Source organism: Cetorhinus maximus, chromosome 1 (genome assembly GCF_964194155.1).
Source record: "Cetorhinus maximus chromosome 1, sCetMax3.hap1.1, whole genome shotgun sequence".
Taxonomy (NCBI): domain Eukaryota; kingdom Metazoa; phylum Chordata; class Chondrichthyes; order Lamniformes; family Cetorhinidae; genus Cetorhinus; species Cetorhinus maximus.
The window spans coordinates 81,775,065-81,847,153 of NC_135879.1; the positions used below are offsets into that span (position 1 = coordinate 81,775,065).

The 72,089-nt window shown below is 45.3% G+C and overlaps 1 protein-coding gene across 1 annotated transcript; it reads right to left on the minus strand.

The window, feature by feature from the left end:
- Nucleotides 1-20,456: 20,456 nt before the first annotated feature.
- arsj (arylsulfatase family, member J) lies at nucleotides 20,457-41,537 on the minus strand. Its single transcript, XM_078542888.1, has 2 exons — nucleotides 40,819-41,537; nucleotides 20,457-22,315 (listed from the first exon to the last, which is right to left on the minus strand). Exons 1-2 carry the CDS (start codon nucleotides 41,124-41,126, stop codon nucleotides 20,944-20,946), a joined length of 1,680 nt encoding a protein of 559 aa, XP_078399014.1. The 5' UTR covers nucleotides 41,127-41,537; the 3' UTR covers nucleotides 20,457-20,943.
- Nucleotides 41,538-72,089: the final 30,552 nt, after the last annotated feature.

Here is a 72,089-nt window from a genome sequence, read left to right on the forward strand (position 1 = left end):
TGGAAAATTGGAGCTGAATTTCTATCCCACTAATATCTGTAATCCAGCTGTGTAAGTCAAGCCTTTAAATATGTAATAAATTGAGCGGTAATGATAAGAGTGATTTTCTTTCATCTGCAATCTAATCTCAAGTTTAACTATATTCTAAATGCCAAACATAACAAGTTTATCCCTGATGGAGACAAAACGGGCCAGGAGGACAATCACCCAGTGAAATATCCAGACCCACCTTTTTAACTTTCTCATACAACAACTTAGTGCTATGTAAGCAAGGTGAAGTTAATCCCAGAAAAAGGAACTCAAATTCTAGCAGAAAAGAGCAGAGACTAGTTTAAGTAGCCTTGCTATGTGATGTATTTCTGTCAATTGTGAGGGCCTAAGACCTCACACTGTATATTTTTTATATGAGATATATATATATATGTATGGATATGCTCATCGCTACTTCTAAATTTTTAAAAACCAAAGGCCTTTAAAATGGCTGAATCAGTGTCTGTCTGTGACCCCTGAACAAAAGAAGCCACTTGGCAGTTTTAGGAAAAGTCACACCTTGTTATCTCTGAAGAGCCACTAATGACCCCCTGAGGACTGTACAGTCCAACTTCAAAGAGAGCTCTACAAAGGCCATCTGCATTTAATAACCCAGGCTGGCCAGAAGGAGATGGATTGTCTGCTAAGACAAAGACCCTGAAACCTTCCTTATAATTCCTAATGGCTAAGACACCTTTGAATCCAGACAATGGATCCATCCTTTCAAAGTTGGTGGACATGTGGGAGTCATGTGACATGGGTCTCAGGCTTGTGGAGCAAGTAATATTGCCCTGCTGAACTGCATAGCTCAGTCTGCTGTTTAACATCTGACTAGCAAGCCACACTGTAGGACACCTGGCCCCATGTAATCTGCTTCTGTTGTAAGTTATATGCCATCGCCTACCAGACTGATTCATCTCCGCGTGCCTATCTTATCATGTGAAGTCAACACCACCAGAAAAGTGAATTCTATAACACTGGTTTTCAGCCCACCAATCTCTGTGAAGAAATACCTCTTTGGACTTTGATTCTGGCTCTTGAACCCGCGTGAAACAATATTTCTTTCTTCTGTGGTTGCGTCACTGTAGGTCTTTCTTTTCTCTATCCCTCTCTTTACTACCTGAAGGTGAGGAGGACTTTGTGAACCCTCTCTTTTCGCATTTTGAGTGTGTGCAAGTAAACTAACCCTTTGAGTTCATCCTATCTCGAGTTTGCTATGGGGGTTATTAATAGAAAATTCGATCTCCCCAAAACCGAGAGGTTGGGAAATCCTCCACAGCTTATAAAGAGGGAAACAAACTAAAACACCTTCCTGTTTATGGATGAGTGGTGGGAGGAGAAATTAGTGCTGTTTAAATTAACACCCTCCTGCCCATTAGACAATAATCACCAACTCCTGTGGAGCAAGTAATGCTCCAAACTCTTATACAAAGGTAATTCTTGTATATGAAACATGGTATTAAGCTAGAAGTGGTTTGTTTATTGTAGTTTGCAGTTGGTGAAAGCAATTGATGGTTCATTTTTTGTACAACAATAAATGGCCACCTGCCCGAAATGTGGATCAAGAGGTGTAGTCATAAATAAGCATTTATATTGAACGTGGTTGAATGAAAAAGTATGTATTCTAGTAAGTATGGTATGCATCAACTATATGATCCGGTTTCACACTTTGAGTGAAAAGTATACCAGTTATGGCTTGCCTGATGCATATTAAATTCAGTGATTCCTTTCAGTTATCCCCTGTGTATGAAGTAATAAATTGCTCCTGTGTTGATTGAAAGCCAAGGTCCTGTTTTACCAAAGAACAGAAGCAGAGTACTGCCAAGAACATTTCGAAAAAAAGACCTTGAACACTATTTTCTTCAAAGAACCTGAAAGAAAAGTCAAAGTTATGCTTATCAATGTTTAATCAGGCATGGTCGTTATCTGTGACAGAATCTTCACAGACCCCACCCACTCACAGCTGAGGTTCTGACAGTGGGTCAGGATCCTGACCATTGCTGAAATGGACTTTGCCTTGGCTGTTTAGCGCTTCCAGGTTTCTTGAGCATTCATAAAGTGTGGGCTTGATTTTTTTTTTCATTTTTTAATAGAATTTATTTAGGGGCATATACAAATAATTACTGATGTTGATCCTTGGATAGCTTAGCATTTTAAAGAACCTTCAGTGTCATTCCCATGTTACTGCCATTGACGCTTCATTTCTTTTTGCCGGCACCAACGTTAGGATCTCTATTTAAAGGGACTCTGGCAGCATTAGAATTGCATCATCCTGCATTGGACAGTTTTGGAAACAAAGCAATTGCAAAGAGACATGGGAAAACTTTGATTCTCCCTTGGAGGTGATAGTACAGCTGGTGAGGGCTCAAAGAGAAGTATTGTTTCCCGTGGGTCCGAGGAAGAGGCCAGCTGCGCAAACTAAACAGGCGTGGCTGGAAGTGGCAGAAACAGTCAGCAGCAGGCCTGAGGTCTCTCACAACTGGATTTAGTGCTGCGAGAGGTTCAATCATCTCATAAGGGCAGGAAAGGTGACTGGCATACCACTTTTACATGCCAACCCTGTCCCTCAGATTTCCATAGCATACTCCTGTATAATGCTCCTCAGGACAGCATACCTTGCAGCTGTACTCGTTCCTCTCTCCAGGGGCACCGCTTTACAACATTATCTGAACAACCAACAACTCACACTCACCCTCACTTAGTGCCATCTTGCACTCATCCCTGTAGCCACCCTGCATGAGTGTTCTCATTCCACCTTCTCTACACACTCCACTTCTCTGATTGCTCTCTTTGCAGGAGAAGATGGCACACAACACCAGGGAAAGACCAAGAACCAGTGATGGTTCCCAAGTGAGTGATGGCAGGGCATTGGAGAGCAAGAGGATGGTAGAGTTCGTGGGCATTGGTGATGGAGAGGTGAGGGTCCCCCACACACCTGGTGACAGAATTAGATATCACATTTGCCTTTGGCACATAATAACTCATGTTGAATTGATGTCATCACTAACTGAAATGTCAATTTTTGATAACGTAAATTTCGAACCCTTTTCCCAAGTCAGTTCCAACTCATAGCTTTCAATTCTCACAGGGCCTTCAAGGGTAATGGAGGAGCTGGAGTGGGAGGGCCGATGAGTCCTCAAAGAAACAGAAAGGAAATACTAAGCAGGTCAGGCAGCAACTGTGGAGGGGGAAACCTCATTAACGTTTCAGTTCATTGATCTTTCACCAGAACCAGGGGAAATTAGAAATATAATAGATTTTAAGCAAGTAAAGGGGAGAAGGTGGATAAAAAACAAAAGGGAAGGTCTGTAACAGGATGGAGGACAGGGAAGATTAAATGACAAAAGTGTTGATGGTGCAAGGTCAAAGCAAATGGCAATAGGTCAAGTAAAGAAACAAGAGATCTGTCTAGAGAGGTATGAATGGCAGAAAGATGAGCAGTTGTCATCCAAAAGCAGAAACAAGAGAAAAATGAATTAAAATCAAAACAAAAACAAAATGGGTGCAGAGGTTGTGGCCTGAATTTGTTGGATTCAATGTTTTGTACAGAGGGCTGTGAAGTGTCTAATTGAAAGATGAAGTATTATTCATCCAGCTTACGTCGAGCTTCGTTGGAACATGCTGGAGGCTGAGGACAGAGAGAGATCAAGGTGGAGAAATAAAATGGCAGACAGCCAGAAGCTCAGGGTCATGTTTGGGAGACTGAATGGAGGTGTTCCACGAAGGGGTCAACCATTCTGTGTTTGATCTCCCCAGTGTAGAGCTGATAGCATTGTGAGCAGCAAGCACAGTATATTAAGTAGGAAGATGTACACATAAATTGATTTTTAGCTTGAAACAGTGTCTGGGGCCTTGGACTGTGAGGAGAGATGTTGCATTTCCAGCACTTGCATGGAAAGGTGCTGTGAGAAGAGGAGAAGGTGCTGGGGGAGATAGAGGAGTGGACCAGGGTGTTATGAAGGGAATGGTCTCTTCAGAATGCTAACAGGTGAGGGGAGGGGAAGATATGCTTGGTGGTGGCATTATGCTGGTGGTGGCAGAGCTGGCAGAGGATAATCTGTTGAATATAGATGTTGGTGTGGTGAAAGGTGACCTATTATTGTTCTGGTGGGGGAGAGGAAAGGGTGAGAGCAGAGGTGCAGGACATGGGTTGGAAATGGTTGAACACCCTGTCAACCACAATGGGGGGAGGGGGATTCTTGGTTGAGGAAAAGGGAAGACACATCAAAAGTGCTGGTATGGAAAGTTACATCATCAGAACAGATGCAATGGAGATGGAGAATCTGGAAGAATGAAAGAAGGTCCTTACAGGAAGCAGAGCATGCTGTGGGAGTCCATGGACCTGCAGTGAATATTTGTTAATAGCCTATCCCAAGAAATGGCAACAGGGAAGTGGAGGGATGGAAGGGAAAGTTGAAGATGGTCAATGTAAAGATGTGAGAAAAACAAAAAGCTGCAGATGCTGGAAATCCAAAACAAAAGTAAAAATACCTGGAAAAACTCAGCAGGTCTGACAGCATCTGCGGCGAGGAACACAGTTAACGTTTCGAATCCATATGACTCTTCAACAGAACTAAGTAAAAATAGAAAAGAGGTAAAATATAAGCTGGTTTAAGGTGTGTTGCGGGGGGGTGGGGGTGGGGGTGGGGACGACACAGGTAGAGCTGGATAGAGGGCCAGTGATAGGTGGAGATAGCCAAAAGATGTCATAGACAAAAAGTCAAAGAGGTGTTGAAGGTGGTGATATTATCTAAGGAGTGTGCTAATAGGTGACATTAAGGGTAGAAAGCAGGACGAGCCAAGGTACAGATAGCCCTGGTGGGGGTAGGGTGGGAGGAAGGGATCGAAATAGGCTAAGAAGTAGAGATAAAACAATGGATGGAAATACATTTAAAAATAATGGAAATAGGTGGGAAAAGAAAAATCTATATAAATTATTGGAAAAAGGGGTATCGGAAAGGGGGTGGGGATGGAGGAGAGAGTTCATGATCTAAAATTGTTGAACTCAATATTCAGTCCGGAAGGCTGTAAAGTGCCTAGTTGGAAGATGAGGGTCTGTTCCCCCAGTTTGCGTTGAGCTTCACTGGAACAATGCAACAGGCCAAGGACGGACATGTGGGCATGAGCGCAGGGTGGAGTGTTGAAATGGCAAGCGACAGGCAGGTCTGGGTCATGCTTGCGGACAGACCGAAGGTGTTCTGCAAAGCGGTCACCCAGTCTGAGTTTGGTCTCTCCAATGTAGAGGAAACCGCATTGGGAGCAGCAGATGCAGTAGACTAAATTGAGGGAAGTGCAAGTGAAATGCTGCTTTACTTGAAAGGAGTGTTTGGGCCCTTGGACGGCGAGGAGAGGGGAAGTAAAGGAGCAGGTGTTGCACCTTCTGTGGTTGCATGGGAAGGTGCCATGGGAGGGGGTTGAGTTATAGGGGGTGATGGAGGAGTGGACCAGGGTGTCCTGGAGGGAATGATCCCTGTGGAATGCCGCCAGAGGGGATGAAGGGAAGATATGTTTGGTGGTGGCATCATGCTGGAGTTGGTGGAAATGGCGGAGTATGATCCTTTGAATACGGAGGCTGGTGGGGTGATAAGTGAGGACAAGGGGGACCCTATCATGTTTCTGGGAGGGAGAGGAAGGTGTGAGGGCGGATGCGCGGGAGATGGGCCGGACACTGTTGAGGGCCCTGTCAACCACCATGGGTGGAAAACCTCGGTTAAGGAAGAAGGAAGACATGTCAGAGGAACTGTTTTTGAAAGTGGCATCATCAGAACAGATGCGATGGAGGTGAAGGAACTGAGAGAATGGGATGGAGTCCTTACAGGAAGCGGGGTGTGATTAGCTGCAGTCGAGGTAGCTGTGGGAGTCGGTAGGCTTGTAATGATTATTGCTGGACAGTCTATCACCAGAAATTGAGACAGAGAAGTCAAGGAAGGGAAGGGAAATGTCAGAGATGAACCATGTGAAAATGATGGAGAGGTGGAAATTGGAAGCAAAATTAATAAATTTTTCTAGGTCCAGACAAGAGCATGAAACAGCACCGAAGCAATCATCAATGTACCAGAGTAAGAGTTGTGGGAGGGGGCCGGAGTAGGACTGGAACAAGGAATGTCCAACATACCCCATAAAGGGACAGGCATAACTGGGGCCCATGCCTCACTCCTTTCAAGTGAAGCAACATTTCACTTGCACTTTCCTCAATTTAGTCTACTGCATTCGCTGCTCGCAATGCGGTTTTCTCTACATTGGAGAGACCAAACTCAGACTGGGTGACTGCTTTGCGACCTCCCTGTCGCTTGCCATTTCAACACTCCACCCTGCTGTCAAGCCCACATGTCCGTCCTTGGCCTGCTGCATTGTTCCAGTGAAGCTCAACGCAAACTGGAGGAACAGCACCTCATCTTCTGACTAGCCACCTTACAGCCTTCCGGACTGAATATTGAGTTCAACAATTTTAGATCATGAACTCTCTCCTCCATCCCCACCCCCTTTCCGATACCTCCCCCCTTTTTTTTTCCAATAATTTATATAGATTTTTCTTTTCCCACCTATTTCCATTACTTTTAAATGTATTTATATCCATTGTTTTACCTCTACCTTTTTGCCTATTTCGATCCCTTCCCCCCACCCCCACTAGGGCTATCTGTACCTTGCTCATCCTGCTTTCTACCCTTAATGTCACCTATTAGCACATTCCTTAGATAATATCACCACCTTCAACACCTCTTTGACCTTTTGTCTATGACATCTTTTGGCTATCTCCACCTATCACTGGCCCTCTATCCAGCTCTACCTGTCCCCCCACCCCCCCCCCACCACTTAAACCAGCTTATATTTCTTAAAGATGAGAGAAGGTTGGAGGTTGGAAGCAAAATTGGTAAAAATTTTCCAATTCAGGGTGTGGACAGGAAATGGCACCCGTACAGTCATAATGAGCTGTAACTTCCTTGGAGTGGCGTTTGGCATCAGATTGGCACTCCGTGCCCAATTATTTACACAACTTTTCTTCCAATCCTGTCTCGCCCGAACTTCCGACTCAAGCCAGGTGAGATTCAAGCAGCGCAGCTCGTCCCCGAGCCCTCGCATCGAAGTCCAGCTCTGTCAAAGTGAAGGAGGACCCGCCCCTTTTTTATGGCACTAGCTGCTGTAAAACAGGTAAGTTAAAGGTCCCACGAAATTTAAAGGTCCTTGACAGGCCAGGAAGAAGGTAAATGTCTAAGGTAAATGGAAAGGATTTGGGGGGGTTAAGGGGGATCAGTGTTGGGGGGGGTGAAATTAGAGGTGGGGTGTGGGGGTGGCGGGGTCAGGCTTTGAGGGGGAGTAGGTGGGTTGGGCCTCAGCTCAACCCCAGGGTTGGGGGTCAGACCTCGGGTGGGGGTGGGGGTTCAGGCCTTGGGGAGGGCGATTGGACCTTTGGGGGGAGATGTTGGACCTTGGGGGTTTGGGGTGGTAGGGCCTCGGGGTAGTGGGTGGTCGGGCCTCGGGGGATGTCGATGGGGATCGTACCTCGGAGGGGAGGTCTAATCTCTGGGGGGGTGGGGTGGTCGGGTTGGATCAGGGTGGGAGTGTGGGTCGGGTTATGAGGGGGTTGGATCAGATCAGGGGATTCGGGTTGAGTCAGGAGGAGGGTTGGGTTGGGTTGGTGGGGGGTCAGGTCAGGGGTGGGTTGGGTCAGATCAGGGGATTCGGGTTGGGTGGGGAGGAGGGTTGGGTTGGGTTGGGCAAGTTGGGTTGGATCGGGACTGTTGGGCTGGGTTGATGTGGGTTTGGCTCTTGTGAGGGTCAGGTCGGGGGGTCGGCTCGGATCGGAGGTGGGGGGCAGTTTGGATCAGATCATGTTGGGAGGTCGGATGGGATCGGGGGGGGTTCGGGTCGAGGGAGGGGTTTGGGTTTGGTTTGGGGATGGTTGGGTCATGTCGGGGTGAGTAGGGTTGTGTCAGCGGGGTCAGATCGAGGGGTAGGTCGGGTTGGGTCTGGCCTGCGGCGTGGGTGGTGTTCAGGCCTTGTGAGGGTGTGGGGTTGTGAGTTAGGCCCACGAGGGGGGAGGACTTCTGTTTGGGTGGGGTGAACCTCATGGGGGCTGGGGTGAGTCCCCTGGGGAGTCGGGGTGTTGAGGGGGGTCTCGTGGGTCTGTCTGTGTTTTTACAATAGTTACCCAAAAGTTAAAGAGGTTTCAATTCTTCAAACCTTTTCTGGGTAACTACTGATGCAACAGAATTGGAACCATCCAAAGTTGTGACTTAAATCACATTTTCGGATTGTTCCCGTGAAGTGCAATTGCTCAGAAGAAGTTTGCGATTCTGGGCATTTGCCGTGCAAACCCTTACCTGGGAACTTCCGAAGGGGATTCCCCAGTACATCTTTGGGATATCCCTCCAATGCAGTGCTGGGGAGCTCGGAAGTAACGGCCAAATGTTTCAGAAAAAAACGGGAGGTAGGACCCTGAGTAGGGTTGGAACAAGGAATATCCCACATTTCCCACAGAAAGGCAGGTATAACCCATGCAGGTGTCCATAGCAACACCTTTCATTTGGAAGAAGTGAGCAGTAAAGGGGAAAATTGTTCAATGTGAGAACAAGTTCAGTCAAGCAGAGGAGGGTGGTGGTGAATAGAGACTAGTTGAGCCTCCATTCAAGGAAGAATTGGAGAGCCCTCATACTGTCCTGGTGGGAGGATGGAGACGTGAAGAGAATGAACATTGAACAACTTCTCCTTTTCCTCCTACTGACGTTACTTTCACTAAGGCTCCTTGATTCCACACTCAGTCAAATGCTGCCTTGAAATCAAGGACAGTCACTTCTGCCTGAAATTCAGTCTGGAGCAAGTGATCCTGGAACCCAAACTGAGCTTCGGTGAGCTGGCTACTGTTGAGCAAGTGCTGTTTGATAGCATTGTCAATTAAACCTTGCATCACTTTGCTGACGATTGAGAGGAGACTGATAGGGTGGTAATTGATTGGTTCAGATGTGTCCTTTTTGTGGACAAGACATATCTGGGCAATTTTCCACTTTGCTGGGCAGATGCCAGTATTGTAGCTGTACTGGAGCAGATTGGCTAGGAGTGCGGCAAGTACTGGAGCATAAGTCTGCAGCACTATAGGCAGGATATTGTCAGGGCTCCTACCTTTTACTGTATCCAGTGCCTTCAGTCTTTCCTTGATATCACAGAATCAAATTGGCTGAAGACTGGCACCTGTGATGCTGGGGACCCCAGGAGCAGGCCAAGGCGGATCACCAACTCAACACGTCTGGCTGAGGATGGCTGCAAATGATTTAGCTTTGTCTTTTGCACTGACATGCTGGGCTCTGCCATCAGTGAGGATGGGGGTGAATTGTATAAGTGTTCTCCTGTGGAGAGGTGGAACACTTCATTAACATATTTAAATTGTTGCCAACCAGGTTTTCCAGGACCCGGGAAATCCAGAAGCAAAATGAAGGTGGGTGCCGCAGTCTTCGGAAAGTAACTGCCTTTTACAGCACTGCTTATGGGCTGGAAGAAGCAGGAGTGCCCACCAAGCACTTTTAAAGAAGCATTTGGCCTCCCCCTCTGCCAACTACAGCCACCTTTTCCTCCCTACTCTGGTCAACGAAATCCTCCTCCAATTCTGATCACTCTTTCTTGATTGTTGCTGTCTTTCCTCCCTAACCAGCAAGTCCTCATGCCCTGATTACTAAGGGCTGTCCACAAGGGCATCCTCCCTCTGGTTTTCCCAACTGGTTGTCAGCCAGACTATCAGTTAGGCCAGCTGCTGAGTGCAAAATGGAAGAAAAAATGCTAGCGAGCCTGCCATGAAATTTGGCAGGACCTTGACGTCTCTGGGCTCTCTGGGTTTCCCGCACACTATCACAGTCACATATATCCTTGTGCCTCCCATAAATATTGGAGCCATGGAATTTATTTATTTTATGATCAACAACTCCACAACCTCAAGGAAGGTCCCCATGTCATCTCTCACAGTCTAAAGATCAAACTTGCCTAATTCAGAACACAGAATTGCCAAGAATGATGTTTCACATTTTTTGATTCAACGTTATCTGTTATACTTGGCATTCTCATTATAATAGTTTGAACAAAGGTAGTTTCAGACCAACTGTCAGTCATCATGCGTTTCTTAAAAAATGTTTTCTGGCATTTCCAACTTGCAACACTTTCATTTGTTGTTGGAAAGTGACTAAAAAAAAACTTTGAGGTACTTGGTAATTCGGTGCCATTTTCAATATTTTATTGAAAAATAACAACATTGGGCTGGATTTTATGGGATGCCATGTCAACCAGCCAACCTGAAACCCAGCTATTCTATTGCACTGGGATCAGCCGCAATTGTTTCAGAGTAAATCTGATTGGCTGGCAGCTCTGTAGTCCCAGCAGCGCCAGGATTGATGGTGGCCACTGCTGGGACTACAGTCAGTCCCCGAGGAAGAAGACTGATGAATCCCGGACTTAAAGGTAAATCTGGGAATTTGGACGGGCATGGTTGGCAAACCCCAGCAATGGAGGGGTAGGGGGATGGAGGACTGGGTTTTAGAGGCCAGCGGGAAGGGTTAAAAGGGAGTATAATCTTAAGGGGATGCTTCCAATGGACACAGGAGACCCCTCCCCACCTGCCCCCTGAAGGAGGTACCCCCCACTTCCTGCTTGACAGCAACCCGCACAGTGAAAGCTGCCGGATTACTTGCCTTGCCTCCTCTTCTCCTGCCATATGTAAAATAGCAATGGAGGCAGAATTAGGTGCTTAAGTGTTCATAAATTTAAAAAAATTAGAACATGACAGAAACAAAGCACATGACGAGAGGATTTGATCATGCTCCTTGATCATAACCACCTTGTGATTTTGACCGCTGCAAATTTTCAACTTAACTCTTTGGAAGAAAGGGGTTGGTGGCGTAGTGGTAATGTCCCTGGGCTTGTAATCCAGAGATTCAGACTAATGTTCTGGGGGCATGAGTTCAAATCCCACCATGGCAGCTGGTAGAATTTGAATTCAGTTAATAAACTGGAACATAAAGCTAGTCTCAGTAATGGTGACCATGACACTATCAATGATTGTCATAAAAACCCATCTGGTTCACTAATGTCCTTCAGGGGAGGAAATCAGCTGTCCTTACCTGGTCTGGTCTACATGTGACTTCAGACCCACAGCAATGTGGTTGACTCTTAACAGCTCTCTGAAATGGCCTAGCAAGCCAACCAGTTTAAGGGCAATTAGGAATGGGCAACACATGCTGGCATTGCTACCAACACCCACATCCCATGAAAAGATAAAGGAAAAACAATATATCATGCAACTTACACTGCTTTATTTTTGACCAGAAATGAAAACAAGATCATGGGCTTCCAAATTACAAAAACTATTTTGCAGAAAGAAGTAACAAATCATCATAAATTTTATAATAACTTCAGCATAGAAAATATTCTGGGCACTTCATGGGCTGAGTGTTATGCGGCTTAGGGGTTGGGGGGGGAGCCGTTGGTGGGCTGATGTCTTGCCCCACCCCGCCCCCAGTTGCAAAGTTGGCCTGCAGCCGACCTGCTCCATGCCGGCCTGCCCCACAGCCATATGCACTGTGGGCGAGCTGAACAAGGAGCGAGTGGGACTTCCACCCCTCGCTGGGGAGGAAGCCCTATCCATGGGAGCTGCCAACCAATTGGATTGGCCTACAACTCCATCAGTCCTGGCAGTGCAAAGAGCGCGTTGATGGGTGCTTCCGGGGCTACGGGAGGCAAATGAAGAAGGCTTATGGATCCTAGAGCCAGGTACATCCAAGGTCCCGGGCAGGGAGGGTTTGGGCAGGTCAGGGAGGGGGACGAGGGGTGTGGGTTTAAGGCGTGCGGGCGGGCAGGAAGAAAGCGGGGGGGTTCTATCTTAGGGGAACCACCCACCCTGATCGGCAAAGGGCAGCCCTCGAAGCTAGTATCCACCCTTTCCTTTCCGCACTTAGGAGAATTTATTTAAAAATCGGATTGCCCACTCCCGCCCGACTGCCCACACCAAATGTTTTATGGTGTGGGCAGTATATTATCAGGGTCAATTGGCTTGGTAACAAGCTAATTGATCCTTGCCTATCTATTTAAATATGGTCTGTGGGCTGCCGATTTTGGCACCTGCCCGCCCCCTGTATTAGGGGATAGGCTCAGGGGTGGTGGATTGGGCAAACATGCCTGGTGGGGGCACGTAAAATGCAGCCCCAAAGATGGCGATTGGGAGTGAATGTAGAGCCAGGAAGAAAGAGGTTAGGAAGCAGGTGGAAAGTTTGCCTGTAGAGATGTGTGTTGAGATTTTTAAAGGTGGAAAGAAAGGCAGATATGTCCAAGAACGGCATTTCGGACAACACCATCAGTGCAATTGAATGGTCCACCAGCAATGGTGAAGTAAAGGCAGGGGATGAAGAGGAGTCCAGAACTGGAGGAGTGGAAATTTCAGTGGGTTTACAGGGATACTGGAAGCTGCAGAGATAGAGTGGACCAAGGCCATGTAAAGATTTATAGACAAGGTTGAAGATTTTAAGGAATTGTTGATATGGAGCCAGTTGGGGTGGTTGGGAGTGTGAAGGATTTGGCAGCAAAGTGATTCGAACTTCTAACATCTTTCAATTAAAATTAACATTGCAGCATAACTAGTTGTCTTTCCTTGTGTATCAGCCAGAGTTCCTCAAAATCAGTGTGGAAATATCGCAAATAGCAGGGTAAAAGGAGAAACCCACAACTTGACAGCAATGCAAATGTCCTGAGAATTTACAGACAAGCAGTTTTCACAGTTCCAAGAAATTCCTGACACGTTTCGAATAGATGTGGAATAAAGTGTGAGTGAAGCATAAGGAGCTAATGTTACCATTATAGAATAAACTATATATTCTAAGTGTCATTTCTGAAAAAGCCATTAATAATGGTAGTTGTATGAAATAGTTTTACTGATGGTCACACAGCCTTAATAATTTTTATGCTTTTATATTTTTGCCAGTTTAGGACTGCTTCTATCTAACCCAAAGTCAATACACTGAAAGAGTTGATTCTGAGGTATTGAACATGAACAATGGGTTGGATTTTGTGGCCGCTGGTCAGCCTATGTGAAGGTTTGGTGGGGGGTGGTTCGTAAAATAAAGCAGGTGGCCTTCCCACCATCTTCCTGTAGAGTAAAGGGTTAATGGTTATGTTAATGAGACAATCATGTTAATGATGCTGTAAGTGTGACATCAGGGTCAGATGACGAAGAGGCTCAAAGAGAGCAAGACACAGAATAGTCAGTATTCAGAAAACCACATACTTACCATGAGGTCTTTGTAAATAGTTATTAATAAATAGCTTCAAGGAAAACTATATATCACCTATCTCTAAGTCACTCATTGAATAAGCAAAACCTCATCAAAGCATGGTGACAGATCTGCAAAATTGCCACATGTTGGCAGTGCTGGAGGCCGCAGATTAAGAAACTAAGGCCGCACATTGGTAACCCATGGGTGAAGACCTTGGAACAGCTTGACTTCACAATGAAGGAGAATGACACTGCAACATGAACCAAGCTGAACCACACACAATGTTGGCAGCCATTGAACAGCCACTATCTCTTCCCTAGCCTTTTCAACACATCGTGGGTCCACAGCGAGGACAACAATGGGAGTTCTGGAGGAGACTACTTGAAAGGTACTGCACAGCTTCAGGCTTATAAAAAAAGGCAGAAAAACAACAGATCAGCATGCTTCTGTATGTGATTGGGGCCATAGCTGATGATGTGCTGGCATGACACGGCGTCAAGGAGAGCTCGGCATCCTAAGGAGAGGTTATGAGAGCCTTCAAAAAGTACTTCAAACTAAGAGGAATCTAGTCATTGAACAGGCCAGATTCAACCAGCAGAGCCAAAGGCCAGGTGAATCAATTGATTAATTTATTAGCGACTTGTATCTATTGGTCAGCAGTTGTGGCTACAGAGCTTTAAAGCACAAGTTAATTCATGACTGCAATGTAATAGGCATGCTCAATGACATGTTGTTGGATGTTTTTCAACCTAAAGAGGATTTAAAAGAGAGGGCCGGACAGTTTGCAGTGCAGGTGGAGCTGCAACAACAGAATTGAAGCCCCACCCACTGAAAAGCCTGCAAAAAAGCCCACCAAACCATCGAAGGGGCAGGACCACCTATGCTAAAATGTTCCAGCTGCGACACCAAAATACAACACCACTGCAAAGATTGTCCATCAGGGGAGCCAAATTCATTCTCCATGGCAAGTCCCAACATTTTAAACAATCCTGCAGATCTGAGACACAATTTAAGGGAAGGAAGCTGGAACAAGCTTCCAATCATTTTGAAGTCTATGAAAATAAAAATACAGCATTACAATGTGATGATTTCCTAGGAGAAATTAAAGATCCCGATAAACAGTTCTGCTCTGTAGAGTTGTAAGTCTAAGGATACAGAACAGAATTTAAACTGGACACCAGGTCAAGGGTCACAGTGTTTTTGGACAAATTGGACTGGCCTCAGGTCTGGCTTAAGGAAGTAAAAATCCAACCATCTAACTTAAAGCTACAAGGACCAGAAGGCACAGACCTCAAAGTGAAGGGTCAGTTCACTACAACCCTTAGGCATGAAGATAAAGATATTAACAAAACTCTTTATATCTTACAGAACCAGCAAGTTTCTCTGCTTAGCAAGTCAGCATGTTTAGGACTTTGTCTTCTACAAAAGGTCGATGAGGTAACAATAATGGACAAAGGAACAGTATTCAGGGATGAATTTTCAAAGGTGTTCTGAGGGCAGGAAAAGAACAACACTGCAGCAGAAATGGAAGTCCACTCATTACGCTTTGATTATGGTCATCTATTGCAGAATCCCCATCCGCTGAACCACAGGAGGAGATTGCTGATCTCTCACTTCTTTGCAGACAGGCTGGAAGAGGCTGAAACAGGATGCACTAAACAAGAGGGTGACCATCTGCTAGAGGAGCTTCTAGACCTTGGTTGGCTCTTTCCAGACACAGTTCAGGAGAATTAAGCTGGTGCAGAAGCAGAGGATCTGTTGGAAGAAGAGGTCGTAGATCTTACTATACCCTTTGGCTCCACTGCCAATGCCTCAGAAAACTTTGTTGTCTTTTTGAGCAGAATCATCCTTTCATTGAGGAAGATAATAAAGAGGTGAATTTGTCTGCCTATTCCACTGAGCCCACTGATGACATGCATCAATAATTGCACGCAGCCAGCAGTAAGCTATCCAGGGAGAATGAGATGCCTAACTCCAAGTTGGATCAAGCCACTAGTAGAAGTTCAGAGCTTATTAATTTGTAAGAACCTAAGCTGCGGCTCACACTTGAACGTCACCAGCAAGGCATGGATACATTCAAATCTACTTTCAGTAAAGAAGCAGTGGGCCGAACTATAGTGCTTCTACAGCTGAAGAGTACAATCCAGGAACTTCATATCAACCCAGGTGTGGAGGTTTATTCCATTGTTGAGGATGGGGCAATCCTACTTTCACATGCTAACACTATGATCCCATTGTCTGCAGTGGAGCAGCCTCATGCTAAAGCAAGGTGTGGAAATGATGCCGCTACTTACAGAAAGTGAAAATCCTACCCCAAGAGTAGTAGTAGTCTTCTTTTCCTCATATCTTGCAATGTTGTCAGGATGTTCTTCGTTCTTTTCATCTACCAGATACGTTCATGTCTCAGGTATTGAATGCTTCTCTGGTCAACACAGCAGCAGTGAATGATACAGCTGTGCAGTTCTTCATAGAAGTTGAAAGCCAGCACTTTTGCCTTTCTCCAGTGTGCAATGCAAAAGAAGACGACAGAGTAAATGTCATTTTGTTGTCTTCCTTTTCAAGGGGTTGTGATCATAAAGTCCTGAAGATTTCTCCCCGGAATCAGTTCTTTTCTTGATTGGTTTTCACAGACTTTGTATTCAGGTTGTCATAAGAGTCACAGCCTAGGAACCAGCAGTCCTGAGAAGCTGCAGAAATGTGTTTGCCTTCCAAGAAGAAAAATAATGGAATACGTATGTCCAACACATCCTCCAAGAGAGCCAAGAACACTGTTGGGGATTGATGCGTTTGGGGGCAGTGACTTGGAGGTGGGTGGGCAGGGAGGCAGGAGTTGGATGGAAACTGTAAGCAGTACAGCAGGTTGTGGGAATGTAATGTAAATAGTTTAACAGAATAATGTAACAGTTTGGAGATTATTCTTGGGGGGTGATGTAAGGGGTTAATGGTTATGCCAATGAGACAATGATGTTAATGGTGATGTAAGCATGACATCAGGGTCAGATGACTAAGAGGCTCCAAAAGAACAAGACACAAATGGCCTGTGTCCAGAAAACTATGTACTTATCATGAGGTCTTTGTAAAGAGTTCTTAATAAATAGTTTCCAGAAAAACTATATACTGTCTTTTTCCAAGGCTCTCATCAAATAAGCAAAACCTCATCAAGGCTTGGCGACAGATCGAAACACTTACCGCCCACCCACGACCTGCCTCGCATATTACAGCTGATGGGGAAGCCACTTTTTTTAATGTGCTGTTCCATGTTCCACATTCCAGAATTATTCAGCACAAATCCCATGGAGTTGGATTGTCCAGTGGGCTTGTCCAATCATTCCAGATTGGCAGGGAATTGTTACAGTCTCACATCATCTCTTTTCCCTTTTTGTATCTCAGCTTTTGTATATCTATTTTATCTCATTTTCAGGGACTTTTATGTATGAAATGAGAAATATTGAAGATGAACATGCAATGAAGTGTCATGCATGCCAACAATAAATCTAATTTACAATTAATAAAGACAGGCATTAATTATGTATGTTCATGAAGTTGGAGTCCAGTCAAAGAGAAAGCATTTAAACTGGGCTCTGTATTGTTCTTAACATTTTTCTGTTCAAATTAAAGGCTGGGCATTGTTCCCACAAATCCTCCCCTGATAACTATTAATATGCCACAAAGGAAAAAATGGATGCAAGTCAGTTAAACCGTTCACAAAATAATATTTGGTTGGCACAAATACCTTTAATTGGACAAGCCAGTCCACATAAATTCTGGAAATACAGCAAGGCTATGGTTGATTTGTCACAAAGCATTGGAGACACTGTAAAATTGTGCATTAAAGCAAAAAGATGGACAAGTCACCATGTAAAGGAATTAAACAAGTTGCAGTGTTAAGGAGTTGAACAAGTTACAGTGTAACGGATTTGAATGAGCTGCATTATTTATTGACGTGCAAAAAGCCAGATGAACTGTTCCAAGTCAGCCTTAGCTTACTACTGGCTGACTGATATTGTGCTAATTTGCTCACTCAATGACAAGAACATACTACTTTTAAGAATATAAGCCACCAGTAGTATTTTCTGCAGCAGCCACTGCATCAGAGTCTGGCCTGTGCATTCCCATACAATCTGTGTTGGCAAATACTTTTGCTCATATTGTTCAGACATATTTTCTCAAAAAAATGGGCAGATTTTAAATAGTCCCTGATAAGTGTAGAGAATGTTCCAGGATTGAAAATGCTGTATAAGGATTCTGTTTTTCCCATTGGATGGTGTTTCTTCACCAAGTAAAAATGTTGCAGATGTGCACTTTTCCCGATCAAGAAATCTTCACATTCATGAATTTCTAAGAGGTATCACTTGGCAAAAAAAAGAGAAATCTGAAAGGCATGATGATGTTGGACAAGGTCTTATTATACAGTTATTCCCAAATAGAAAAAAATGGAATTCACAAATGTTTAATGTCATCTTAACTGTAGAACAATGATTTCATTCAGAAAATATGATAAGTCATGGGCCTACAGCCCTGAGAGGGTTATGATCTTATTTTGTAATTTCAATTGTACAGAATGATATTTATATGCATGTGTGATATCTGTATCTCGAAGGGGAAAAGAAAAAGGGAATGAGATTTTGTTGCATATGCACATAAAATGAAGGTATGTTATTAAAATCAATTTTATTATATAAATTGCTGCACCCAAGCAATGTCAGTATAGGAGGCGGTTCCTCATTGTTGAAAGTATTTCCAAACTCCAAACAGTCCGACAGCTTGAATGATTGAAAATCGTCAGTTCAAAAGGCACCGGCGGATTGGTTTTGCAGGGGTAAATAGAATGATGTGAATGCTGCGCTGTTGACACAAAAAAATTGATTGTGGGCGGAATTTTCCCAAATTTGCACTAAGTGCGGTAGTGGGTGGGTAAAACGTTTTACCCGCTGGCTGCGATGCCGGGTTTTCACGCCACATCGTCCTGAACCTGCCTCATTATTTATGCACTCCCAGGAAACACGTCGTTTTCATGGCGAACAGGCTCTCCATCACCCCGCTGCTGCATCACGCTGGGCACCATGTTTAAAGTCCAGCCGCAAGCACACATCTCAGTGCTTCCCGCTCACTACAGCTGCACAGAAGACAGGGTCCTGAAACTGAAGAAGACATGCAGCCCCTAGGTTCAGGGACGCATCTCTCAAGTGATTTTTGGATGTTGTGGAGGCCCACCGGGATGTTCTCTATCCCCATTCTGGCCGTGTGATAGGCAGCAACAGCACTAACCCGGCTTGGGAGGTGGTGGCAGCTGTGGTCAGTGCCAATGCCCTGCAAAAGAGGATAGCCACCCAGTGCCGCAAGAGGATGAATGATCTTCTCCATCCCGTTAGGGTAAGTCACTCATGTCATCACACAACTCACATACTCACAAACCCATCACACATCCACAGGGCACGCACTCACTGCTGGCTCAAGGGACATCACCATTCACTCTCTCACACTCACCGTCATTGTCCTCATCCTGTCCATGGGACCACTCAACACTCACACAGGCCAGACATACTTGTCATCTGGCCTGGCAGGCGTCCTGCTTATACTTTCTCCATCTTTTTCCATGCAGGACAAGCAGGCACACAAAAGAGACTGGTCACAGACCAGTGGTGGAATGCCTGAACGGACTTCAAAAACAGAGCCATCTAGCCGGCTGGCGAGGATCTGGACCAATCTTGTGCTGACAGGTAAGTCGGCGCTGCTCTACCAAGTGAGGATTCAGCAGTGCTACATCTATCAGACAACCATGCTGTGAGTGATATGTCCTGTTTCACAGACCACTGCCATGCACTAATTACCTCTCCTTGCTTTTGCAGGCACATCTGCCAAACATCTGTCAGAGTCCATGACCCAGGGCCTCCAATCAAGCCCCGAAAAAACCACTGAAGGGGAATCTGGAAGCATCCTCCCTGAAGTCCCATCACAGCCCTCCTCCTCACCCTCAAAAGTGGCCTTAGAGGCAGGGCTGCACTTGCCCCCTGATCCCCCCACCCACTACCAGTCAGGCAGGGCGACACTTAACCCTGACACCCCGGCGCCCCTGAAGCCTGCAAAGCAACAGGTGACCCTGGCGAGCTCTACAGAATGTAGCTGTGCACTCACCTGCAGTTCACCCAAAGTGCAGGCCACCCGAGTGCATGTCACCTCTGTGATGTTGTGAAACACGTTGGTGTGCTTCCCCACCAATGTGGATGGACGATCCAGCGGGGGTCCAGGGAAGAGCCTGGTGGGATGGCCTGATAGTGATATGCTGATGTATTACAATGAGGTTCCTGACAACCGATAGCGGGAAACACGGCCCGCCGTTGGCGGGCTGAGCAATTGCACCCCGCCTTCACACCATTGTAAAACCGACCGCACCATGTTGTCCACTCACACCACCTATCATGCCCGCCGTCACCAGGCACAGAAAATTCCGCCCTGTAACTCACACATGGCCTTGCAGGGTCAAGCATTCCTTTAATACAATGAGGTTTTGCAGCCTCCATTTCCATTGGTAAATAACAGGTATGGAGGAATTATAAGAGTGACATTCACTATCTTTGATTGGCCAGGACAGAGTGGGGAGCACCTAAAGTGAAGTTGCTCCATTTCCCACGCTCTTGACATTGACCTGCAATTTTAACATCGCTGGTTTTGTTAATCAATAGACTCTGGAGGGAGTCTCTTTAATAAATGCAATTGAAGCACATGGTTCTCCACTGAAATCTTAACACATTTCTCCAGCTCTGCCTAGTGATTCTATTGGGATGTCAGCGAGGCGCACAAATCTAAGTTTAAAAAGAACTTTCCTTAGTGGGACACAGAGGAGCTGGTCTGCAAGGAAGTCCTGGACATCTGTTGCCCTGAGTTTCTTCCCTCCCTAGCCTCTCAACAGCTTCCACCCAGATATAATCTTGCTGCCAGCAATCTTCTATGAACATAGGTGGGTGGCATCCAGGCCATAAGTTTCTTGTCCTTCCCCATTGGCCAGCTATCACTTTTCATCAGAATTAGCCAAGCATTTGACCATCAGCATTCAAATAAGGCCAGGCGATTAAAGTGTCCAGGGCCTCCCAATTCTATTCCCACATAGGATTGCCTTACACTGCCACTGGCTCGCTGTCAGGAGTTAAAATCAACCCTCCTGGAAATATTCAGAATCAGAGATAATCCATTTCCTGTTTTTTATTCATTTAATTAACACACTAATATTTTATTTGGTGTAGAAATTCTATTAAAAATCTGATATAAACATTATCAATCGAAATGTGTGTTCCCAAACTTGACCCAAATGCTAGCAAAAATATATTTTTAGGTACACCTGAGAAGAAAGGGACATCTTTGATTTGCACTGATACAAATCTATGCAATCTTTAAAAATAAACACATATTTTCAACTTTCACCCTGTATCTCATGTTTTTGGTGAGCAAAGTGCTGATGGAGTACCTGCCCTTCTCCTGAGCTTCCGTCATTTATCTTCTATTGGTCCTGTGAGGGGCATGGAGAAGCCAAAATACCCTCCCAGATTGTACATCAATTTGTTGTTGATACATCACAAATTATAGACGCTAGCACCATTTCAAAATATAAAGTGCCATCATAGCACTTGTTGGACATTATCTTTTTTTATAATTTAATTTTCTAAAGTGAGCACTAACCCCAAACAGGTTTTTTGAAACGCAGTATTGTATTACAGATACTGCAGGGTCTTTCTCCTGCATTGCTATTAATTAGGTTATTTTCCTCTTCATCCTCATTATCCCATGGTACCCAAGCACCACCATTGAGGTTAGGATTGCTCCTAGGGTCTTTAGGTGGGTACTTGACAGGAATTGCAGTTTTGTTATACTGAGCAAGTCTTAAGAGTAACTTTTTGACAACTTCAGGATACTGTTGAGAAAGATCAACCCTTTCATATGGATCAGCTGTTATGTTAAACAGCCATACTGACTTTCCTTTAGCCCATAATACTCTTTCAAGATTCCACCACTTCCCACCAAAATTTGGGAATGTTTGAGGGGGGATCCAGTCACTGAAACCTGGATTCCCTGTCAGTAATTTCCAATCTCTAACTCGGATTGCTGCTTGGATTGCTGTGTCCCAGATTCCAAATCCATCACGAGGTGATCTGGTTTTAACACGTGTGTAAAGGGGATCAATGTTATGTAGTATATCAGTCCGTGGAGAAGGTTTACCTTCACTGATTGTCTCCCATATATCATATCCATCAAGATCCAAATTTTCCTCAAGTTCTCCCTCTGCCAGTGTCACTAGAGTAGGGTACCAGTCTGTGATGTGCATCAATCCTTGACTCACACTCCCTTTATTTTTTATTAGAGGACTGTGCACAAAGCCAATACCACGAATTCCTCCCTCCCAGTAAGTTCCTTTCCGCCCACGAAGTGGCCAGTTGCTGCCCCCAGCTAATGGTTGCCCTCCATTGTCTGAGGAGTAGATTATCACAGCATTATCATAGTAACCATATTTTTTTAATGCCCTTGTAATGTTATTTACTGCTTCATCCAAACACGTTACCATAGCAGCATATCTCCGCCGGCCCAAGTTCTCAATTGACATGTACCGGCCCAGGTACTTTTTAGGTACCTGCAGAGGTGTGTGAACAGCTTGGAAAGCAATGTACAGAAAGATTGGCTCCTTAGGATTGTGAGATGCTAAAATATCTACTGTTTTTTGAGTGTATAGGAAAGTAGAATAAGAGTGAGCTCTGTACTCCCAAGCTACATTTTCGTCCTTATGCAAGTCATAGCCACAAGTTTTGGGTCCATCGCAGATTTCATGGGTGTAATAATCACCACTGCCTGTAAGTGACCCAAAGAATGTATCAAATCCTTTTCGTGTAGGCAGACACTCCTTTTTATAAAATCCTAGATGCCATTTTCCAATCATATGTGTTGAATAGCCAGCTTCTTGAAGTTTTTGAGGTAGTGTTACATTAGCAAGGGGTATACAATTAGGCTGCCCAGCCCTTATGATAGAGTGCTGAAGTCCTGTGTGTATCTGGTACCTACAAAATTAAACGAGAAAAGACAACAGCAATCAGTTTCATTACGTAATATGACATTGCCAACATACACAATAAACATGGGCCAAATTTTGCTGTGAGCAGTGAACAATTTGTGCTGTGGGATTTTACACAGCAAGTTGTGGTCAACCAAACATCCAAACAGCTCAGTGCCCTCTATAGGATGTCTGGGGCCCGTGTGAGTAGAACAAACAACTTTTTATATCCTCAACCAATCAGATTGAAGATTCAACAATGTGCAGCTCAGAGTCTGAACCAGGAAATGCAAGTTAGAATAGTTAGTTCAAGAAAGACTTTATTAAGAGAGATGAAAAATAAAAAGTAAAAGTAAGCATATTTGTTTTTAAGATCTCTAATAATTCAAAGCTGATGGAATGAGACTTCACACTTTGTAAAAGTTAATGTTCAATGCCAGCGGTTGTATGATTTATCACACAATTAAAAGCAGCACTTAGACTGGAATGGACACATGCTATTTTTCTATGGTGAGTTTAGTTTGTATCTACAATGTCAGTATAGGAACATCATGCAGTTTGATTTGTTTGAATGGGAAATCGACAACGAGATGCCATTTTCGCACAGCTTAAGGAGGCGCTCCTCATCTTAGACAAAAAATTCCATATTTTTGCATTTAGCTGCTGCCGGAGTATGGGTCAAGATGCATGTAATCAAGAATCTCAGCAGACGCTGTATACTATTGCTTATGCAAGACCGAGTGCTGGCCTAATTGAGTTCAGGAGAATTAGAGCTGTCTGAGAAGCTAAGGACAGTGTTGACACAATCATGGTGACTAAGCACATCCACCTATTTCTGCTGATAAACTAGACAGTTGGATAAAATAATTACAGGGTCAGAACATGCTGAGCAAATAAGTTGACACATCAGCGTGATTAAATTCCTGTGCAAGAAATGTTTAGAATGAGACAACCAATGGGTATGAAGGCAGGAATCCGGCCACTTAAAGTTAGAACAGTTCTCAGGGATTGTCACAAGTCCATAGTCTATGAAAGCCAAGCTTAATCACCTTGGGACCATGAAGAAACAAGGTTGTTTAATTCTTAATATATATCTGTAATAGCTAGTATGCTACAGGTGTCCGTATAGGAAACATAGATTTAACAACATGCTGGAACTTGAATTGCGAAGAATCATTTGCCTAAAATCACAGATTCCTCACAACAGTCACTGAAAGTTGCTGTCTGATTTGCACATAAATAGCAGTGAATGCTTTTAGCCTCACCATTATCTTTTCAGCACAATCACTCATTGTGATCTGAGCTGCCTAATCCATTAAGAAACCTCCAATTGAATTTAATATATGAAGGATTCACAGCTTCATTCCTATTTCTTAGGAGAGTTATTTATAAACCATCTTGGCTTTTCAAACCAGTTAGGAGTAATACAATTTCAGAGAATATCCTCAAAGGACTGAGTGGAGCCAGAAATTCATATTCGCAAGCAGGTGGTGTTCTGTCGCTATAGCAACTCAGACCTAAATTTTCCACATTAATAACTTGCAAGTCCAGAGTACAGGTTGAAGCCTAAAGACGGCATTCACTGCATGCATGCTTGGAGTTCTATTTACTGTTACAATACCTTTCTATATTTGGTTCACATAACATGGAAAGAAGCAAGATCATGCATTGGACATGGAGGAAATAGATTTGCAGGAAACTCACAAAGTGACTGCCCAATTTGGACTTCCATTAACTTTCTCAATATATTTTCAAAGATAAATCTGCGGTGTCATGCAGTCATTCAAATTTTGATACTGTGAATATTGCATACGTCTCCAACTTTAAGCTCCCGTGTTCTCTAAGCTCAGGCAGAATGCAATAGATTTCTTGGAACAGTAAAATATTTTTCCAAGTGATGATATGGAGGATTTGCTTCATTTTGCTGACAATATTTCCTGTCTTTTCACCACTGGGGTTGCTTGTATGTGCTCAAAAGTGACAGTGAAGCCCTGCAGAGGTGAGCACTGGATGCCCTGGTATTTCAATAAATGATACTTAAAGGGCTATTTCTGGTGATATTAAATCTCCTGCTGACAACAAATATTATATGCAGATGATGAGTTTAACAAAATCTGACAGGATTGACAGATAAATGAAGGAGCAGGGGATGGATTTCATCCATGCGGTGTGTCATATCCAAAAGCACCAGATACAATTCAACTGTAGCCGTAGATTGAAGAAAAATGGGTGGCGCAACTCAGCCCACATTGCCCTCAAGTGGCTTCAGTGAACCAATCATAGAGGACTACTGGCTGGTTTTCTGTCCATCCTCTTCCTCAAGAAATTCTAACCTTGAAATTTTGCTGTGTGAATTTTAGCCTTTGAATGTTTAGTGCATACATACAGAATTCTTTTATAAATGAACAGGGTAACATATCCATTAAAATAGTAGTCAAAACAATTTGATACAAGGACAATTTAGGATTTCCATGCTAATAATCACATAGAATAATTTCACTGACTAAAGCCATGATTTGACCACACCCAAAAGCCTCCCCCCTCCCCCATCAACCCCACACTTTACAGGAGTAGGGCCACTGGGTAAAATAGGTGCAGAGTGTTTCCAATTCCTGTCAGGCTCTGGCTAGCTTATAGTTTTATTTCCTGGTTTCAGGAGGTAGAGAAGAGCATCACCATAGGTAGGTTTAGTAGTAGAGTCCAGTACATTAAGGGTTAACCTGGGATTGACTACAGTACTGCCCACAGGTGATGTAAGAAGGCACCTGACCTAGAGCTTAGGTCAGGGCAGTCCAGAGCTAGGTAGCAACATCTAAAGACATGCCATGGAGTCCTCTTCATACCTGTATCCTTGACTGTAAATGTGAACATAGTTCAGTAATGTTAATAAAGACTTCTTGGTAACTTCTACAAGATTGCTTAATGGAGTCGAAGCAGCACACACCACGGGTAATGACAACCTAATAAGGGACTTGTAAATATTCAAAAGTCAGGATCCAATTATGTAATTCAAACCCTGACTCCAATTTAATCCCAGGCCCTGCAACTCTCGATGGGTGCTGAATGTCAGTGAATAGTGGATGGACTCAAATTTAGCAGAGGCCCAGAAAATTAGGTTTTAATATTTCTTTGCTTATTTCCTTATGGGCCAGGAGGAGCAAGAATGCATCTCTGGGTTTCAAAAATTAATCTTGACCCCTGCCATGAACTTCCCCTCCTCTGATGTCTGCGATTGTTTCCCAATCCTCCCACCCCCATTACTTGCTTGATGGGCTAAATGGCTGATTCTTGCTCCTAATTGTTATGACCTTAGTGCCCAAATCATTCTCTGCAGGCTCCCTTGGCAGCCTGAAATCCCACTCCTTCCCGCTGACCTCTCCATTCTTGTTTGGGCCAGAGCCAATTTTCCAAAATTTAGACAAGGCCTCAGAATAAAATGACCAGGGCTTTACGTCTGCATGGCTGTGCAACCCTTTTTCTTATTTCTGCACCGACATCATGTGCTGACATCCCCTATTAAAAGTGGGACTTATATTTGTTGCTCAAGCATGTAGATGAATAAAACCCAAATAGAATCTAATTTAAAAAATATCATAAGATACTTTAGTATCATCTGGATTGACAGCTTAAAAAACCTCTCTTGACCTCTCTGTCTCAATTTCTGGTGATAGACTGACCACCAATATTCATTACAAGCCTACCGACTCCCACAGCTACCTCGACTACAGCTCCTCACACCCCGCTTCCTGTAAGGACTCCATCCCATTCTCTCAGTTCCTTCGCCTTCGCCGCATCTGTTCTGATGATGCCACTTACAAAAACAGTTCCACTGACATGTCTTCCTTCTTACTTGACCAAGGTTTTCCACCCACGTTGGTTGACAGGGCCCTCAACCGTGTCCGGCCCATCTCCCGCGCATCTGCCCTCACACCTTCCTCTCCCTCCCAGAAACATGATAGGGTCCCCCTCGTCCTCACTTATCACCCCACCAGCCTCCGGATTCAAAGGATCATCCTCCGCCATTTCCGCCAACTCCAGCATGATGCCACCACCAAACAGATCTTCCCTTCAACCCCCGTCGGCATTCCGCAGGGATCGTTCCCTCCGGGACACCCTGGTCCACTCCTCCATCACCCCCTACACCTCAACCCCCTCCCACGGCACCTTCCCATGCAACCGCAGAAGGTGCAACACCTGCCACTTTACTCCCCCTCTCCTCACCATCCAAGGGCCCAAACACTCCTTTCAAGTGAAGCAGCATTTCACTTGCACTTCCCTCAATTTAGTCTACTGCATTCGTTGCTCCCAATGCACTTTCCTCTACACTGGAGAGACCAAACGCAGACCGGGTGACTGCTTTACAGAACACCTTCGGTCTGTCCGCAAGCATGACCCAGACCTCCCTGTCGCTTGCCATTTCAACACTCCACCCTGCTCTCATGCCCACATGTCCGTCCTTGGCCTGCTGCATTGTTCCAGTGAAGCTCAACGCAAACTGGAGGAACAGCACCTCATCTTCCGACTAGGCACTTTACAGCCTTCCGGACTGAATATTGAGTTCAACAATTTTAGATCATGAACTGTCTCCTCCATCCCCACCCCCTTTCCGATAACCCCCTTTTTTCCCCCAATAATTTATATAGATTTTTCTTTTCCCACCTATTTCCATTATTTTTAAATGTATTTCCATCCATTGTTTTATTTCTACCTTTTAGCCTATTTCGTTCCCTTCCCTTTACCACACCCCACCCCCACTAGGGCTATCTGTACCTTGCTTGTCCTGCTTTCTACCCTTAATTAGCACATTCCTTAGATAATATCACCACCTTCAACAACTCTTTGTCCTTTTGTCTATGACATCTTTTGGCTATCTCCACCTATCACTGGCCCTCTATCCAGCTCTACCGCCTTCCCCCCCACCCCCGAACCAGCTTATATTTCACCTCTTTTCTATTTTTCCTTAGTTCTGTTGAAGAGTCATACGGACTCGAAACGTTAACTGTGCTCCTCTCTGCAAATGCTGTCAGACCTGCTGAGTTTTTCCAGGTATCTGTATTTTTGTTTTTGATTTCCAGCATCCGCAGTTTTTTGCTTTTATTTTGGTGTTATTGTATTCACTTTGCACATTCCAGATGGTGGCAACCCCAGGTTGTCATACTTTTCTACTGCTGCCATTGGAATATTTCAGATGCACTATCATCATGTAAACTCTGCAGAGACACCTAATAACACTGCAGAAGGTCATTATTTGTACTTCTGCTAGAAGCAGAAATAAGACAACCACAAGCTGTTACCTTAATTGTTCTCCTCCTCCTTGTTGCTAATGAGATAACAATTCCCCATTAAAGAATCCAGTTACATGCCATATTTATTGCATGTAGTCAGAACACAAACTATGTGGAGTTGTTCCCATTCTTAAACTGGATCATTTAGTAGATTGAGAAGAATGTAGTTAAATGCAATCTATATGAAAAGAATTAGCTTAACTTTGTTCAATGTGTTGGATTCTTGTCTGACATTTCTGCACATTTGAAAGCTAAAACCTACACTTTCTGGTTTAACTAATGGTGCTGTAATGCATGTGGAATTTTACTGGCATTGGTTCAAAACGTGTTCCTTATTATGGGCCTCAAAGAAACAGGGTAGGCAGCAAAAACTTGCTCAAAAAACACCTAATAATGATAGCCTGCAACATATTAAGTTCTGGTAAGGAAATTAATGTTCCAGAGGAAACTGGTCTAAATTTTATTACTTCTTAAAATTTTATTTGGTAATTTCTGTATGTCACACAATGGCCAGATATAATCAGGCTTCAGTTGTTATATCAAACCCTAGCTGGCAACTGTTTCTCACGAATGAGTAAATGTTTGTATAAGATGAATGGATATTTTGTATTTGAAACAACTGGAACTTAGCTTATATTAAACAAAAGTTATCGTGTAGGGCAGGCTTTTTCCAAACGTTTCCTTTGTTCACAGCTATAATCAACCTTCCCATGAGCAGACCACATCCTTTATGGTCGCGACCTGCGATTTTACTGCTTGCAGTATATGTACAACGTTTGCACATTCAGCTTGAAAGATACGCCCCATGTCACAAACTATCTACTGGAGAACAGTTAAAATGCTTATCATATTCTCCCATCGTCTCAGCAGCTGGAAAATAGCACACTACTAAATAATGTGTATAGGCTAAACTATTTGGTAATATTTATTTACAGCTGAAATATAAAGGCATTTCAAGATACCAAAACCGCAATATAATCAAACTTACAGCCTGTTTAAAACAGAAATGGAAACTGAGTTACTGAAAACGCTGGAAATACTCAGCAGCTCAGGCAGCGTCTGTGGAGAGGGGAAGAGAGTTAAAATCCTGCATTTTGCCATGGACTTCAGGACTCTGACAGTGGAAGCAAATGAGAGTCCAAATCCGCACTTTCTGGGAGCAAGACCGGCGCAGCAATCTCCCCAGAGACGGCTTCCTCATCGATCACCTCCACCCTGGCGTCCTACTAAGAACGGCGAGTGAGCTCTCGACACTGTTGACCGATCAGAGGGTCCGCAGTGTCAGCCGGCTCTCTGAGGGAGGTGGCTGCTGCTGAAGTAGGGTCTAGTCCATCAGGTCCACTCAACAGGGAGGCACCCTTGTTGGGCTGCACAGTAGTCAATAGCTAACTGGGATCTAGACTTCAAGTGGGCTGGAGGGAGGGGAAACCACTCTGGTGGCTTGACTTTTGGCTGCTCCAACAGCCTTTTATAAACGCAGCACCCTCTTTCCAACATGGATCCTCCAGCTATGATGAAGACCCCACCCACCCGCAGGGACGCCGCCTCGATTGAGCTGGTAGTCTCCCCACACGGCAGGGAGCTGCTGTACTGGCAGCAAAATGCTGCAGAGTTCGCAAAAGATCATCCTTAATTGGGATCTTAACTATGTAATAAAAACAGAGAATGCTAGAAAAACTCAGGTTTGGGCAGCATCCGTGGAGAGCGAAATAGAGTTGATGTTTCCAGTCGCTATGACTCAGGTTCTCTCTTCACAGATGCTGCCTGACCTGCTGAGGTTTTTCTAGCATTTTCTGTTCTTATTTCAGGTTTCCAGCATCTGCAGTATTTTGCTTTTTCTGAACGATGTCGACTGGCTGCTCGCCTCTGCGGGGTGGGCAGTGGATCCACTTCCATGCCCCCTCCCAGGTGGGAAAGTTCCTCGGTTGTGGGAATATGTCATGGAGGTGTTGTGACCCGGCTCTCCTCCCGCCTCACACCTCTATCCCAGCCATCCTCCCACCCAGTGCCAGCAAATCTACCGCTAGGAGCTGGGAAAATTCAACCAGTGTTTCAGACCAATGACTACCCTACATATGAACATATGAATTAGGAGCAGTAGTACCTGCTGACCATTTCCAGCATTTTCTGTTCCTATTTCAGATTTTAAGCGTCTGCAGTATTTTGGTTTTGAGTCCACAAATCTTTCTCTTTCTCAGCACCTTCTAGGGAACAGCTTTTGATGGTACTTCTTTTTAATGATTGTTCACAGTTTCTATTCCATTCTTCTTGGTAAAAACTAGGTGAATAGAAGACTTAACCCAGGACCTTGCATGTGGTTCTATCACTATATTCTGTCTTTGATATTTGAAGATTTGTCCTTAACAATATGCAATGCAGCAAACATTACATTCATTAGAGACAAGGCTGACATTTTGGGGCAAACTGCTTCAGCTAAAAGTGCTGAGTGGATATTTTACTCACCCTGCATCCAAAGTTCTTACCTTAAATGCCAGCATCCAGTGAATCTGATTGACTTCACATAATATTGACAAGTGGTTAGGTGCAATGGTTACAGTGAATTCTATAGGCCTTGACAACGTTTATTTTCATTTTTTGTTATTAATTCTCGGGATGTGAGCAGAGAATGAAGAATGATTATGGCAAGACCAACATTTATTGTCCAGCCCTAATTTCCTTGGGAAAGTGGCGTAAAGACAAACAAAAGTAAAAATCAGGAGAGATGCTAAAATGTACTGCAATTTGCTATCACCCATTTTACATTAAGATAAAAGCAAAATACTGTGGATGCTGGAAATCTGAAACTCTTCTCTGAGAAGTGTCATACGGGCTCGAAACGTTAACCCTGTCTTTCTCTCCACAGATGTTGTTAGACCTGCTGTGTTTTTCCAGCATTTTCTGTTTTTGTTACCCATTTTACGTTAGTGTATGAGGTCAAAATTTATTTCCTTTGTTGCAACAACCTCCACTTAATCCTTTAAGGACCGCTGGGTCGGCTGCTCTACTTTCAGCCCCATTGGGTGGAGCAGGAGTGAGTGTGGCCATTTATTTCAAGGGTCTCTCAAAATTCTAATCGGCTTGAAGACATTGAGAAGTTGGCAGTAATTATTTTTTTGAAATGTTCACCTTGCTGCTGAAAAACAGGTTGATAGTAAAGTGAAAACTCGGCTCCATTGTTTCATTCAGATTTACACAGGATCAAGTGAGGATGAATGAAGCATTTCCAAGACAGAGGAAACAATCAAATCCAGAGCCTCCACAACTCTTATATGACCATTCATGGCAGATGCTTTTGTTAGCATCGTGGATTCCTACAAGGAGGGCACTGTCACAATAGCCATTGATATGATGATGCATAACAAACAGATTATCTGGTGATTATTGCATTGCTGTTTGTGGGAGCTTGTTGTGCATAAATTGGCTGCTGTGTCTCCTACATTTCAACACTGACTACACTTCAGAAATATTTCATTGGCTGTAAAGCACTTTGGAATATTCTCGGTCATGAAAGGGGATATATAAATGCAAGTCTTTTTGCAGTCTGTCAATACCATGTGCTGAACCCCACAAAAGTTGGTAGTGCACTCTACCTATGTCGAGATGTTGCCAAAGGTCCCTGTCCAATGCACTGAATAATTGTTAGCACACAGGTTGCGCCCCTGAAGTCTGCATCTCTGCACTCTTTCGCAGGGCTAGGATACAATTTTGCTCCCACCTCACCGTCCCCAATGAATTGTTTGAACTATCTTTTCCACCTGCACCTACTTACTTGTGCTCTGTGAACCATGCTATGCAGACCCTTCTAACTGACTATTTATGCAAAGAGGTCGCCAATTTATGTGCTGGTATTTGAAAAGGTAAAAATCCATCATGGGGAGGATTCTCCCCTTCAGCCTAAGTCAGTCCAAGGCCCCACCTCTCTGGCTGACATAGAAAAAGAGGAGGGGAACAAAGGTTAGCACATTGTTGCAAGAGTAAGCAGTAGCAGGTGAGCAGACAGAGCATGATGGTGTGGTTGGCCATGTCAATGACTGCAGAGAGGTTGTGAAGGATAAAGATGGAGAGTATACCACAGTCACAGTCATAGAGGATGCAAATTGTAACTTTGGTTAGCACCATTTCAGTTCTGCTTCTTATGAAAGGTCACAAACTGAAATGTTAACTGTGGTTTTTCTATCCATAGATGCTGCCTGAACTTCTGAGCATTTCCACCATTTTCTGTATTTATTTCGTATTTCCAGCATCCACAGTATTTTGGTTTTGTGTTTTTGTAAGGCCATTTCAGTGCTGTGTTAGAGGCAGAAACCAGATTGGAGAGATTCAAACATGGAGTTGCAACAATACATTCAAGGATTTGACAGGAAGATGATAGTTTGATGGAACAGAAGAATGAACCAGAATATTGTCAATCCACTTTAGTGGGTTTTTTCTTTGCAGTTTTTGAGTAGCCTGTTTCCTTAGCAGATATAGTCCACACTAGTGAAAAATTTTCATTGCTTTAAGATTTAAGAATAGATCATTGAATGACCACTATTGTGGTTCAGGTTTTTTCCCAACACTGTCTTCTTTTCATAGCAGAAATGCCATTTCTATTCCTGTTGGCACATATTTGTTACATGATCTGATAATCTGCAAGGCTTTTCAATGAAACAAGCTCTTGGTTATTTCCTGATTCATAGATGTATTTGGGTGGTGCAAAATTCCCATCTGCCACATGTAGCTCAGCTGTTAATTAGTTAGCAGCAAAAATGAGCAGCTTCATGCAAAAACAAGCCTTTCGTTTCACAAGTGTTAATGTTGAGATTTCTCTCTCAAGCATTTTCATAGTTTGCAGACCTACATACGTTAGCATTTAAAAAAAAAATGCCTAACTGCCAAATGTTGAGTTAATCAGTTTCTGAGTACAGATAGGGGCAGTGATACCAATGGATACTATGGTAGCAGCCTCTTGTGGAAATTTTGAAGATATATAAAGGGTTTACCATATTGGTTGTTTTTCTGACACAGAGACAATGGAAGTATTATTCATTATAGGTAGCTCTAGTCAATTTGTCCAATATATTTGTCTTAGCTTTCTGATTTATGCACATTTTGTTAAAGGTCATAAATCAGCTTTTGTCAATGCTATGTCTCTCCTATTGGACAGTACTAGTTAATGACCCCTGAAAATTCTGTAGGTTTTACTATCATTCTCCGTGTCCTGCCAATTCCTGTGTATAAAGTATAACATGAAGGTAAGTTCCTCATTTTCACTGTGTTATATCTAATGCCTCAGTTAATTTAAGTCACCTGGTGGGGGCCGAAGTGTCAATGTCAGCCAAGGCTGGGAATCAGATCCAAGTTTCCTAGTCCAATTACTCACTGCTTTTTTTTCCATTTCTTAAATCTTATGCAACATACAATTCCCAGGTTGAGAAATTCTACTTCTAATCCTCTGCCGAAACTGCTCCACGATCAGCTTCTGACTTGGAAAGCACTGAGCAATTGCTTGGCAGCCTGTGTCACATCATGGACAAGAAATCAGTAACTTGCTGTTTGTGAGGAGTGCAGGTGTGATTCTATGTCCTACTGATGCAATTAAAGTTGCAAGCAGCAAATTGCTGCATCACTATAATGCCATGAGAGATTTAAAAAAGTCTTACATTTTTGGGAGGTAAAATGAATGAGTATAGTTGAGGTGTACACTTTGACAATAACTTCAGCTTAAAACAATGAAATTGTCTTGGGACAATAACTTACTACATGAGGCAGAGTGTACGGAATTTTACATGAATGAACAGGCAAAAATCAGAAGTGGGGAAATGCTGACTATTCAAAAGTAGAAATGAATTGAAAATATGCTTCCTTGATGCATTCATTATTTTCTCATACAGCAATAGCATATGTAAAATATTGGTATTTTATAATCTCACACCTTGGGCAGAATTTAATGTCCCCCTCGGCAGCGAGTTTGGAGGTGGAGGGTGAGGGGGGGGTGTGTATTTAATTGGCTGGGAGAGTGCAGGTGGACAACTTGCCATCTTCCACCTCCCCCTGATGAGTCCTGGGCTGGAAGGCTCATGGACGGCCTTCCTGATCAGATGCTAATTGAGGCCCTTAGCAGACAATTGATACCCGCATTAAGGGCCTCATTCAGTCATTGCTGGTATTCAACCAGTGGCGGGTGGGGGACTCGTCACATGGGAAGCCCGAAAAACAAACTTGGGTGGGGAAGGTGTCCTTGTTCAAAGTGCCTGACCAAGGGACCCGGCACCAGAATGGGGGGAGGGGTGGCTGCTGAGTGCTAGCCCCTTGCCCTTTCTTCCGAATCCCCTCCCCTCCCCACTGCCAGCGACCACCTTCCCACGACCCCCATCATACCCTTGCTCACCTGGGGCCTGGATCCCTCAGTGATGCTATGCCTCTGGTGAGTGCATTACCAAAAGCTGTATCGTGCTTGGTGGCGCTGACAGGCAATGGAGTACTGATGGCCTGTGATTAGTGAAGCTCTCGGAGTGGGGAGGGTGGTGGCAGGTGGGGTGGTTGGGTTTGGATTTCTACCCCTGGGGATGCTAAATCCTACAGCAGACCCACTTTTGGCCAATTAAGTGCCTGATGAAATTCTTGTTGGCTCTCCAGCCGGTGGGCGAGACCCCTGTTTCCTGGATTAAATTCCCCCCTTATGTCAGATTAATACAGTCAGTAGACACCAATTAGGTCAGATTCATTCAGTCTGTAGACAACAATTGGAACCACAGTCAGAAGTCACTATTCTGCAGTAAAAAGAGGAGTAGTCCATCAAACGTAAAACCATATGGCGTTATGAGGCCACTGGCACATATCGATATTTATTGAGGTTGTTTGCGAAAGGGCTTCTTGCTTGCGAGGGACCACAATTCAATGAGTATGTACTATCAATGGAATAGATTCATTATTTCATAAAACCTTATATACTCCTCTTAGTCACTAAATAATTACTAAATGTATTGCTTTCCATTTAATGATCTCAAGCTCAGGGTTGTAAGACTTGTATTTTTTTTCCTTGTGTTTTCCAATTGCACAGAAACTTAGTTACCAACAATGAAGCTTTGTTGGGATATTACTCATTTACTTGAGGCTGATAAAATTTTGTCACATATTACATTTTACCAATCTCAGCAAGCCCCCACCTCTCTTTCCACATATATAATGTAAGAATACACCTTCCTGGTTATGCATTCTAAATAGATGCATCTATAGCACAGTGTAGTGCTCAGGATCTAGCATGTTAATCAGGAATGTGCAAAAATACACCAACTTGCATTAACATGGAATCTTTAATATCGAGAATTGCCCAAGGCGCTTCACAGAAGTGTAAATGTAATGTGATGCAGAACCAGTTTATACTCCTAAGGGACAAGAGCTCTACCTGTAAAAAGGAAACTGCTATGGACAAAGAGAGAGGTAAGGGGCAATATAAAACTAAATGAGAAAAGCATACAAGAATGCAAAACAAAATCACAGATCCTGGTGAAGCAGAGAGACACAAAGAACAGCAAAGGGTGACAAAACAGATGGTATGAGCTACAAAAAGGAAGTATAAAAGAAATTTAAATAAATAAAAGCAAAATACTGCAAGTGCTGGAGATCTGAAACAAAAACAGAAAATTCTGGAAAAGCTCAGCAGGTCCAGCAGCATCTGTAGAGAGAGAAACAGAGTTAACGTTTTGAGTCTGTATGGCCCTTCTTCAGAACAAAGAAATTTGTAAGGGGTATCAAAATCAACATAAAACAACTATTACAATTATATTGGAAAAAAGAGGATGCCTGAGAGCAATGTAGCCCCCTTAAAAACTGACAATAGTGATAATATAAATGAAAAAGGAGAACATGTTAAATAAATACTTTTCATCGGTATTACAGTAGAAGAAGAGGATAGCATACTCGACATCCCAAAGAAAAAATATTGAATCAGAGTTAGGGTCTCACCAAAATTTAACATATGCAAATTAACAGTAATGGAGAAAATAAAGGGTGACAAATCCCCAGGACAACATAGTTTTCATCTGAAGGTTTAAAATAAGTAGGTGAGAGCATTGCCAGTGTCCTAACTATGATCTTCCAGAGTTCTTTCAATTCAGGATCCATTCATTTAGATTGGAAAATTGCATATGTTACTCTGCTATTTTAGAAAGGTAAGAGAAAGAAATCAAGGAATTATAGACCAGTTAGCCTAACATATATTGTCAGCAAATTACGAGACTCTCAAATGAAATTTGGAGTGACCGAACATTTTGAATATTTTTAGCTGATTAGAGAGAGCCAGCATAGCTTTGTAATGGGTAGATTATGCCTGACAAACTGATTGAATTTTTGAAGAGATGACTAAAGTGATGAGCAAGCCAATGTCTATGGATGTTTTATATATGGATTTCCAGAAGACATTTGATGAAGCACCTCTTAAGGAACTGTTAGCTAAATTTGCAGCTCATGGAATTGGGGGCAAATTATTGATCTAACTGTAGCTAGAAGATTGGCTGAACAGCAGGAGGCAGAGAGTAGAGATAATGGGTTTGTATTCTAATTGATAGGATGGGACTAGTGGTTTACAACAGGGGCCTCAACTACTCATTGTATTTAGAATGACTTAGCTGATAGGATAGATAGCCACATACCCAAGGATAGATAGCCACATACCCAAGTTATCCACAAAGATAAAAACAAAAAAACAAAAAAACTAAAAAAAACAAAAAAACTACTGCGGATGCTGGAAATCCAAAACAAAAACATAGTTGACACAAAGCAATTTTGATGGAAGCATAACATGACAAAGTGATATTATTGGATTAAGTAAATGGTTAAAACTGTGGCAAATGGATTTCAATATAAGCAAGTGTGAGATCAGTTACTTTAGACCTAAAAAGGATAGATCAGAGTACTTTTTAAATGGTGAGAAGATAGAAACAGCGGAAGTCCAAAGAGACTTAGGGGTCCATGTACATATCTCATTAAAATGCCATGGATAGATTTTTTTAAAATGAAAAGGTTAATGGAACACTAGCCTTTGCATTGAGAAGACAAGAGTACAAGTGATTAGAAGTCATGCTGCAGGCTACCCTACTTCCTGGTTAGACTGCATTTAGAGCAATGTGTTCAGTTCTGGGCACCACATCTTAGGAAGGAGATTTTGGCCTCTGAGAAACTGCAATGTAGATTTCCTAGAATACTGTAACTCCAGATGCTGAACAGGAACAGTTGTGCATGCCCAACTGGCAACCATTCTGTCCGTTGGCACATGTGTGCTTTTTCCCATAGCTGACATCATGGTTGTGTGCTTGTCATCCAACTCCCACTTGTTGCCCCTCTCACGAGCCCTCATCCAATTGCCATTCCTGGCCCAAGCCCTTGCCTGCTTGCTGCCCCTCTCCTGACACCTCACTGCCTCTAGCTCACCACCCCTTCCTGAGCCCTCACCACCCTGCTCGCCACCTCACCTGAGGTGACAGGGGGCAGCAAGTGCTCGGGAAAAGGACGTCGAGCAGGAGACAGTGGAGGATTAGGAAAGGGGTGTCAATGGGGGGTGGTGGGCTTTAGGAGAAGGGTGGCGAGTGGGAGGCAGGCTTGGCAGAGGAGAGGCAAGTGAGAGAGCGGCGTTGAACAGGGAGCAGTAGAGCCTTAGGGGTGGGGCAGTGAGAGCAGTGTTCTTTTCCGGTTGAGTTTGGTCTGTGCCACCTTTAGTGCAGGCTGCTGTCAGGGATGTCACTGAAAGTAACGTCACAGGCACTGCAACTGCAGCTGTGGCATCAGCAAAAACAACCCATAGCCTAAAATTAGAGCCAGGCCTTTCAGGAGTGAAATCAGGAAACACTTCTATAGCCAAAGATTGATATATTTTGGAACTCTCTTCCACAATTGATGCTGGCTGAATTGTTAATTTTAAATATGAAATTGGTAGATTTCTGATAGCCAAAGGTATTAAGGGATATGGGCAAAGGGAGATATATGGAATTAGGTCACAGATCAACCTTAATCTCCATGAATGGCGGAACAGGTTTGAGGGACTAAATGGTCTACTCCTGTTCTTATATTATTATGAAATAAACAGACACCAAGTCAAAGAAGGAGATATTAGGAGAGGTGACCAATAGCTTGGTAAAAGAGTGGGCTATGAGAACGATCATAAAGGATGAGGGGAATAGTGAGGCACAGGGGTTCAGAGTAAAAATTCCAGTAGGTGTGATCTGGACAACTGAGTTTGGGTAGATTTGTAATGGCCAAAAGACAATGGGGACAAAACTGGATATGTGGTGTTAAGTGGTTGCAGGCACAGCAGGGAGCCCAGTGAGGCTAGCACCATTTAAAGCTAGCCTGCACAATTTCAAGCCAACTTATAGCTCGTAGTGTTCAATTGTTCTGTGTTTGATTATGTGAGTCTGGTAACTGATCTATGCTCAATGTGCTTCATTGGATAAGCCTGGGTGTAGACTGAGAGAAAAGTCAACAAACTATAGAAAAAGCTGGAAGCTAGAGCTGAAGCATTGAGTAGATATTTTGAAACACTAACTAAAACCTGTTACACAGAGATCTGAGATATAAAATATTTAGCAGACAACAGTGCAGCTCTGAGGACCTGAATACTTTGCAGCAAGAAGTTCAGTAATCCATACGGTTGGTTCCAATGGGTGTGATCTGGACAACTGAGTTGTGTTGGTGCAGACTTGATGGGCCGAAGGGCCTCTTCTGCACTGTGATTCTGTGATTCTGGTTGGTGAGTGAATGTATCTTCAAATACCATGCCCTTACAATTAAACCACTAGCCTCACGCACTGCTTAATTCACCAGCTCCCTTTACTCATTTACCAACAATCTCTTATCAATCACAACTCATACCTCACATTCATAGTTTCACCTCATCCTCACACACTTTACACTGCAGCAAGCCTCACACCCACATCTCTCAGCTTGAACATTGCCAGCTACTCAGCTGGGGCTCAAACAGATTGCACCACGCTCACTGTCACAATTCCCTCTTACTTGCAGGACGTGGTGGCACACAACTCAGGCAGCAGCACCTAACAAGTGGGGTCCTTGCACCCATGGTGGAGATGGTACTCCTCATTATTGGTATGGCCATGACTGAGGCTGTGGCCAACGATGGGGTGGAAACCATCAAAGATGACAGTATGTTCATAACTAATCTTCCCTTCCACGTCCCACCTCTCCTTCACCCCACAATCCCTTACGATTTACAAATTGAACCTGCCCTCCTTCCCTCACCACAACTCTACCCTTCTGCCTTTCTCCTTTGAGATCCCCAAGAACTGCAACTTAGCCAAACGGTGGTGCAGGAGCTAACAATTTAATCCTTTAAGCCCTAGTATCATTCTTTTGAATCTGAGCTGTATCTCCTCTAAGGACATTAAATCTTTCCTGTGGTTCAGTGCAGTAGTTTAGATGGGGTCTAACCAAGACTGTACAACTGAACCATCACTTCTGTACTTTGGTATTTCACCCCCATTAAGATAAAGGCCAACATTCCATTACTCCTTTCGCTGCCATAAGAAGAATAATTCCTCTGTGCCCTGTGTGTAATAAATTCAAAACCATATCTGAACATATGTATGAACTTATGAATTGTGGGGGAGGCGATGGTGTTGTGGTATTGTTGCTGGACTAGTAATCCAGAGACCCAAAGTAATGTTCTGGGGACTGGGGTTTGAATCCTGCCATGGCAGATGGTGGAATTTGAATTCAGTAAGAATCTGGGATTTAAAAAAATGCCTAGTAATGACCATGAAACCATGGCTGATTGTTGTAAAAACCCATCTGGTTCACTAATATCCTTTAGGGAAAGAAATCTGCCATCTTTATCTAGTCTACATGTGACTCCAGATTCCAGACCCACGGCAATGTGTTGACTCTGATGGGTAATAAATGCTGGCCTGGCTAGTGATGCCCACATCCCATGAACAAAAAAAAAAATTAGGAGTAGGCCATTCAGCCCTTCGAACCTGCTCTGCCAGTTGATAAGATCATGGCTGATCTGATTGAGGCCTCAACTCCACTTTCCTGTCTACCCCCATCTATAACCTTTGACTCCCTTGTCAATCAAGAATCTATCTAACTCAGCCTTCAAAGTATTTAATGACCCTGCCTCCACCACCCTCTGGAAAAGTGAATCCACAGATTAACAACACTGAAAGAAAAAAATTCTCCTCATCTCCATCTTGAATGAGACCTCTTATTTTTAAACTGTGTCCCCTAGTACTAGTTTCTCCCACAAGGGGAAACATCTTATCATCTACTCTGCCAAGCCCCCTTGGAATCTTATATATTTCACTAGGATCATGTCTCATTCTTCTAAACTCCAATGGATACAGTAGTCCCCACCTACCCGTGCAACCTTTCCTCATAAGAAAACCTCTTCGTCCCAGGAATCAGTTGAGTGAATCTTCTCTGAACTACATCTTAAGCCTTTCTTAATTAAGGATATCAAAACTGTAGCCTGAATGTGGTGTATCCAATGCTCCGAACAACTGCACTAAATTTTTATATTCCCTTCCCCTTGCAATAAATGATCACATTTCATTTGCCTTCCTAATGACTTGCTGTACCTGTAGGCTAACCTGTTGTGATTCATGTACTAGGACACCCAGATCCCTCTGTACTGCAGAGTTCTGCAACCTCTTTCAACTTAAACAATATACTGCTTTTCTATTCTTCCTGCAGTGTTTGAAGGACATGTTTACATTTCTTCTGACACAAGAGATATGGAGGATAATTTTCCCCAGTACTTGCAGTGAAGAATTACAGAAAAAAACTAAGTCAAGCAAGCAATATTTACCTCTTCTGTCAACACTTCATTAACATGACACATTTTAAGAGCCATGCTTTTACCTATTGCCACATACTGGTGAGTTTTAACTCTTAATCCAGACAAACATCTATATAACCAATTTATTTCAGCACATTAACAGGATTCCGGCAGGGCTTTATAACTTCACCTGCTGCTTTTATTTGTATTACCTGCAGGTATCATCTTGCTAACACAATAAAAGCAACATCCAACTGCCGGCTGCTACCGTTTTTTGGTTCCTTGTAACTCTTTGCACCAGGGTTAAATTAGCTGGCAAATTATGTGGACATCGCTTAAAGTAGTTCTGCGTCTCGACTCGATCCTACAAACATACGTCTAACCATTATGACTCTTTATAATAACACAGATGTTATTTTTTGAGGGTGAGGAAAAACATGTCCAATACTTAACCGGCCTGTCATGAGTTGGCTCCTGGACGGGGTGCAGATGGGTTGGATATAGTAGTTCTCCAATTTAACCCCTTGAGCGGCGAGTCTGTCTAGGGTCGGGGTGTGGATCTCGGAGCCGTGATAACCCACATCGTGGAAGCCCTGGTCGTCAGCTAGGATGAAGATGATGTGAGGTTGAGATGGCTTCACGCTGTCTATCAGCGGATCCTGGAGCCCAGGGTTTTTCAGGTCAGGTTCGGGCCGGTCCCAGGACAAGTAACCGAACGTCAGTAAACTCGCCACTGAAAAACCAGCCAGGGCACCAAACATGACTGGATGGGAATATTCCTTCTCCCGATTCTCCTCTCAGGCATTAAAAGCTCAGTTTCCTGGAGCACTTACAAGTGTTACAAACTCATCGGTTCAAAATGCCGTCGTTTAAATGTAGTCAGGATTACCCCTTCCCTTTTTAAATATATATAAAAAAGTTACTTTCTGTTAAAGACAGGCACATTCAGATGGAGCCATGCACACTGCCATGGAGATCTTCTCCGGGCTTGTTTTCACCATCCTGGGCTGTTGTACGAGGATTTCATTTGGTGAATGGAGATGCTGCTGCTCTGTGTGTGTGTGTGTGTCAGATGAGCTGTCCAAGTTGCTGCGGGAGCTGCTTCCCTCTCTCTTTCTGTCGAGCTGATCCTCGGTGTGCCCGCTCTCCGCCCACCTCGCCTCATTGTTCTTTCACCAGGTCGGCAGCCTCCAGTTCACGGTGACCGGCTGAAGCCCCGAGAGCTTGCTTAGCACACCCAGTGTGCACTGACCTGCGAGTGCAGCATCGCGCCTGTTCCGACGCTCAGAAGCCGGGCACAGCTCCCTTATATACGGCGGAGTGAAAGAGGAGGAGGAGGGAGAGGGGCGCGAACCTTCAAGCTGTCCAAGCCTGCTCCAGTGCTTTAATACCAATCAGACAACATATAGATTTTGCGGTGTACTTGGAATGCGCCGTAGTCACAGCTAATGCCATAAAATGCATTATAGGGTTTAATAAGTTACAGAGTTGGGATTTTCATTTCTTTTCAAGAATGCGGAAAGATATGTGTTGCAACAGAGGAATCGAGGGATGGACTCGGGTGAGCCGCAGCTTGCCCCAGGTCCTGTAAACTGTTATGGGCAGCAGGTATAATACAATGACTAAGGGTTCTTAAATTATTTACAAATAGCGAGTAAATTCAATATCTTACGACTATGAAATCACATCACATTTTAATTGGCACGAGTTTTTTTTTAACTTTAATTCCCAGCTCAAGAGTTTGCGATGAAAATTAAATATATATTTTAAATCGTACAAATGCATTTTTTTCATTTTTCCCCTTGGTGCTTTAAGTATTAACCTGTCAAAACAAATAGCCTTCAAGCCTCTGTCAAAGTAACAGAGAAACTTGATATGCACCTAATAAGGTTTGGTATTAGAGAAGTGGACATCTTAATTTTCGGATTAAGTCAAGGGATGAGCAAATTATGAGCGAATTCTCAATAAACGTCAGTACTTCGGAGTTAAATGAAATGTAAGCATCTTTCATTAGTAGTCAATGGATGCATTCTTTTAAAACTGAACGCTTGAGTGTAACTAATCTAAGCAAGATGTAGATTCAAGTAATGAAATTGTCAATTTGGTGTCAAACTGGTGATCCATGATTGCGAATTCTCTTCGGGATCAGATGGAGGAATATTTGGTGTATATCCAGATGCTATATGTTACTCATTTGTGATGAAATCTCTTTGTCCATTCCACTTTAATGTAACAAGCAATGGGAGTTCTCTTTTGTATCTGCTTTGTGGCTAATCCCTGACACAACATCCACTGGCGATTTACACATTGAAATGATTGCTGCAATAATCTTTAATACGCTCCCAAAGAAAAAAACCTCCTTTCTTTTGCTTTGAAATCAAAGGTTTAAAATGTTGTTCTTTATAAGTTAATATATGTACCTAACTCTAACAAAATATTCAAAGAACAACAGAAAACCAGTAATGTACAGTTTACATTAGGAAGATAGGAACAGCGATTGAAAAAATAATAAGGTCCATATAGTTTGCCCTCTGTCACCCTGGTAATCACATTGCACAAAGTTAATGAAGTTGCTTATTAATCATCGTAACCAACCTCTAGAATACAATGATATTACAGAAGACACTGTTACGGGGGAATTGATTAGCAAAGTGGTTTAGAACAAAATATTTTCACTTCCCAGACTAGAGTTTGAATTTAATCAAAACAGAAGGGGTAAGCATTGTTATTTTCACTCTCTGTGCAGGCTGCACCAATGAACTTGTAACACAAAAAGAAAATAGTTTGCAGTAATGGAACACCATTTTGATACTGAATTGGCATCTTCATTACATGAGACCACAGTGACTGGTGAATGCAGCTGAGAATTCACACGAATAGAGCTGGGGTGCTTTTCTGAGGTACAATGTTGGAGCATACTGTGTTTAACTCATATTTTTCATAACCTAGAATCACAAAATTTACATGACAGAAGGAGACCATTCAATCAATTTTGCCCATGCTAATGCTAGCTTTCCAACTGGAACTGTCAACTGCATAGATTTTCACACTGGTTGGCGCACCAGGGTAAACCCATGAGGATATGTGCGTTTTGTCACTCAAGTCCAGAAATTACTGCTGCTAATACCAGCATCATTGAGTAATCACTCCACATTAGTGTCCCTAGCTTCCATGTTATGTACTGACCTAAATGTGACATTTGGTGCTCTATAGGTATTGTCCCTCTCTCCTTTAATTATAGTTCCTTCTGGCAAGGTGACTGCTACTCTAGCCCCTTTGGCTCAGAGCAAAATCATTCTTTGGTTTTGCTGAAAAAAAAGCATTTTGTTGCAGCTTTTCATCTTGCACTTATCAGGACAATCACAAGAATACCAATGTCCAGGAATACCATTGGTATTCTTGCAATTGTCCGATGAGTTCAAGGCAAAAAGCTTTAATTAAATGTCTTTTTTTTCTAGCAATACTCAAGTTCTGTACTACTAAACAACTAAATCATTCTTTGCAACAATCTTTAAACTTTCCTTTCCAAGGTGGGCATGAATGCTCCTTCAACAGGGGCCTTGCTATCCTATCAAAATCCACCCAAAGCTACAATGTCCAATGATATGTTGAGTTATTTGTTTATACCATGGATGTTTAAGGACACCCTGACATTTGTCATCCTCCATGAGCTTCTAGAGTTTTCACACATGCCTTCTGTCTTTGATCAACCAAGCTTTTACTTTCATTTCCTTATCTTATCCTCGGATGTTTTCCTCAAGCCTCTGGAAATATCCTGTCTCCCACTTGTAAACTAACATCCAGAGCTTCCTTGTTCATATTCACCTGTTACCAGCCACTTATGCTCAGAGCTGTTCATAATGGTTATCTAGTCCCAATGTTCTCTGATCTGATCAAACTATTGAAACCATGCTAAGGTCCTACACGCTAATCAACTTTACATCCCAGCAATCACAGCTGTGTTTAGTTGTGTTTAGTCTTCTTTCATGCCAATGGGCCTCAAAAGTGTTTTTTTCCTGTCAAGGTCCAGTGGTTCTTGTTGGTAAGTGAAAAATCAGCCAGCAGCTTTTAGCAGGTTACTTTACTTTGAAAAGTGCCTTTTTGCCTTGTAAAGCATGCTGGTACAATTAGTCAAGTTTCTGTACAACCGACTACAGTAAACAGCACTTTGCAGATCATCTAAACTGTCACTGCCCCCAGGTTGTATAGTTTCAGCAAGTCTCAATCACAATTTTCAAAGTTAGCTGAGAATATTATAGTTTCTTACAACTTGAATCTGCTGTTGTATTTACACATTAGCCTGCAGTCATTCTAAAGTATTCAAAATAATTTTATGAACATGAACCGTTTTAATGTTACAACAGTTTATAAAGTAGAAAAATAGCTAATTAGCACAACTGATAGAAAAATTCTTGCACTAAACACCTGAAGTTTACGTTGCTCAGTAGTAACTACCTCAAAAGTCTTGCAATATCACAGTGCTCACCCACACCCTCCACCAGCGCAGAGACACACATCTCGGTAGGATCTAGCTTTAGAGTAGCCTCGGGATCACAATCTGGTGAGCACATCACACTTTCTGATCCACAGCAGGCAGCAGCAGGGACTTCCCAGGTCTCTGGCACTCGGAGGAATGCTGGAAGCCAGAAATCTGCTGGGTCCGAGTCAGATGACGAGCCTCTGCACCGGTCATATCACAGTTGCCGGAGCTGCAAAGGCAAGCTCAGGAACATCAGGAAGGGATGTCCACTGCACTCTTCAGATTGCAAGGCACGATGGAGGAGTCCATCCACCTTCAAGCTGAAGTGATAGCGTCGGCATGCCAACGCACTGAGATCAACACTGGTAGGATGGCGGCCGCCTTGGAGACCTTGGTCCAGGATATTGCTCCTGCACTGCTGCGTGGGATGAATTCCATCACTGACAACATAGTTGGCCTCCAACAGTGTCAACTGATTTCACTTCAGCTACCCCATCTCCTCATGGAGTCAGTCAGGGGTATTCGGGCACCCAGATGGAGGAGGATCAGCAGGTGGACAACCTGGGGCCATCCACCCAGGTGACTCTGGGAGTGTCTGGCCAATTTGAATCCCCCCTTCCTGTGACCCCAGCAGCTCCAGCTCCACAGGCTGAGGAGGGTGCCGCTGCCAGACAGCAGGACCTCGTAAGCAGGCCAGGGCTCTCCAGGTCTCAGCTCTCCAGAGGACGCCCGCCAAGGTCATCACAGACAGGGCGTAGCAGTCAGCAGACTACCTCCACCTCTGCTGTGGATGTCCGGGGAGCAGCAAGACGTAGTGGCAGGGTTAGGAAGGTTAGGAAGTTGTAGTTGAACGGCCTGGGCATGAGTTTTAATCACTTGTACATAATGTTCACTATTGTCAATAAACTCACAACAATGTCTCCCTGCCTATGGCTCCTTGTTCTGATGAGCAGCGTTCGTGTCACTCAGATGTGAAACCTGGGTTCCTACACAAGATAAAGGCAGGTGTCTCACTCCAGGGCCTCTTCCCTGTGCTCTGTGCAGCCTTCAGACCAAAGCGATTGTCTGGCCTCACACCCACTTGACACATTACTGATGTTTGCACCTCGATGGTGCTTGTCATTGCTGCCAGAATGTCGTGGCAGGCGTTACAGAGTTCCATCATTCTCTCTGTGTGCCCTCAGCACCTTTAAGATGGGGCTGGCCCCCATCTCGTTAGCCTCTGTGACCAGTGATGCTGTGCCCCTGAAGGGCTCAGGTGCTGAAGGCTGACAAAGGATCAGGTGCATTTTAAATTTCTTGGCTGCGTCTCTATGATATGACCCTGATCACAGAGCCCAGCGAGCTGCCCTCGGCCACACAGGAGTCAGACATTCTCAGAGACAATGTGAAGATCTATGGAGTGTCCTCACTGCATGTTGTCATCATCCTCCTGCAATCGAGTGACTATTAGGGCTTCCGCTGTGTCTCCATGACAGGAGACTCATCACAGAGGGTATGTTCCCTGCCATAAGCCAGACTGAAGTCAAACGTTCACAGATGCAATGTGAGGATCTGTGGTATCACCTCACTGCACATCGTCATCATCCTGCAAAACTCTAGCAGCTATGAGGGCCTCCCGAGCACGGCTGCCTCATCTAGCCAGTGTGAGGGTCTCATTGCCTTCTTCGTCGACTTCAAGGACCTCCTCACCCTCATTACTGTCGATGTCCTCCTCATTGGAGGAAATCTCCAGCTCCTCCTCAGCCAACTCCTCTGCCTGTTGCAGCACCAGGTTGTAAAGGGTGCAACAGACAACGACGATGTGTGACACACTCTGTGGACTATATTGCAGGGCTCCACCAGACTGGTCTAGGCACCGGAATCTCATCTTCAGCATCCCGATGGTTTGCTACCCCAAGGTGCGAGTTGCAGCATGAGCCTCATTATACCTTCACTCTGCTGCAGTCTGAGGCCACCACACAGGTGTCATCAGCCACACCCTCTGTGGGTAGACATTGTCCCTGAGGAGCCAACCCTGCAGCCTCTGTGGATTCTGGAAGACATCAGGGATCTGTGACCGACTGAGGATGTAGGAGTTGTGGACATGCCATGGAAACCGAGAGCAGACCTGCAGGATACATTTTTGGTGGTCGCACACCAGCTGCAGATTCAGCGAATGGAATCCCTTGTGGTTGACATAGTTGACCATGTGTTGCGATGGAGATCTGAGCGCCATGTGAGTACAGTGGATGGCACCCTGCACCTGTGGGAAACCCAAGATCTGGGCAAATCCAATCGCTCTTGCATCCTGGCTCTCCTGGTCCCAGGTGAAATGCACAAAGTTGTGTGCCCTCACGAAGATGGCATCCGTGACCTCATGGATGCATTTGTGTGTGGTGGCTTGTGATATCCCACAGTGGTCACCTGTGGAGCCCTGAAAGGTACCACTGACGTAAAAATTGAGCACCGCTGTCACTTTCACGGCCACAGGCAGTGGACGCCATGTCCCCATGGCGCCAAATCCTGCAGCAGCTCGCAAATGTGACCAACCAGTTCCCTAGTCATGCACAGTCTTTGGCGATACTGGTTCTTGGTCATCTGCAGGAATGAAATGCGGCGTCTATAGACCGTGGTTCTAGCTAGGTGCCGACCAATGACGGCTCCCTGTGGCTCTTCAGCGGCAAGCACGGGAGCCCCAGCTGCCCCTTCTTCCAGAGAGAGCTGCTCCTCCCCCTGCGCAACCTGGTACCTCAGTCACTCTCTTCTCCGTCGTCTCCACTCTCTATAAGCCACGAGGCATACAGCTAGTTCACCAGGCTCCTGATGGACTCCTCCTGCAGGATGAAAGAGAGAGACGTGTGGGTTAGCTTAAGTGTTCTAAGAACCCCTCTTGGTTAAGTCTGAAGGCCCCTTAACACATCCCGGAGAGTGCTGGCCACCAGTTGGATGACCAGAGCTTCGTGTGGCTGCCCAAAGCCCCACTCTCCTCCGTCCCACTCCACCTGACCGATTGGCAGCAGCTTTGCCCACTGGACTGCATGCTGTGCTCTCAGCTCAGGCGCAGGCATTCTCCTAACCCACACTGCAAGGCTGCACTGTTAGCTTGAACTGTGGGGGAGACTGGTCCAAACTGGAATTATGACTTTGCAAGTGGCTCTGAGCGCCTGCACCAGTGACTGCTCCATGGCCAGATTTAGCAAGGAGATTGTACAACGTGCCCAGTCCTCCAACTGTTCAGCAGCCCACTAAAACACTCATTAGTTTGCAGTCTGTGACTGAGGGATGAAAAGCTCAGGAGCTCTTGCAGGCACTTTCATGCCATTGTATTGCTTGAGTGGGCAGATAAGCTAGAGGTCCAACTCCACGCGTGTCAACATAGCTGCATCTGAACTGTCTCAGCTGCGGAGGAATGGTCTCTTTATACAAGGTTTCCTTGATGCATGGCCGCAACCCTCCCCTCCACCCCATTTGTGCTTGTGCACCACCATCAACCGCAGGGCAGCCTTGCACCCACCAAGTCATCTCGACCGCAGTGCAGCTCTGCGCCCTGCCCCCCCCACCCAAGTTGCTTCGACTGTATTGTAGCCCTTGTCCCTCCAAGTTGCCTCTGCCTTGGTTCAACTGGCAACCCTGGCGAGCACTGTGCAACGTTACTCACCTCCGAGTTCAAAGTGCAACCCCGCCAAGTGCACGCCTTATATATGCTGTTGTGAAACATGTCGGCGTGCAATGATGCCAACGTGCTCAGACGATCCAGCGTGCGGAGATGATTCTGATGGGCTGGGCTTATAATGTGATGCAGACGTGATGCAGCGGGAAACGGGGCCCGGCATTGATGGGCACAGTAGACAATTGCAAACTGGTTTCATGACGCCACAAAACCAATTTTTGTCCTTCTCGCCATATTGTCTGCTCACGCTGCCAACAGGCCCGAGGCCAGAAGGCACGGAAAATTCTGCCCAACATGTTAATTAATTTTTCAAGATGGTAGTTAACATGTATATCAATCAAAATCAGGTAAATGCAGTCAGCCATGATCTGATTGAATGGTGGAACAGGCTTGTGGGGCTATGTGGCCCATTCATGTTCCTATGTTCTGTATAAAACTGTTTTTTGCAGTAGAAATAATGCTGAGGCTATCAGTTTGCCCAAGTAAATTGGTCAGCTATTTCCAGTGACTGCACATGCATATTAAGTCTGTAAATTAGAATTAGCTAATTAGAGAATTAGCTCCTCCTAAAGTTCATAAGAATCGCTGCAAGATTCACTACTAAAATGCATGAAATGGTGTTATGATGCTGTATTTATCTGAGGTATATGTACTAAACTCGTCAGGTAAAGTTGGGCTTCTGCATTCCAGTGTGAATGAATTCTTAACTGTTTGAAACATCTGAATTACTGCCAAACAACCTCTCTCGCTCAGAAATTAACTTTAAAAAGTCTAGAGTCTCATTCCTTCAGACTTTATTGTTGGAGATTTTAAAAAATAACAATTTTAAATTTTGTTTTTTACTTATTCTTTCTACCTTTAATTATCTCCCTTTCTTAATTCTACCTTTTCCCCCACCTTTATTTCACATTCTGCATCTGAATTTATAGTTCTAATCTACACTTCCCAATTCCTTGGCACAGGTCATTTACAATTATTCAATCTGATTGCTTCAGCAGCTACGTGATTGCTTGCTTGTGCTGTTTACATCATTCTCAGGTGACGTGTATTTTTTGATAGTTGATTGATAGGATCTTTCATAAAATGCCTATGGGCAAGTGCACTTATAATGAATGGTGGTGCTGTTTATTCACCGCTAATCTCAACATCCTGCCCAATATGTTACAGTAGCCAAGGAAATAAAATCCTCTTGTTTCATGCAAACTTACTGTTTCTTAGAAACTGAGGGGTGGGGTGGTGTGGTGTGGGGCTGAATGCATATCAATCTCTGAAAAGAGGACTGTGGCAAAATTAGCTTGAGAACCTCTGTCACTTCCCTGTCATTTCTCTGTACCCTTACTTTATACTATTTCAAATATTTGTTTAATTTCCTTTAAATTGACATTTTATTGCCTGCCTCAATAACTACTTGTGATAAAACATTCAATGGAATAATAATGATACGTATGCAAAGGTTCCTTCCAACAATGTATTATAATCCCATGTCTATACTCTTCCAATAAAAAATTACTAACCGGTGGAAGGAAGCTCTCACAATTTAGCCTTTCAAAACCTTTCATAATCTTGAAAACCCCTATTAGACCCCTCTCACTAGTTTGATTCAATGAAAAAGACACACTTTTTATGCCTTTCTTTGCAACTTGGATCTTTCATTTCTGGTATTATTCTAATGTATCTTTACTGTTCCCTTTCCATGATTATAATATCCTTCCTATAATGGGAGACCCAAAATTTCACACAATATCCAACCGTGGCCTAATCAATGTCTTGTGCAAATGCAAGCTGTGCTTCTTGCTTCTCTATGAAATGATTTGCCCGTCCCAGAACCTATCTCAATTCCCAAGAAATCGAAACCTTTTTTTCTACACCAGCTGTCAATTGGAGTGATGATGTATCCACTCTGCCTCTCTGGAACTGATCTCAAAAGTGGCATCAAGAGTAATCCTGAGATTAATACTCTGGAATTCCTGCACTTTAGTTTCAAATTCCCCTCAAAAACTAGCTGCGCTATGAAACTGACTTCTGACATCCAACAGCTGGTAATGGAGAAGAGAGATATAAGAGAGACATGGTACAATTTAACCAATTTAAGTGCAGGGTGGAGCATAAGAAAGCAATTCGGAGAGCAAAGAGGGGGTATGAGAAAGCTCTGGCTGGTAAAAGTAGGGACAATCCCAAGATATTCTATAAATATATCAATGGGAAGAGGATAACCAGGGAAAGAGTAGGGCCCATTAGGGACCAAGGGGACAATCTATGGGTGGAGCCAGAGGGTATCGGTAGAATGTTGAACGAATACTTCTCATCCGTCTTCACCCAAGAGAATGAGGATGAAGGTATCGAACTCGGGGAGAGAGACTGCGAGGTTCTTAAGCAAATTGATATGGGGAGTGACAAGGTATTGGAGGTGTTGGCAGGCTTAAAAGTGGACAAATCTCCAGGTCCGGATGATTTGTGTCTCAGGCTGCTGAGGGAGGCAAGGGAGGAGATCGCAGGGGCTCTGACCCAAATTTGTTATTCCTCTATGGCCACGGGGGAGGTGCCAGAGGACTAGAGAATAACTAATGTGGTTCTGCTATTTAAGAAGGGTTGTAGAGATAAGCCAGGGAACTACAGGCCAGTGAGTTTCACGTCAGTGGTAGGGAAAATATTGGAGAAATTTCTGAAGGAGAGAATCTATCTCCACTTGAAGAGGCAAGGTTTGATCAGGGAGAGTCAGCATGGCTTTGTCAGAGGGAGGTCATGCCTAACAAATTTGATTGAATTTTTTGAGGAGGTGAACAGGTGTGTAGATGAGGAAGTGCAGTTGATGTAGTTTATATGGATTTCAGCAAAGCCTTTGACAAGGTCCCACATGGGAGACTTATAAAGAAGGCAAATGCACATGGGATACAGGGTAATTTGAGAAGGTGGATTCAAAATTGGCTTAGTTGCAGGAGACAGAGGGTGATGACAAAGGCTGCTTTTGTGACTGAAAGCCAGTGTCCAGTGGCATACCACATGGATCTGTGCTGGGTCCCCTATTATTTGTCATTTATATAAACGACATAGATGACTATGTGGGGGGTAGGATTAGTAAGTTTGTGGATGACACAAAGGTTGGCCGGGTGGTCAACTGTGAGGTTGAGTGTCTTGGGCTACAAGAAGATATAGATGGGATGGTTAAATGGGCAGATAAGTGGCAGATGGAATTTAACTGTGAAAAGTGTGAGGTGATACACTTTGGAAGGAATAATTTGTCAAGGAAGTATTCAATGAACGGCATGACACAAGGAAGTTCTGAGGAACAAAGGAACCTTGGCGTGTGTGTCCATCGATCTCTGAAGGTGGAGGGGCATGTTAGTGGGATGGTGAAAAAGGCATATGGGACACTTGCCTTTATCAATCGAGGCATAGATTACAAAAGTAGGGAGGTCATGTTGGAGTTGTATAGAACCTTGGTGAGGCCACAGCTGGAGTACTGTGTGCAGTTCTGGTCGCCACATTATAGGAAGGATGTGATTGCACTGGAGGGGGTGCAGAGGAGATTCACCAGGATGTTGCCTGGGATGAAACATATAAGTTATGAAGAGAGGTTGGATAGACTAGGGTTGTTTTCATTGGAGCAGGGAAGACTGAGGGGCGACCTGATCGAGGTGTACAAGATTATGAGGGGCATGGACAGGTTGGATAGGGAGCAGCTGTTCCCCTTGGTTGAAGGGTCAGTCACGAGGGAACATAAGTTCAGGGTGAGGGGCAGGAGGTTTATGGGGGATGTGAGGAAAAACATTTTTACCCAGAGGGCGGTGGCGGTCTGGAATGCTCTGCCTGGGAGGGTGGTGGAGGCAGGTTGCCTCACATCCTTTAAAAAGTACCTGGATGAGCACTTGGCATGTCATAACATTCAAGGCTATGGGTCAAGTGCTGGTAAATGGGATTAGGTAGGTAGGTCAGGTGTTTCTCACATGTCGGTGCAGACTCGATGGGCCGAAGGGCCTCTTCTGCGCTGTGATTCTGTGATATAATATGCAAAGGTATCAGGCATGCTGCAACAGCATTGCGACAATACATTCAATTTATGTCTAAGAGCAATTCCATTTTCTCCACCAGGGCTGAAGTACATGCCCGAGTCTCGGTAGTCTTGTAAATGTGAATTATATTTTTGGTATCAGTGTTCTTGGATCGGAAATGCATCTTGAATGTTCTGACCTATTCGACTGTGCATTGTGCAATTTTCTGGCCTCTACTATGGTGCACAGGAAGTGTATGCATTTCCAGCCAGGGTGTGCTGTCTGATTTTTGAGAAAGGAAAATAAATAGGGGTCCTTTACCCACGCTGGAAGCAGGCATGTAGCCATGTGCATATACAAATAATGGGCATAACACTGTTGGAGCCCTCCCACTTCGAGACTGTTTTGCCCTGAGGCAACCTATGCCAATGCCAGCACCAACTGCACACAGGGAAACCAGACCTTGGAAACAATTATGACATACAAGGCAAGATTTTTATATTTAGTTACCTGCGTGGAGCCAAGAGAAACAGGAATGCTCCTCTAAACTCCACACTGAACCCCCACTCTCATCGCTGTAACTCCCAATCCTGCCCGATCACTGCTGTCATTTCTCACCCCACTTCTTCCCATATTCTCTACCCCCAACCTGACACCCTGTCCTGAGCACTGATCCAATGCCCAGGTCCCCTTCCCCAACCCTGATCCTGGACCTGAGCCCCAAACCTGACTCCTGGCCTCGAGCCCCCTGGCCCACATCCACCCCCAGGCCTGACCCTGACCCCTGGACTCACTGACCTGAAGGCTTCTATGATGCTAGCAACAGCCTGATTTTGCACTGGTGGATTCTGATGCCATCGGCTCCATTTGAATAAACCTAAGGATTAATGTCCGAACACAGTCGATGTGCTCTGCTCCTGATGTGTGCCTAAAATTGTGCCACCTGAATTTCTTGGCTGCTGTTCCTAATGTTTATCTTTACCAGTATGCAGATTGCAGTTTTACCATCATTGAATTACATGAATATTGTCATAACTAAATGAATATAGTATAATACTTTGTAAAATAATACATTTAGGGTAAGAAATTTGGCTCTGTAATGCTGCTGAAGCCAGAATGGCAAGAATGGCTAGCGTAGTGTTTCTGGCCACTTCTGGCAGAGATCATGTGACACCTGAAGCTCGAAAGGGCACCAGCACATGCAAGCCCTGCATGCGCCAGAAACACCCTAACTGGCCAGACCATGATATCAAACAGCCAGTTTGAAACTTGTTCTGTGCTGGTCCATTGCACACATGCACAATCCATTCACAAAGGAAAATACTCTCAATTTTAAGAGGAACCTCCACAAGTGCCATTTAAAGATCCAGACGTCTGACTTTCAGCTAAGGTTGACATAGACTCACTTCTGCTATTCCAAAGTCTCTGGAACTACTGTGGAATATTTTTGGAGATGTTGTGGAGAGTTGCTGTATTTGGCAGAGTGAATGTTGTTGAATCCCCAAAGGGAGGGCAGAGGAGTAGGTAACCTGTCCACACAATGGCTGCTATAGGCATGGGAGTTGTATTTGCAGTTCCTCTGCATCTACAACATGACTGAGAGATGGAGCAGAGACTGTGAAGAGGGAAAGCTCTGTGAGGAGGGAGGCAGAGGAAGACAACAAGGCAAAGAGGAGGCACCGGGCTGCCTTCACTCCAGAACGGGTACCTGTGAACATCTACTCAGACCCCAGTTCCTCAAGGATAGCATCCCTTCGCCAACATTATTCCACTATATCCCACCTTCCCATTCATGTATGACATCCCTTCACCTGTCCTCTTGGGCAAAATCCTACAATAAAAGCCACCAACAAAAATCGTGTCAATAATGCCTTTTTCAAACAACGTGTCCATTTGTACAGCTAATATGAACTATTCACCCTTGTGCATTCCCTTAATGCCTGTCTCGTGAGTGCTTCTGTCTGGCTTAGCGCTTTTAAGTAGTGATACCCCAGTGGCTGCAGCATGGCTGGTGGAATGCTGTTGAATTTCACTGGGGGAGACTGCCGATGGTCTTATAGGACAATTCTGCAGAGCTCTTGCCCTGAAGGGCAGGCATTGGACTGTAATACCTCAGCAAGGGTGGCAGTAGTCTGGACTGGCCGGCTGAGATGCCCCAGCAACGGCACTGGCAGAGTAGCGGTGATGGAGGCATCCTAAGAGGGCATCTGATTCATGTTCCATAGACTCACTGTCAGCCCCCCTGGGTGGTGCCTCAGCTATCTTAGTAATCTATTGACGGACAGATTGCTGGACTGCTGCAAGTGCCTGCAAGCCCATCTGGGTACTGAGAGCTGTAGTTGTGATGGCGGCAGTCTGAGCCTACACAACAGCAAGTATGGAGCTTCATGAGTCTGAGTTTCCATGGTAGCCATAAGACATTGGGTGGCTTCAGGCTGTGAAAGCTGAGACAGTGGCCATCACATGTGGCATCATGTTTGGGTCTCCGAGTGCTTTCATTGGGTTGGCCACCACTTTCACACTGGAAAGGATAGTCTCCAAGCTTTTGACACAAAGCCTGTGGCACGGTGGTGCTGGACTCCTCCATGCTCCTTGAGAATAACAACAGGTAGGTCTGCCAATGCACTAAGCATCCCAGTGTGCATGTTCAGCAGCATTTCCTGTAAGTCACTCTCCTGAGGTCCTCATCTGAGTCCCCTGCAGCAGAAGTCCCCAGCAAAACTCGCTCTCCCATGAGCTGAGACAAAAACTCTCTTTTCCCCTGGCCCTGGATGTGGTGACTCACCACATGCAGATGTGGTGACTCACCACGATGCTGGCTTTTAAAGTTTGCGCAGTGCCAGTACCAGAGCTGCTGGTAGCATGTGTCAGATCAAGTGATGGAGCTTCTTCGTCACTGGTGCGGTGTTCCTCTCGCTCTTCCTCATGCGTTGCTGTGGCTGGGTAGCTGGCAGTCCCTGGCTGTCTGAAAGCAGAAAATCAGAAGAAGGCAATTGGGATTGGGAGGTGTAAAGCAAGAGGTCCATGGCCACATCATCATGCCAGATAATAGGATGAGAGTGAGGTGGCAGTTGAGAAGGGGCATAAAGACAGGGACATACCATCTTTCTGAATGCTTTCACTGATGCCAAATGCTACAGGCTCTGTCACAGCCAGACCCATGATGTGCAGCACCATTTCCTCATTGGGCTTAGGAGATGTTCCCTGCCAATTCTGTTTTGCTCCCTTCTATTGTATACCAACTTGTCCTGTAAGAGAGAAGGCAGAATATCAGTGATTGTGTTGCCCTGTGTTTGGGTGATGTGCCTGTCATAGCTGAACAGCTGGGGGTATGTGGAAGCAGGTGGAGCTGGGTATGAGGGTGGTATCATAGGAATGTGTGTGAGGGTGAGACCGAGTATCTGACCTGAATCCTGAATGCTAGAGATGGCTGTTGCTGGGTGAGTGATGGGGGTTTGAGCAACATGAGAAATGGGTGGTGCGGTGGGTAGGAGACACCATGTGAAGATTGACCTTGACCACCCACATGAGGCCATTGAACTTCCAGCAAGCTGCCAGGTCCCTGGGGTAAGACTCTGAACATTGACCTCCATGGCCATGCTCCCATTCCCTTCAGAGGGGGATCCTCAAGGGCCTCCTGGCCCCCCACAGAACCATGACCTCTCTTGTCGACCACCACCGCTAAGGCCTTTAATGCTGTATTCATGAAACTAGGAGCCCTCTCTCTCCACTTTTGTGCAGCTCCTGCTTACAGACAGCATCAGTACATGTAGGCAGCAGCAGCTTCCTTCCAATGAGTGCAGCTTCCCTTAAAAAGAAGTGAGGTGGCTGCACCACATGCTATCAGCACATGCTGCTGGGCTTCCAGCTGAGCCCTCAGCCAGCCAACTGTGCGCACCCCCGCCCCCCCCACCCCACCCCACTTGGCCCAATGTTACCATCATTAAACTGAGGAGGCAGCATGAAGTTTACGTGCTCCCTGCCTCAATACGAGTGGGTGCAGGCAAATGGCAAACTGTTACAACCGCTCTTGAAAATGGGCCTTAACGAATTTTTCACCCTTACAACTGAAGTAGAAATAACAGTTACAGGATATCTTCCTTCTATTTTTTATGATGTTGTTAACACACAGTACCCATGAGCTATCTTTCCCCAAATATACGTTAAATAGTGGGTGAGGACTGGTAAGAGCACAACAGACACTTGACAGTGAAAATATTAACACAGTTAGCATATTAAAAGTGCAGTGCAAGGATTTCTGGAAATTTGCACAGTGAATTCAGTATGGATACAAGGTTCCAGCTGTACAATGACGTCGCTGAGGGAGACATTTGCTCCTGTAGCGCCGCTGGACTTATGTTGATTCCACAGAGAAGCAAACGAATTTCCCCCCCACCGTTTTCAACTCCTTGCTTTTCTCTTTACAGATCTCCCAAATTGAAATCCTAATGGATTATGATGTTTATCTTGGAATCTGCGTTTCAAGCATTTCTCAGCTTTTCAGTCACAGAGATGTCTGAACACAACTGATCTCTTCACAACCTGCTGTGTGTATGAGGCATTGACAATAATAGTAACAAGTGATACTGGAAGCAGTAAATGAGAATAAGCTTTGGTTTTTTTTTTAAATGACCTCACTTGCTCTGAAGTTTTTCAGAAGGCTGCTATAAAATGTAAATATTACTCTTCTGTTTTAAATATTTATTATTGCCTTACATATTGATGCTGAAACTTACTCACCTACTGGTGTTCTCCTTTGACCCTGCCAACTTCACTTTTGATGCATACTTTTTAACACCTTTTTGTGAAAAGACATAGGGTGGAATCGTCCCAGAATTGCACTAAGTGCAGGAGCGGGTGCAAAGAATGACGTTTTACCCGCTGGCCGTAATGGTGGGTTTTCACGCTGTATCGTCCGCCTCCAGCCTCATTAATTATGTAGTACAGGAAACACGCCATCTAGCTGGCGGGCGGCCTCTGAATTACCCAGCATGCCGTTTCCTTATTCCGGTTGCCATGTCTGAACTGCAGCCGCGCACACAGTTCTCAATGCTTACAGCCCAGAGCTGCTCCAGTGAAGACATGGCCCTGAAAGCCAAGATGAGTTCAGTGACCCGTCACTGGGAAGCCTTTTGAAGGCCCGCCCTGATGTCCTACACCCCCGCTCTGGCCGCAAGAGTTCCAGGCACCTCACCACTCCGGCTTAGGTGGCGATGGCAGTGGTGTTCAGTGCCAACGCTGCACAGAAGAGGTCAGCCATTCAGTGCAGAAAGAGGATGAATGATCTGTGCTGCCAGGGCAAGGCAACTATCTCATCACTCTAAACTCAAACACTCAAGCCCATCACACATTCACTGACATCACACTCTTTCTCTCTCACATGCTCTCACATCTCCACCTGGCCTCATCTCCTCTGGAGATTGCCTCCTCAGCCCTGACCATCTCAAGGCCACTTGCACAACATGTGCCCCATCTCCCCCACCACACACCCTGGGATATTCCCCTTCCCCAGCACAGCCCTCGCCCTGCAGCCTCTTCCCTTTCCTGAGGCCACTTCTCCCCCTTCACCAAGCAAGCCCGAGCCTGCAGCCATTGACAAGCCACCCCTGCCTTACAGCTGGTCTGGTAGGTAGAGACCTTCCTGTGAGACCCCCTAAAAGTGATGTGCTGCTGCCTGTGAAACCTGGCGCTGATGACCACGGGTGCTGCCTGAAGCAAGGTAGGCAAACAAACCTTGAAATCCCGAGCAAAGTGCAGCTCGCCAGGTGCATGTCGCTCACGTACAGTTGCGAAACACATCGGCATGCCCAGATATTCCAGCCTGGGGGAATAATTCTGGTGAGCTGGGCTTATAATGACGTGCTAAAGAATTGAAATGAGGTTCCAGATATGCTGTGGTGGGAAACACGGCCTGCCATTGACGGGTGGAGCGGATGATTACAAACCAGTTTTACGACGACGTGAAACCGACTTTTGTGATCTCCTGGTATTTTCCACTCCCGCCTGCTGTGGCTCCTGCCACAAATGGGAGCAGACAATCCCACTCACAGGCACCTGGTATGCCTGACAACACGGATAGGCATGTCATCATAAAATATGCACAATGACTTTCTGCACATAATAAACAAGTCTAGCTTTCAAATGGTACGGCATACCCGCAACCTCAGTGCAGTTCATTGAAAAATGTACAATAATTTAGGTAAGATCTTTATGAATGTCAATGAAACTGGAAAGAAACCAAAGCAAACAAGCTGAAGCGTTGTTGGGGAGAGTGATGTGGTCAGATGCAAGGGTGTTCAGTCTTCCATTGCAGTTATGTGGACCACAAGCAGCCCACAAGAGAGTTTTCTGTGACCTGCCAAAGTGTTTTGTTGCTGCTATGGGAGCGGAAGACTGCCAACCAGGCCCTTGAATATGTATAAATATTAAGCTCACTAGCCAAATATATAAAATGGACTCGCTGTTGAACAGATCTATCAGTTAAAGAAACACAATTAATTCCTTGTTTAATTTATATTCTGTATTTATAACTGTAAATTCCTTCTTTTCTTTCTTGATTGCTAAGGCAATGGCACACACAGCTGATTGAAAATGCAGACATCCTGGTTCCAGGCCATTGCCAGGGCCACTCCCAAACTGCCATAGGAGTTAGCATTCCATTCAACAACCAGTCCATATATATGTGTTTGTACCACAAATTGAACAGAAAACACTGATTCTTAATTATCTGATTTGGAACATTTTGGTTCAAGCCAAAATTGCCTTAAATTACAGTCATAGTGCTCCAGCAGTATGCCCAATCTATTTGGCAGTTAGCAGAAGTTGGCTGGAATTTTATTGGGCTACAGAAAGTGTGCTTGGCAGTAGCAGGGGGGTTGGGGATGTGGTGGGGGGGCTTCATAAAATGCATTGGGACGCGTTCAGCCAGAAGTCCGACGTCAAGATGTTGCTTCCAGATTTTACCTGTGGCGGGAACCATAGAGAGTGGACTTCCGACATTGATGGGGCAGGATATCAATTAAGAGACCCATGGGGCTGGAGGACACCCAATTCCAGTGACCCTGTAGATCACCATGGCTCTCAACTTCTACACCTTTGGATCTTTCTAGGGATCCATTGATGACAGTGGAGTCTTGCAGGCTGCAGCTCATTGGAGAATCAAGGAGGTGAGCAATACTATGCTCAAGAGGGCCAGAGACTATGTTCACTACCCAACTGACCCTGACAGTCAGGTGGAGAGGTCCATTGCTGGATTCCCCAAGGTGACTGCACACATGTGGCCACCAAGACACCCATGAACCAGCCAGTGGCCTTCATCAACAGGAAGGGCTTTACTCAATGGTCAATTGTTCTGCGACCACTGAAAGCAGATCCTTCAGGTGTGTGCATGTTGACAGGAAAGAACCACAACACCTACATACTTCAGCAGTGCTGGGTACCAGTGCTGTTCTGGCCCCTCACATGCCTTCAGGGATGGATTCTCGAGGGAAAGGGATACCCATTGAAGACATGGGGCAGAATTTTGCCGTTGGCATGTGGGGCGTAAAATGACCCGCGATGACGTCGGGCGTGTGTCTCGATATAACCGCGCGCCATCACGATATTTCGGAGGCCGGGTGCGCTATGAGTTCTGAGGCGCGCCCACCATTAATTAATGGGCCAGTTAAGGCCCTTGAGGCAGTTATTGACAGCGATTTCTAGCAGCCCATATGATTTTCAGTGCATCACACGGGCACAATGGACAGATGGGTAGGCCACATTTTTAAAAACCTCACCCACGGGCGGGATAAGAGGGGTGAGTGGGGTCGCGAATGCGAGTTGTTAGTGATTTATTTTTTAAATTTATGATTTGCTTTTTAAGTTCACTGCTGCTTGCTTGTGTGAACAGGACAACTTCAATTCTCTTCAGAGCTGCTTTGACAGAAAAAACAGGCTTCAGTTCAGGACTCTGGAGGAATCATAACGCTTGGGACTTGCAGGTATCAGGCAGCATTCCCTTATCCTGGGAATGGGGATTGTGCTCTCAGCTGGGGGCACCTCCTTTGAAGAGGAAGAGAGGGCCAGAAGGGGGAGGAGCCCAGGTGTCCATATTCAGCCTTCAGGGGAGCCACCTATGGGAGGTCAGGCACAGGCACAAGGGGCGCAGGGTCAACAGGAAGTGCAAGGCGGAATGGGACACAGAAGACGCCATTATCCTGATGACAGTGTTTATTGGTGGTGAAGCAGCTACTTCAATATGTCTGAGGTGCAGTGCCAAAGGCGGCTCCATCTCTCAAGGGAGACAGTGACCTCCACCTGTCAGATGATCGGCTCTTAGATCAGCTCCAACTATATGGGTGGACACCCCATGCCAGTGGCTCTAAAGGTCACAGTTGCCCTCAACTTCTATGCATCAGGCTCTTTCCAGGGGTCGGTGGGTGATCTTTGCAGTGTCTCCCAATCAGCTATCCACACTTGTGTCAAGCTGGTGACAGACGCTCTGTTCAGGTGTGCATTGACTTTCATTCACTACTGCTGAGACGAGGCCAGCCAGGCTGAGCGAGCCAGAGGCTTTGCAGTGATTGCTGGGTTCCCCCACATCCAGGGTGCAATCAACTGCACACATGTGGCCATCAAGGCACCAGCGGGTGAGCCCAGTGCCTTCGTCAACAGGAAGGGCTTCCACTCCATGAACTTGCAGGTAGTTTGTGACCACAGGATGCTGATTCTGCAAGTCTGTGCAAGGTACCCAGGCAGCTCCCGTGAAGTTTACATCCTGAGACACTCCCAGGTGCCGAGGATCTTCAGTGCTCCAGCCCGACTGGATGGATGGCTGCTGGGTGGAAAGGGGAATCCCCTCAAAAGGTGGCTCATGACGCCTCTCCGCCATCCAAGAGCAGAGGATGAGCAGTGCTACAATAGGAGCCAGGGCACCACAAGGGCTGTGGTGGAGAGAGCCATTGGTCTTCTCAAGATGCGCTTCCAATGCCTGGACCTTTCAGGGGGCACACTGCAATACCCTCCAGGTTGTGGTCACTGATAGTGGTTGCATGCTGCGCTCTCCACAATCTGGCGCTGGAAAGGGGGGATGCAGTGGAGGAAGCAGATGTAGACGCAGCTGCTCTGGCACCGGACGATGAGTCCAGCAGTGAGTCCGAGGATGATCATGCTCAGGAGAATGCTGAGGGGATAGACACTGACTTGGGCAACCTCCAGGGAGGCATTGACACCCGGGAGGCTTTGATCCACCGATCCTTCAGTTAACCTACCAAAGATGAACCTCCAACACATGCTAGGGCTGCAGGCTCCATACTCGATACCTGAAAGCAACATTTGCCTGGTTAGGAACATGAACTATGTGTCTTGTCAATAAAGCTCAATGACAAATAAGTCACTCATAACATTATGGGTTCCCCTTCGCCTGCAGAAGTAATGTGGCACCCAGAGGCTTGTTGAGAACCAAAACCTTTAATGGTTGCCAACTTGCAGACAGAAATGAAAGTCCATTAAAAGGTGTTGAGCTGCACACCTACTCAAAAATAACTGAAACATGGGGCAAAAGAAAACACTAGTGATAAGCCCCTGGTGTGCCTCAGGTGATTTACGCTTATGCTTGTGGGTGCTACGTCTAGGTGCTCCCCCTCGCTGGCACCGGCATTGGAGACAGCCTGCTCACTCTGCTGTCCTGTTGGCCTTGATGACCTTGGCAGATGTCCTCTGGCCCGTGGAGCCTGTGTTGGCCCCGACTGGGAGGGAGCAGCCAGTGGCACGTCTGGCATCTCCCCAGTCACTGCAGCCTCATCAGATTGCCACAGTCACTGGCAGAGGGGCGGACGAGCTGCTGCCCTCATCTGGGGTACCTTCAGAGGAGCCCGCTGAGATGACAGGCATCTCGTGCGCCAACATGAGGTCGCTTTGGACCTCCCTGCTCACCATTGATGAACGGGCACCTAGCTGGGATACTGGGTGCCCAATTCATCTCGCACACTGGCACTGACCACCTGAGGTCATTGCCGGTGTGAGGGCTTGCTGGTCCGAGCGCATCCCCAGGAAGCCCTGATTGTTCTCCTGGAGGAGCCTCTCCATGAGAGTCACATACTCTCCATGGAGGAGGCATTGGGCTCGGCCATGAGGGTCATTGCATTGCTCATGCTCTGTATGGACCTCTTTATCATGGAGACCATGACACACATTCCCTCACGTATCTCCGCCAGATCCTCCCGCACACCCTGCTGGACTTCCAGCATCTGGTGCCTCAGGGACAACTCCACAGGCTCATCATCAGGCACTGACTGAGCATGTTCCTGGTCCCCAGCAGTCCTCCGACTGCCAGCGCCCTGGGCACTCTCTGCCTCTGACTGCACCTCAAGCTGTGCACTGAGATACTAGCCGACGACCTTATCCCCACCGACGTGCTGGTATCTGCGTTGGTGCCTGCCTGGCTGAGAGGGTGTGACGCTGGTGCATTTATATCGTCGGTGCCCTCAGGGGTCAGCGGCGGTCCCTCTGCCTCCTGAGTCTGGGCATGCTCCGCTGTGGCTAAAAGGAAGAGCAAGGACATTTGATTAGTACAAGTCATGACACTGTTAATGTGCATGCCTGGCACCCAGATCAGGATGTGCTTCTCCTTTTGGTATCAATGGGAAACCCATGTTGGAGGCTGAAATCAATATACAGTCAACAGTGGAAGGTTTGCACTGACAGACATTCTGACCTCAGTACACGGCACTCTTACCTCCCAGTGGCACCCCAACCTCACCGAGGCCGGTTGACCTGGGCGCAAGGCGCCTCTCCAGCTCGAGAGCCTCCTGCTTGTATCTGGTCATGATGAGATGGTCGGGCTGCCCTCCGCCAGTCCACATCCATTCAGCATTATTGTGGGCTGTCTTCTCCTGAAAGGAGAGAAGAGCATTGATTAGTCCACACTGTATCTGCATTGCCATTGCAGCCTGACCAACCCCATCTGAGTGAAACTTTGCAGGGCTCAGCCAATTCATGACCCTGGAGCCACAATACATTCACTCCAAGCAGCCAGGGCTGAACCCCTTGCCCAGATGCTGCCTCCATCACATTTGCCACTCACACTGTATGACCTTCCAAACCAAGGAGCACTACCGCCTAAAAGGACAAGGGCAGCAGGTGGATGGCTGCACCTCCACCTGGAAGTTCCCCTCCAAGTCACTCAGCATCCTGACTTTGAAATGTTTTGGCGCTCCACCACTGCGCCTAGGTACAGATCCTGGAGCTCGCCCCCAAAACAGTACTGTGGGTGTACCTGCACCACATGCAGCAGGTACAGAAGGCAGCTCTCCACCTCCCTCTCAGGGGCAACTAGGAATGGGCAATAAATTCTGGCCCAGCGAAGGCTCCGTGCTGTGAATGAATGAATGCAGAAACAAAATTCAGGGTGGAGAGGGAGCCAGGGGGGGCCACCCTAACTGCTGTTCTACGTGACCAGTGCCAACATGGTACTCACCCTTCCCGATCGCAAGAGGTAATTAAATTGCTTATGGCACTGCACCCAGGTGCGTCTCACCACATCGTGGGAGCTGACTATTTCTGCCACCTCCTCCCAGGCATGTTTCGTCATGTGGGGGGGGGCCTCGTCCTCCCGTCCCTTAGCACAAGGATGACGTGGCGTGCTGCCACCTCCTCGAGGAGGGCAGTGAGGCACTCATCTGAAAATCTCAGGGCACACTGTCCTGCTGACCTGCCCTCCTGCCTGGTCTGCTCTCCGACAGTGCTGTCAGACATCCTGCTCTGCGACATCGGTGGCAGCTTCTGGAATGGGCCGCCAGGTCGCCAGGTCGCCATTGGACCCGGTGGTCATGTGATTCCCGCTGCCGCCCGCTCCTTCCCGCTGTACTAGGGAGCCACAATTCACGCTGGACGGGCATTAATTGGCCTGCCCACGTAAAATGACATCATGGAGCTGATCGCGGGCAGCAATTGGCTCCACGTCCGCCCGTGCCCACTCCTGAACAGCCCGCCCACCATAAGTAAAATCCCGCCCATGATTACTTGTGCCTGTGAGGAACCCTCACTCTGCAGCAGGGGAGATGTAAAACACCTGCCATGGATCCAGGTGAGCAACCATCAAGCAGGGCATTGGGCTGCTGGCAATGAGAACCAGGTGCCTAGATCACATTGGTAGAGCCGTTCAGTATTTCTCAACGAGGGTCTCTCGTATCATAGTGGTCTGCTGTGCTCTGCATAACTTGGCACTACAGAAGGCCATCATCGATTGCCAGTCCTCATCTGACAAGAAGGATGTGGAGGAGGGAATTGAACAGACGGCACAGCATGAGGAACCCCTAGCACCAGAGGCAAGGGGAAATCAGAGGTGAGCAAAGAAGGCTTGGGCAATCTCATACATACCTGTTTCTTGTGACCCTGATGCCCTTTCATAATCAGTAATAAAGCTTCACCTTTATGTGGACCTGCTGTCGCCTCCTTCATTTTACACTCCATTGTCTAGTGCCTAGGCACAGTGCACACTAACAAAGCTGATGAGCTGACCAGACATGGCCTAGTCCTACACCAGCAGCCCATTGAAAGGGCAAGGCTGGAGATGGCATTTGACATGGTAGCAGGAATTGAAAACATGACCAACAGCAGTGAATCAAACATTTATTGAGCAGCACAATGGACACAAACTTTCACATGATCAAAATATAAACAACCATGAACCCCAAGTGCAGCTAGGTTCTCTTAACATTCTTATAGGTGCACTTAAGTGGTGCGCCCACTGCATTTGTACCTGACATGGAGGCAGGCTGCTGGCCTTCCTGCCTCGTGTCTTAGGATGACCTCTGGCTCCCTGAGACCTGGATGGTCCAGGCGTGCTGAGGGGCTCCTGCACAGGTGCAGGACCCTTCTCTGTCGATGTGTCTACTTGAGCTGCTGGTAACACTGGGTCTGAGGAGTCGCTGTCCACACTCGGAGCATCCTGAGAGGAAAGCTAGATGCAGAAAACAGCCGCTCCTCCTCCCTTGCATGGTAACATGACTGCTGACTTGAGAGGCATGAGGAGCTGGAACTCCAGGTGGCTCATGCCCCTCCTGCCTTTCCACAGCAGCTGGATAGGGCTCATGGCCAAAGCAATGGTATGCAGATCTGCACATATCTCTGGCATCCACTGAATGGCCTGCTGGATCAGGCTCTTCATGAGGATCATCAATCTTCCCATGGAAAAGACCAAGCATGCACATTGCTGGGGCATGGCAGCAGTTATGGCCTAGATGGACTTCTCCATCATCCACGAATGGCTGCCCGTGGCCTCTTGCAGCTCCGACAGATGTTCCCTTATCTCTCATTGCACGTGGAGCATTTCATGGAGTGCTGCTGGGTGAGTGATGAGGGTGTGGGGCATTGGCTGTGTAAGATGCTACTGGTGCATTGCGTAGGCAATGTCATGTGAAGATGCATTCACTAGCCTCACTGAGGTCATTAGATTCCTTGTGGGACTGCTGCCAGATCCTTGGGTCCAGACACCGGGAATTGACCTCCCTGGCCAACTGCTCTCACTCTCTTCTGAGGGTGGTCATGACCCCCCGGTGAAACCATGACATCTCTGTTCCTGCCCACCTCCACCACTAATGCCCAACAGTTCTATATCTGTCACTCTGGGAGCCTCTCTCTGCCCTGGTGTTCCATTTTCCTTTTTTTCCAAAATTGCAGTAATTTATTCAGTGTGGTTTCCATCCAAGAGAGCCAGATGCCATTAAGAAGAGCAGGCTGGCTGCCCAGGTATTTTTTGCGCAACATTGATGGGCCCCCTGCTGACCTCAGAGAGGCAGCCAGGAGCAAGGCAGACATTCTACCCTGTTCTGCAATCATGGTAATGAGATGGGAACACCCAATTTACCTGCTACTCAACTTCAGTGGAATCGGCATGGGCAGGTCACAAAATGCAACCCGTCACCTGAAAACCAGGGTAAGTCAATTGTTAGTTCTTAATCTCTGCAAGCGGCTCCTCTGATGCCAACGTTTGGATTTTGTTGCATTTATGAGGCCTTGTTTAAACTGGCAGTGACTTCAAGTCTTTACAATTTTAAAGAGAAGTTTTAATCTGCAGACCGCTTAATACTGCTTTGTCATTTTGCATTGCATTTCCATTGACTTTCCTTTCCATACATAAATCTATTTTTTTTTGTCCTCAGGTTGTGGGCCGATTGCCTTGTGAAGGTGGTGGTCTTGGCCAGCATCAAACCGCAACTCTTTATACAGCTGAATAGCTTGTTAGGCCTTCTGAGGACATTCATTTTGACCAAGGAATGTGGGGCTGGAGTCACCTGTGGACAGATTGATTACAACATTGGTGATTTAGCTGTGTTTTCTTAACAAAATAACACTTTGCTTGGTCATTTTTCAGCCCAAAAATGCCCAGGTTTATTTTGTTCATGACTGTGACTCACCAGGCTGGTTATGTACAACTCAGAACTTCTTGGTTGCACATACAGTATTGTAACCGCCACACCACCACATTCAAACTCGGAACATCGATGCTTTAATAACAGGTGAAAATTAAGTAATATTTGTTTCGAGGGAAGAAAAAGCCAACAAACAATTGTTTATTTCACAGCATTAGTAACAATGGCTGGGGAGGGGGGGGTGGGTCCTGTCGCAGTGGTAAGACCCAAAATCTACATACACTGCAATCAGTGTCAGGTTGCTTAACTCAGGGGTTTGGCCAAGCCAGTTGGGCAGTTCAATTAATGTCAGATTGTGATTTAGGCTGTTGGGAGTGAGGGTTCCAGATCAGATAATCCTTAAGAGCAGCACTGACAGTATAGTGTAAAAATAGAAAATGGTGGAAATATTCAGCCAGTTGGGCAGCATCAGTGGAGCAAGAAACAGAGTTAATGACCAGGATATTGAGGTCAGCGAGCGGGGGGTGGAGCCTGCTCACCGACGCATGAAATGATGTGGGATGATGCCGGGCGGAACTCCCAACGTCACCCGGCATCATTTCAATTTTCAGGTCAGCGGGGGCTCAGCAGGATCAGCTGTGTGCCCGCCGACCTGTCAATGGCCAATTGAGGCCATTTAAAAACTAATTGAACCAGTTAATGGACCTGCCCATCCAGCCTTAAGGTTGGCGGGCAGGCCGGGAGCCCTAGTGGGCTTCAGTAAAAGCATGAAACCTCATCCACGGGCGGGATGAGATTTTATGTCGGTTTTTAAAAATTTAATAAAAGCTTAATTAAAAGTGATGGACATGTCCCAACTCATGTGACAATGTCACATGAGGGGACATATCAGGGAAATTTTATTTCTCTACATTTACCATTCTTAAATTTGAAGCCGATCTCCCTGAGGCAGCACTTAGCCTCAGAGAGATGAGTGCACTCTTCTGCGCATATGCGCGAAAGAGCGCAGTTCCGGCTTAGGGAATCCCCCCCACTCACACAGGGAGCGCATAGCGCTTCCTGGTGGATGTCACGCTGAGCGGGTCTTAATTGGCCTGCCCATGTAAAATGGCGGTACGCCCTTGATTGAGGTCGCCGATCGGAGGAGCGTCTGCATGTGCCCGCTCCTGAGCTTCCTCCCCAACGGGGGGAAAATCCTTTCCAATGTTTCAGGATGATGACCTTTCATCACAACTGGGAAAAGTTAGAGATGTGTGTTATGACGTTGCAGTTGGTACAGTTGAGTTATTTAAAATCCTAAAGGGAAACTTTAAACAACTGTCATAACCTCTAATTTTAAGTGTTATGTTTGAGATGCAACTCTAAATTCAGGAATCAGGCCACCAGTTCTCAAGAGGTTTTATATGAAACTAAATAAAACATTTTATTCAGTTACAATACATTAAACACATATACATGGCTACAAACTACTACTATCATAACTTTTAACAAATTCCCAATCTAATCTCCATTAAGTCAACAGCAACCCGTAGGCTTAACCAAACACCAGGCAAAGCATTTTCACATTACAAATTCAAAATGAGGTTCTTTTCACTTTGGTTCCTGTGGAGACAGTTGGAGGCCTACAGCTGCTGTTGATCTCACAATGCCTCTCTTCTACACACACAAAACTGCTGAAGTTATACCTAGCACATCTCATTGAATGTAAATTCTCATTGTATCACTAGCCTCTTCTAACAATAAAACCCTTTCATAGTACCAATTTTATTAGCAATATAAACATATCGTTTGGTCTCTGCTCGCTAGGTGTCAGAAATCACCCCACTTCTTGAATGCTGTATTCAAAAAAGTGCAAATGCACTCTAACTCTCTTAGATATCAAAACTCATACACATCAAAGCACCCAGACTAGCTGGCTTTAATTCAATTAAGACACCCCCAAGGACTAAACCTCTATTTTAAAAGAAAAATATTTTCCAATAATATTATATACATTAATAGCTTCATGACAATGTGACAGTTCTGAAACAGGCACAGGGAAAGTGGAGAGGGAAGGGAAAAAGGGGAAGGTCTGTGATAGGGTGGAAGACAGAGGAGATTAAATGACGAAACCGATGCAAGACAAAAGGTGGCTGACTGTATAGAGTAAGGGTAACGTAGTGGCAATGTTACCAGACTAATAATCTGGAGGCTAGACTAATGGTCCAGAGACATAACTTTAAATTCGTTAATGAATCTGGAATAAAAAACTATTCTGAATGATGACCATGAAACTACCAGATGGATGTAAAAACCCATCTGATTCACTAATGTCCTTTAGGGAAGGTCATCTGCCGTCCTTACCTGGTCTGGCCTACATGTGACTCCAGACCCACAGCAATGTGGTTGACTTTTAACTGCCCTCTGAAGTGACCTAGCGAGCTTGTTTCACACTACTGTAGAAAATTAAAATAATAAAATCAGACAAATCATCAACTTAGGCACCAGAAATGACAAAGGCACACCCTGTCCGCTTGACCCTGTAAAATCATTCTCATTAACATATGGTGCCTGCCCTCACTCAGCTGGTTAATCAGTGCTCTACCACATTGAATACCACTTGGAAGAAGCACTGAGAGTAGCAATGGCACAGAATGTACTCTGGGTGGGGGACTTCATTGTCCATCACCAAGATTGGTTCGGTAGCATTACTGACAAAGCTGACCAAGTCCTGAAGTTCCAAGACTGTGTTGTGGCAAGTGGTATGGGAACTAAAGGAGTGAAAATCTATTTAACCTCAGCCTCACCAGTCTACCCGCTGCTCTGTGCATGAGAGTATTGGTAGGAGTGACCAATGTATAGTCTTTTTGGAGATGAAGTCCTGTTTTCACACTGAGGATACTCTACATCATGTTGTGTGGCACTACCTTCGTGCCACATGGATTAGGTTCAGAACAGATCTAGCAACTCAAAACTGGGCATCCATGGGGTGCTGTGGACCATCAACAGCAGAATTCTATTCAACCACAGTTTGTAATCTCATGGCCTGGCATATCCCCCACTCAACCATTATTGTCAAGCCAGGGGATCCATCTAGGCTCAATCAGGAGTGCAGGAGAGCATGCCCAGAACATCACCAGGTATACCTGAAAATGAACTGCCACCCTGGTGAAGCTACAACACATGTGGAACTGGAAGCAGCATGCAGTGGACAAAGCAATGGATCAGATCAAAGCTCTGCAGTCCTGTCACATTCAGTCATGAATGGTAGTGGACAATTAAATAACTAACCCGAGGAGGAGACTTCATTAGTATCCCTATCTTCAATGATAGGGGAGCCCAGCACATCAGTGCAAAAGACAAGGCTGCAACATTTTCAACCATGTCCAGCCAGGACGACATACCTCCTCCTAAAGTCCCCACCATAATAGATGCTGATCTTCGGCCAATTCGATTCTCTCTACGTGATGTCAAGAAACAGTTGAGGGCACTGGCTACAGCAAATGCTGCATACCCTGACAAAATCCAGGCTATAGTACTGAAGTCTTGTGCTCCTGAACTAACTGCACCCCTAGCCAAACTGTTTGAGTACAGCTGCAATACTGGCATCTATCTGACTACGTGGAGAAATGCCCATATATGACCTGTCCACCAAACCAAGGGCAAATCCAACCCTGCTGACTACCACCCCCATCAATCTACTCTCAGCCATCAGCAAAGTGATGGGATGTGTCATTGACAGTGTTATCAAGCAGCAATAGCCTGATCATTAATGCCCTGCTTGGACCCTGTCTGGAGCACTCCAGACCTCATTGCAAACTTGGTGCAAACAGGGATAAAAGAACTGAATTCCAGTGGTAGGGTGTGAGTGGCCATCCTTGGCATGAAGGGAGCTTTTGACGGAATGTGGTATCAAAGAGTCCTCACATAACTGAAGCCAATGGGAATCAGGGTGAAAACTCTTCACTGGTTGGAGTCATACCTAACACAGAGGAAAACAATTATGGTTGTTGGAGGCCAATCATCTCAGTCTCAGGTCATCGCTGCAGGTGTTCCTCAGGGCAGTGTCCTAGGCTCAACCATCTTAAGCTGCTTCACTAATGACCTTTCCTACATCATAAGGTCAGAGTGGAGATGTTTGCTGATGGTTGCTGGCGTTCAGTATCATTCATGACTTCTCAGATACTGAAGCTGTCTGTGTCCATGTGCAACAAAATCTGGACAACATCTAGGCTAGGCTGATAAATGACAAGTAACATTCGTACCACGCAAGTGCCAGGCAATGACTATCTCCAACAAGAGAAACAATAATCATCTCCCCTTGACATTCAATGGTATTATCATGGCTGAATTCCCTACCATCAACATCCTGGTGGATATTGTTGACCAGAAACTTAACTGGATCAGCCATGTAAATAGTGTGGCTCCAAAAGCAGATCAGAGACTGTGAATTTGCAGTAAGTAACATATCTCCTGTCTCCCCAAAGCCTGTCCATCATCTACAAGTCACAAGTCAGGAATGCAATGGAACACTCTCCGCTGCTCCAACAAAACTCAAGAAACTCAACTCCATCCAGGACAAAACAGCCCACTTGAATCTTCTAAACCTGTGAGCTCCACCACCTAGAAAGGCAAGGGCAGCAGAGGGCCCCACCTCCAAGTTCCTCTGTGAGTCACACACAATCCTGACCTGGAACTATGTCATTGTTCAAAATCCTTGAACTCCCTCCCTAACTGCACTGTGGGTATACCTAGACCATAAAGACTGCAGAGGTTCAAGAAGGTGGCTCACTACCACCTTCTCAAGGGCAATTAAAGATGGGCAATAGGCACTGGCAAAGCCAGTGATGCTCATACCCCATGAAAGAATAAAAAATCATTCTCCTTGTCATAAGCTTTCTGTTCTCCATATCTGCGGTCTCAGTGCGGTTAGGTTGAAACCATGATAATGATGAAAGAATTCTCAGAATTTTTTGTAAGTGATATGATTTGCTCCCCTTCTCTCATTATTTGATTTTGTCAATTGCTTCTGTTTAATTCCCTGTTTTCCTACATTCAGAGTATTTCCTTGGTAACAGTTAACATTTCCTCTCTTCAGTTCTGAAGCAGTCATATTGGACTCAACGTGTTTTCTGTCTCCACAGATGCTGCAAGACTGACTCAGTATTTTCTGCACTTTCTGTTTTTATTTCAAATTTCCTAACAATTCAGATATGATTTGTTCAATTTTATGAATAGGACATTTCCAAGAAACTTGAAAATACAAAGGTGTG

Excerpts from the sequence above, each read along its gene's own strand:
- arsj (XM_078542888.1), bottom strand. The coding sequence starts at position 41,126 with ATGTTTGGTGCCCTGGCTGGTTTTTCAGTGGCGAGTTTACTGACGTTC. Across the intron at positions 22,316-40,818 it reads AGCCAACTCATGACAGGCCG|GTACCAGATACACACAGGAC; the intron begins GTTAAGTATTGG and ends TTAATTTTGTAG.